Source organism: Trifolium pratense, linkage group LG2 (assembly GCF_020283565.1).
Source record: "Trifolium pratense cultivar HEN17-A07 linkage group LG2, ARS_RC_1.1, whole genome shotgun sequence".
Lineage (NCBI taxonomy): Eukaryota > Viridiplantae > Streptophyta > Magnoliopsida > Fabales > Fabaceae > Trifolium > Trifolium pratense.
This window is the reverse complement of record NC_060060.1, coordinates 5,848,247-5,920,335: the sequence shown is the minus strand read 5'-3', so window position 1 is coordinate 5,920,335 and position 72,089 is coordinate 5,848,247. Positions and strand designations below refer to the sequence as shown.

Genomic DNA, 72,089 nt, shown 5'->3' with positions numbered 1-72,089 from the left:
TTCTTCCCATGAGAGTGGTGAAGATTGTTTTTCCCCTTTTTTGTTTTTTATTTTTTTTAAATGACATAGCTCAATATGTGGCAAAATAAAAATTAAATTAAAAAAAAAAACAGTAAAAAAAAAGTCATGTGTAAAAAAAAAGCCACGTATGGTTGCCATGTCAGCAAAATTAAGATTCCAAATCCAAGTTGTCAATTCAGGGGGGGTAAAACAAAGAATCTTAAGGGTAAAACCCTATTTACACATATTATTATACCAATCAACCCAACGAAAGTTATTAAGCTATATAATCAATTGGATTAACTTATGCATCGCTTAATCTATTGGTTGGTCTAGTGGTATTAGTTTGGGTTCTTGAAGTATATTATTCTCAAGATTCCAAGTTCAATTTTTTCTGGTGTTAATTTCGGTAGGCTAATCCGTATAAAACAAAAACAAAAAAAAAAACTCGGACTTTAAATGACCACTTTCTCCGAAAAGATTTTTTCATTACGAGATCGCTAAAACACTCAAATTACGGATGAATCTTGACCATTGATTGTAGGTCGTACGGTGTAGATCAAAGCAATTATAAAATCATGACTTAAAAAAAATCTTGACCGTATATTTTAAATCGGACGACTATGAAAACTGTGAAAAATAAATTGTAGAAATTCCGTTTCCCTGAAATTTCCGCATGCCAAACTAAATAGCACACATTTATACTTTATTTTCCTATGTATGGCTAGGAAACACACAAACCATGAAGAAATTGTTGCCGGCAATACCGTTAAGTCAAACCACCGGCGAGCCTTTGAAAGCACATCCCAAGCCAACAGAACACTAAAATTGGACTTATAAGTTATAATGAGAATGAGATGTTAACATAATTTACATGAAGTTGTAATTAAAATCTCATTATCATCATTGTATATATAAAAAAATAAATAAATAAAACACACTACAATGAATGTGAAATCAAAATTCATTCTTCTTGATTTAAGACTAGGTGGCATTTAGTAATGGTACTCCTATAGGATAAACTCACAAATGTCTTTACTCTTCTTTTGGAAAGATGATTTTTTTTGGGTAAGCTCACAAATTGAGGTAATCCTATTGGATAAGTAATCTATGTGAAGTTTTCGTCAAATAAAATTTGAACCGTAGTTAGGTAATGTTGTGAGAAAATTTTAGTTTATCCAATATATGCAAATACTAACAAGTACTCCAAATATATTAGATAGAAAATACTATATATTAATTATTGATATTTAAAGTAATTATTATATTTTTTGAAAATTCGATAACCGGTCTTAGGACGACTAATCTAAGAGGAACAATCTCACATCCTATTTGCGGGGTTCATTTAAAGTCAGAGTTTTTGTTTTGTATCGACTAGCCTACCGAAAATATCACCAGAACGAATCAAACTTGAAACTTTAAGAGAAACATACTTCAAGAATTCAAGCCAACACTACTGGACCAATCCAAATGGGTTTAAGGTAAATGTATAATAAATTGTGACCAATTAACAATAATTTTTTTTTGATAAAAAATAATATTTTTTTAAAATGTTATTAACCACTTAATTAACAAAACTTAAAAAGAATTAATGTATCTACTACGGTAACGTACCATGTTACTTATTGTTTATGACAGGATCTATCTACTACACCAATCTACCATGTTATATGTTTCAAAAGGGACAACCTATTATTTTGGATCAATGCCTCCAAAAATGTGGAAAAAGATATATATTACCCAAAAAAGGGTGAAGCATCTAGTGGCAAGCATAATACCAAGATGTTTCTATATCTATATGTGTATATCTATATCTATATATCTGTATCAATCAAAGCTTTGCTGTTGTCAGAGTAACAAACACGTGTTATATAAACATGACAACAAAGCAAACCTCAAAAAAGTGTTTGTTGATTTTTTGGATTGGAGTGAGTGTGCAAACAAGTGAAGTGATGATGCAACTACTTTCACACATACTATATAGTCCAACCCTTGATTTAATTACTTCATGCAAATAAAGTGTATATCCTACTTCACCTATGTCTCCTATCTCCTATATAATAACTATAATATTTTTTAAAAAACAAAGTTGTTTAGAAAAGTGTCACTTTTAATTTTATTGTAATTCTTAATTGATTTTTTCAAAGTTGTTTAGGATCATATGCTCACTAGTTTTTTTTTTTTTTTTTTTTCTGAAGTATTAGTGAAGAAAATTAAAAAAAAAAGTTTGTATTAAAATAACTTTTTTTTCATATACACAAGTTTAAAAATAATTTTACTATATTTAATTTCTTAATAAGTGTTCAAAGAAACAATTGTTAGCATTTTTCTTATATTTATAATGATAAAAATATACAATAATAATTAATATACTTATAAATAAAGATGATTTAGAAAAATCACTCATACTATTCTTAGTTTGTGTAAAATATTATTCTTAGTTCGATATGACATTTAATGTGGTATAAAATATTATTTTTTCAAAATGGTAAGACACTATCCCTTATAATTTAGGGGTATTTATTCAATAATCAATGAAAATAAACCACATAAGTAAATTTATATGATAATCCCACCGTCCCGGTATATAAGATATTTTGACTAAATTTATTATTCATTTATCTTGTTTTGACCGTATTTTTTTAATAACATGTAGATGTAAACATTAACATATAAGATATTGTTTGATTTGTTTTGATGAGTATTTTCAAAATATCAAGTTTTTATACTTTTTACAAATAGACAATTATTAATATATTAATTAGTGAGCAGAATTGTGGATTTACTTTTTACATGCATATTTTGACAATTATTAATATATTAATATATCAAGTTTTTATACTTTTTACAAATAGACAATTATACTTTTTACATGCATATGATTTGTTTTCGTTAATTTGGTAAGTATTCCAAATTATGAAGAAATAGACAAATAATGCAAAAAAAAAACTTTCAAAAAAATATATACTATTTTTTTTAGGCGAAAGAAAAATAGATTAAGAAAGCCAAAGTACAAAAGGCAGGGGTAAAAAATCTAACCACCTAGCGAATTAACACAAAAGTGTAGGTCAATATCCTAACGGATAATACATATAGACAAAACAACACGGGTGAACTGAAGATAACCCCAATTAACTCTAACAAACGACCACTAATCACGAGTATTACTTAACCAAAGAGGAAAAATTACATAAAATTGTCCATAAATATAATATTTATTTCGGTTAAAATTTGAAATTAAAATGTCTATGTGAGTTTTGGTTAAAGTTATTTATTATTTGTCCCGCGACTTGGTTTTATTAACAGAGATGTTGTATTATACATGTAGGATCTGAGGTCCGAACTCCGACCATTTTAATTATCCAGGTCAAAAGTTGAATTTTTATCCACTTGACAAAAAAAATACTTAGCATATTTTTGAAGACCAATAGATTATTAATGATTTTTCTCTCTCAATAATATACTTATTTATTTGTATAGCAATGAATTCTATATTAATTAATCTATTTACCTTATCTAATTTATTTATATTGCAAGTTGGATTTCAATTGTCTGATTAACTCCCACATCAAATATGAATGAGAAAAAAGTTGAATTTATAAGAAGGTGACCAATTAACCTAATATCTTAAAGTTTTGGGTTGAGATGTGGCGTCTCCCTCACTTGTGGTCTGAAGCATTGACTTAATGTTTCTCCTGAACTTCACCAGACTCCTCAATAGAAATATCGAAATTGCTAAGTTGGATGTCATGAGTCATGACCAGAGTTCGAACTCTAATCCTCTATTTTGTATACGTAAATTTTTAATGATTTACCATTTTGTTTATTATGTAAAAAACATAAAAAAAGACAAAAAAACTCTTTCACAAGAAAAAATGAAAACCATATAAAATTACTGTATTAATCTGAAATTGTGTGACCAAGAAACTTTTTCCTTTTACTGTTATTGATTACATAAACATTGATTGCATTCACCTGTCAAAGTACCTTTTTCCTGTTTTGGTCTCTTTCTCTCACTTTGATGAATGAATGAAAAAAATTAAGCTGAAGTGAAAGTAGTAGTAGTAACCAGCTTTTGATGATATACAACATATACCAGTAGTAGTAGTTCTTTCTTTCTTTCTAATCTTTCTATCTATCTATCTATCAATTTTTTCTTTTATGTCTCTCTCATTCATTTACATTTTTCATTTGTTTGCTTATACAAACGGCAACCTTATTAACTGCTACACTTACTCACACCAACTTATTCTTCTCTCTCTCTCTACACAATTCTCTTCATCAACCATCAAGTAAGAGACATCTTCACCTTTCATTTAGAGCAAAGAATTCTCATTATCTCTACCTTCAAGTTTTTCCCATTATACCCTTTGAATTTATAGACCCTATATGTATGTATACTAGTATAGTAGGGATCAAAGGTTCTTTTTTTCTTGGCTTATCATGTTTGTTCTTTTCACATTAATTAATAATAATTGAAAGTTCAAATTTTTAGGTAAAGGGGTTGGCCTAATTTTTTTGCTTTTTCATATAGGGTGTTAAAAATTTGATCTTTTTGTTGTTTTTGTGATGGGAATTTCTTTAACTCTGTCGGGTATGACTCATAGTTTACTGATAAGCAGACTAATTTGCGAGATCAAATCTCGTGTGTTCTTTGTTTGCGTTTTCGGTTGATTTTTAATAGATTTTTTCTATTGAGAATTAGAGGATCATTTGAAATTTATAGAGAAAATTTGAAGAAAAAATGCCTGAAGGGGGAAGAAAGAGGATACATTTTAGCAAGATATATTCATTTTCATGTTTCAAATCTTCATATAGAGATGGTCATTCACAAATTGGACAAAAAGGGTATTCAAGAGTTGTTTATTGTAATGATCCTGATAATATTGAAGCAATTCAGTTGAATTATGGTGGAAACTATGTTTCAACTACAAAGTACACAGCTTTTAATTTTATACCAAAGTCATTATTTGAACAGTTTAGAAGGGTTGCAAATATCTACTTTCTTGTTGTTGCTTGTGTTTCATTTAGTCCTTTAGCACCTTATACAGCTTCAAGTATTGCTGCACCTTTGGTAGCTGTGATTGGTGCTACTATGGCTAAAGAAGCTGTGGAAGATTGGAGAAGGAGAAAACAGGTACTGTTTCACTTTTATTTATTTATTTAATGTTACTTTTCATCTTGTACTTATGCCTTGTTTGGATAAACAACTTAATTAAGTGCTTTTAGCTTAAGTTGTCATCATATAAGTACTTATGTATAAGCATTTTCTATAACAAAAATAAAATAAAGTTAAACTATTTTCATATAAGCTGTTTTTCGTAAGAGAGCTAATGGAAATAAGCTGAAAACACATATGAACAGGTAGTGTTTCACTTTATTTATTTCTTTAATGCTACTTTTCATCTTAGGCCATGTTTGGATAAATATCTGAATTAAGTGATTATTATATAAGTGTTTATGTATAAGCTATTTCAATGTCAAAAGATAAAATCAAGTCAAACTGTTTTCAAATGGGTTATAAGCTGTTTTCGTAAGCTATTTTGAACATGTCTTTAAGTTATTTTCATAACTCTACCAAACAATCTCACAAGTACTTTTACCAGAAAATAAGCTAAAATAAGTCAATCCAAACATATTCTTAGTTGATCATCCTCTTAGTGGTAGTTTCTACAAAGGCTTAAATTTGTATGTCCTATAAAATTGGACTATATACTTAATTGGTGCAATCATGCCTTTATGAGTAGGTAGTATTGCTGATGTAATTTATGCTTTATGGCAGAATCCAGCTTTTGTCTAGGAATATTTGGTTGGAAAACTAGGCTTAACAGCTTTATTATCATACAATGCACAAGAGTTCAAAAGTGGTTCTAGGAAACATTATTGTTCCATAACATTCTCTGATGTAATTAAGTGTTGCTTTATGCCTACATAACGTGTGTCGACATTTTTTTTGTGCATATCATTTTTTTGTATGTTGATAATTTGCTTTGGCTGTGCTCGACTATTTTCGTGTTACGAGTCACCATTTTCAATCGGTTTCTATCAAATCTTTAGTTCTAGATAGTTTTCGTATTTTCCTTTTTTTGATAATGTCATTTTCAATTGGTTTCTTTAGGATATAGAGGCGAACAACCGAAAGGTTCAGGTATATGGTAGAAACCACACATTTGTTGGGACGAGATGGAAGAAACTTCGTGTTGGTGATGTGATTAAAGTGTACAAGGATGAATACTTTCCTTCTGATCTTCTTCTGCTTTCGTCAAGTTATGGGGATGGTGTTTGCTACGTTGAGACAATGAATCTTGATGGAGAAACTAATCTAAAACTAAAGCATGCCTTGGAGGTGACAACTAGTCTTAATGATGAAAAATCTCTCCAGAAGTTTAGGGCTATGGTCAAATGTGAGGATCCTAATGAAAATCTGTACTCATTTATCGGAACTTTAAAATACGAGGGTGTAGAATATCCTCTTTCATTGCAACAAATCCTTTTAAGAGATTCTAAGCTCAGAAATACCGAATATATCTACGGTGTAGTTATCTTCACTGGTCAGGATACGAAAGTGATGCAGAATTCCATTGATCCTCCATCAAAGCGAAGCAAAATTGAGAGAAAAATGGATGAGATAATCTACATTCTCTTCAGTGCCTTGATTTTGATATCCTTTATCGGTTCTTTGTTTTTCGGTGTCAATACCCAAAAGGATATTAGCAGTGATGGAAATTACATAAGATGGTATCTTCATCCGGATGATTCGACCGTATTTTTCGATCCTAGAAGGGCAGGCCTCGCTTCAATTCTTCATTTTTTGACTGCCCTTATGTTGTATGGATATCTGATTCCGATATCACTTTATGTGTCGATAGAAGTTGTGAAAGTTCTTCAAAGTATTTTCATCAATCAAGATCAAGAAATGTATTTTGAAGAATCAGATAGGCCGGCTCACGCGCGCACATCTAATTTGAATGAAGAACTTGGTCAAGTTGATACCATATTGTCCGATAAAACCGGTACTTTGACATGTAACTCTATGGAGTTTGTCAAATGTTCCATAGGGGGTATTCCGTACGGCCGTGGTATTACGGAAGTGGAGAAGGCACTTGCTAGGAGAGCGAAGGATGGTGAATCCAAAACTGATGCTTATTCATCTGATTTCTTGAGTCAGAGTAGCGATGCGGTGGACTCTCAAAAGCCAATTAAGGGCTTTAACTTTAAAGACGAACGCATAATGAATGGACAATGGATCAATGAACCACATCCGGATATCATAGAGAAATTCTTTCGAGTTTTAGCTATATGTCATACAGCAATTCCTGATGAAGATAAAGCGTCGGGAGAAATTTCCTATGAAGCTGAGTCGCCAGATGAAGCTGCATTTGTCATAGCTGCAAGGGAGCTTGGTTTTGAGTTTTTTTCTAGGACACAAACAAACATATCGTTGCATGAACTGAATCATGAACGCGGAAAAAAGGTTGACAGGTTGGCTAACTCCTTTTACCGTGTTTTTTGACAATGTATTTCTATCAGTGTCCCTCAGCTCATCAATTGATATACTTGAACTTTGAACCTGTTTGATATTTTGATCCATAATCTGGCATAATGAGAAAAACTAATTTAAAAAATTGTTTATGTAATTCTTGGCACATTTTTATTCTTTCTGAATTTTGTGTTTAATTTTTTTTTTTGTTAAATTTTTGGACGAGTAGAGTGTACCAGCTTCTGCATGTCTTAGAGTTCAGCAGTTCGCGCAAAAGAATGTCAGTGATAGTGAGGAGCGAGGAAAATAAAATATTGCTCCTATGCAAGGGTGCAGACAGGTTTCAATTACTATCTACATTTTTTTACAGGGTTAAATATATTTTGAGTCCCTATAAAGTTATAAGTTTCATCCCTATAAACATTTTGTTCAGTTTTTTTAGTCCCTACATTTTCAACAATTTTTTCTGTAGGAACGAAACTTGAAAGTTCATAAATTTTATAGGGACTAAAAATATATTTAACCATTTTATTTATATAACGGAGTTGTCAAGTGTAAGTTGCGCATCGCGATTTCAAATGTTGTATTTCCATGCAGTGTTATGTTTGAAAGGCTCTCACAACATGGAAGAGAGTTTGAAGCTGAAACAAATGATCATATCAAAAGATATTCTGAGGCAGGTTTAAGAACTCTCGTAATCACATACCGTGAACTTGGTGAAGAGGAATATAATCTGTGGGACAAGGAGTTCTCGAAGGCCAAAACTTCTTTAGCAGCAGACCGAGATACACTGGTGGATGCAGCTGCCGACAAGATGGAAAGAGATTTGATACTTCTTGGAGCTACCGCAGTTGAGGATAGACTTCAAAAGGGGGTCAGTATAAATTTTCTTTCGAGTATTTTTACCTCAGGATGATGAAAAATATGATTGAATGTCTGTCAACGTCAATATATAGATAATACATTGTGACAATTAATACGCACACACAAAAGAGCTCAAGCTTTATAGATAATAACCAAAAAATGCCGGAACAAAAATTCAGTTCTAAAGAAAACAAATAAATAAAACGCACAAAATACCATAATCCATCAATCACAGTGTTTGGCCAATTGTGCCTACATCGCCGACAATAGAGTAGATGCTGTAGTTTTTCGTTTATGCAACTATGTTTTCAGCTCCACTCGCCACCCTCGAGCAACTACCTACTTATCAGCAAATTTGAGTCATACTCAATAGAAAAAAAAATCCATTATAAACTTACCACTATTAATTATGTGCTTTATTAGTTGATGAAGTTAATTTTGTTTACTTAAAATACAGGTTCCTGAATGTATCGAAAAGCTTGCTAAGGCAGGAATCAAGTTATGGGTATTGACTGGGGACAAAATGGAAACTGCAGTGAATATAGGGTACACGAACGATACTTGTTTTGATTTTTGTTTCTAATAAATAAATGTTGTCAAATAGCGGCTATAGTGACACTATAGTATAGCGGAATTTTAACTAATTGTTATTGTTCTGTGATACGCGATTCGGTACAAAGTGTTGTCCAGTAGCAGCTACAACAGTGCTATAGTATTGTGTCGTAACAGAATTTGAACAAACTGTTATTTTTTACGATATGCGATTGACAACACCGGAACATTTTGTTGAATTTTATTAAGTTGACACTAATTTTTCACCCCTCCCTTTTAACAGGTATGCTTGTAGTTTACTTCGACAAGACATGAAACAAATAGTGATCACTCTTGATTCATCAGATATCCTATCATTGGAGAAGCAAGGGGACAAGGAGGCTCTAGCAAAGGTACATGAACTTGCGAGTTTTTTAACATTCATTTCTCTCTCATTATTTTCGACCTTTGATACAATGATTGCTTAGGCCTCTCATGAAAGTATCGAGAAACAAATTGAAGAAGGAATCTTGCAAATCAAGTCATCAAAAGAGAGTTCTGGTACAGAAAAGGAAAGTTTTTCATTTGGATTGATAATTGATGGAAGGTCATTGGAGTATTCTCTCAGCAACGGTTTGGAGAAATCATTCTTTAAGCTGGCTAGTAATTGCGCTACTGTCATATGTTGCCGGTCTTCACCAAAACAGAAAGCTCGCGTGAGTATTATGGATGTACTATTTGAAATTTTCTTCATATAAATAGTGGAAATTTCTTGTACATAATCGCATCATACCAAAAAAAATATGCAGGTTACAAAATTGGTTAAATTGGAAACCGGGAAGACAACTTTATCTATCGGTGATGGTGCAAATGATGTCGGTATGCTTCAAGAGGCCGATATTGGAGTTGGCATTAGTGGAGCTGAAGGGATGCAGGTTAAATATGCATTTTCTTGAACTTAATTGAGTTATGCTATTTGATTAAATAGTCGTTTAGGTCCTTGAATGTTTCAAACGCTGTCACTATAGTATGGATATTATTTTTAAAAATATATTTGTTATCTACAGGCTGTAATGGCGAGTGATTATGCAATCGGTCAATTTCGTTTTCTGGAGCGTTTGTTGTTGGTACATGGCCACTGGTGTTATAGGCGAATATCAATGATGGTAAAATCATGCACCGAAAGAACTGTGTTTGTGAATGTATCATGTATGTTATATAGATATACTTTAGGAAACTTAATCCTAAAAAAACTTGCTTTATTTGTTGATGCAGATATGTTACTTTTTCTATAAGAACATTGCATTTGGATTTACCCTATTTTGGTTTGAAGCATATGCTTCATTCTCCGGTCAAGCCGCTTACAACGATTGGTACATGTCGTGTTACAATGTGTTCTTCACTTCACTACCGGTAATCGCTCTAGGTGTTTTTGATCAGGATGTTTCTGCCAAACTATGCCAAAAGGTACTAGATTTCCATTTCTTTAAATTGCTTAAGTACATATACTTAGCACAAATGGTTATAGCATAAGTGCTTAATTAAGCTGTTTATCCAAAAATGACCTAAATTTTACCGTGGTCTTACGCTGCATTACACTATTATTTTCTAAAATATTTGCACTTGTCTACATAGTTATTAAATTATGTGATTACTTGCAATCCAAGGAAACCTATGCTAAACAAACTATCTTTATATACAGCATCCCTTTCTATATCTAGAAGGAGTAGAGAACACACTCTTCAGCTGGACTCGGATAATCGGATGGATGTTGAACGGAGTCATTAGTTCATTGCTAATCTTCTTCTTAACCACTAACTCCGTCTTAAATCAAGCCTTCACAAAAGACGGTCAAGTGGTAGATTTCGAAATACTCGGTGTCATAATGTATACATGTGCAATTTGGGTTGTAAATTGTCAAATGGCACTTTCAATCAACTACTTCACTTGGATCCAACATTTTTTCATTTGGGGTAGTATTGTCATTTGGTATGTTTTCTTGTTGATTTATGGTTATATGTCTCCAACAACATCTACAACAGCTTATAGGGTATTTGTTGAAGCATGTGCTCCTAGTGCTTCATATTGGTTAATAACCCTTTTTGTTGTTATTTGTGTTCTTATACCATATTTTTGTTATAGAGCTTTTCAAAGTAGGTTTTTACCAATGTATCATGATATCATACAAAGAAAACAAGTAGAAGGAACTGAATTTGAGATTTCTGATGAGTTACCTAAACAAGTTCAAGGTAAACTAATAAATATGAGAGAAAGATTGAAGCAAAGGGAAGGTTGAATATATGTAAAATGTAAATATGGTTTGAAACTTACATTCTTGGAAGTGGAATTGTATTGGTTTATTGATGTAGTATGGATTGGAAATAGTTTTTTTTTTTTTTAAGAGTTGATTTCATTTTTTATTTATTTAGTTTTTTATATGATGTAGATTAGCTATGTAAAGGTTGTGTATATTGGTTTAGCATATATAGCATGTGTATTTTTTAATGGAAATATATGCACATATTTTGCTATATGTATTATTTGTGTGTGTGTGTGTGAGAACTACTAGAAATAAATTTTACCATTAGTTTGAAGAATAATTAAGGATAGGGATTTAGAATTTTTGAATGTAGAATATATAGAGAATCCGAATCTCCTTGGGATTTTAATAAATTTACAACAGAATATTTTGTTTGGATTCAAAATAAATATACCTATATATAAAAAATAATTACACATGACCAAAATGTCGATGAATAACAAATTGCGTCGCTAAACCTTTTTGGGCTCATAAAAATAAAGGAGCTACTTTTGCCATCCTACTTTTTGAGTAACCAGTAGGGCGGCAAAAGTAAATCCCTAAAAACAATTGGGTGCATAAAAAAATTTGGGCTCAAAAAATTCTTAGCCCAAAACCCACAAAAGGACAGAAATTTATATCATTTAAATGAGATTTACTTTTGCTACTCTATCGGTTACTCGCGTGCCCTACGCCTTTCCCTTTTTACCCTTCCGCTACTTAAGTTGCGAACATTATAAAAATAAGAATTTTTTTTAAAAATGCCGTCTACTACTTAAGTAGCGGACGTTATAAAGTTATGATGTTTTTGGGAAGTGTCAGCTACTTAAGTAGCTGATGAGGGTATTTTAATAAATTGGTAAGGTGCGCCCGGAAATCAGAATGACAAAAGTAATTCTCCATTTAAATAATGCTTTGCTGGAGTCACAAATTTCTTTTTTGTGTATGACCAAATACATAAACAATTAACAAGTCAAAAATCCAAATCAAAGCTAAACCCCACCTATTAAATGCTATGGCTCTTCAAATGGTATGATTGCATTTTCGTTTGTTCAGTTAACAACAAAAAAAAAGCTTTAAGATCAATTCTAGAAAGACAATAAAAAGTGAGAGACTATAAACTTAGGATACATATTTAGTAGAAATTAAACATAAATGATCAATATTTTATGAGGAAAAAAATTTTTAATCCAAAATTAAGTGATATAAATGTAAAATCCGTCACTAATTTCGTCTTAAAATTGTCAAATATCAAAAACATTTCCTCCACTACCAATATCGGTTCATTGGACCGTCTCATCTGGTTCGAGGGTCAGCTTTGCCATCAAGTAATTCTAGTCCCCTTTCGATTGTAGTTGTGGGGGATCGAACCATGATCTTACCTACCAAGTTCAACATCAATCACTGCTGGACCAAATAGCGATCGATTATTTTCTCTAATTCTAGTTATCAATGTCAACCTTTTATCATTCGATTGATTTAATTTTTACTAAAAAAATTCATTCAAATTAGTAAAGTATATAATTAATATACAAAATAGATTAAATATCGCTAAAATGAAAATTATGAATCTGTTAACAAACTCACGTCGTCAAGTTAACTAATAGCATAATACAATATACTCAAGCCTATAAATAATGGGACAAAATTAAAGTGATATGAATATACGTCTCACAATGTGCTTCGTTGACAACCTAGTCATTGGTTGAATTAGTGATTTATCAAAGTGTATTTGTCAATTTGAACTAAATTACAAAGATCGTAACAAGATGAGAAATTAAACGAACGCCACAACAAAACTAAAAATCAAATGAAAGATGAGAAATCAAACAACATTATGTCACTGAGTCAACGGAATTACAAAGAAAACATAAAAGAAAAATCCAACATGTATAAATCATTTACTTAATTATATATATATTAAAGGAGAGAAAAAATATGTACAAAAGTAATGAAGCTTCTAACTTTTATGGGGTTGAGAGTGGGTTAGTGAGGGACTGAGGGCAACAAACATCAAACAACATTGGGGAAGGCTGCATGAGAAAAACAACTCAGCCATATGCCCAAACCCAATATAGCAAATGCAGCCATCTTATCTTATTACACTAATTATATATTAGTAATACTAATTAATATAATAATTTGCAATGAGTAATGGGAAGAAAAGCACGAGGTGGCTAATCTTAGGAATCATTTATAATTAATATTGTACATATCCACAATTTCACTAATTAAAAAATGAGGGTTTATTATTATGCTCGTGTACATAAAAAAGAGCTCCCTTTTCTCAAGATTTGAGGGTTGAACAAACAAATTGCTTAGTGATTATCATTGTTCATTGTTTTGTGATCATTACTTGCCACTACTCATGCACGTGCAGAGTCCCACCATTTGGTATTTTATCACTAGTTTAATCTGGTTCGAGTGTCAGTTCTAGCATTAAGCAGTTCTAACCCTCTCTCGACGTAGTTACGGGATCGAATCGTGGTTCACCCTATCAAATTCAGCGTCTATCACCGTTGAACCAACTAATATAATATAATGAATACCTTCTTTAAACGCAACACAACAAACAACAATGATAACAATTAATTTTCATATATTGGCAATGAAACAACAAAATTTGAATTGATAATTCCACATCAGAAGGGTAGAAAGTCGTCAGCAGATATGTGTGCATTAAATTGATAGAGTAACAAAATACTAACAATCAACCAATAATAATATCTAGGCAGCTTATTTTATCATGGGCAACTCGTTATGTGAATCAATCAGCACTGTCGTCACTTAAAATTATTTTAATATATAAATGTTGCATATAATATATAGTTGGTTAGTATATCATAAATGATCAACATGTCTTTGTCATATCTCCTCTAAGTTTGTTGTCCAAGCAAAGTTGCAATATTGAACCAATTGTTAGTTGGTTCGGTGGTGATTGGTGCTGAATTTGATAGGGAGGATCCCGGTTCGATCCCCCGCAACTGCGATCGGGAGGGGGCTGTAACTACTTGATGTCAGAACTGACCCCTGAACCAGATTCAACTGGTGGTGAAAAAAAAAAATTACAATATTGAATTATAAGTTTGTTTTCTTCCCAAGAAAACCAGCATTTTCGAATCAAGTTTATTCTCTTAAACGTGACAAATCATTTTAAATTCTACTAAAATATGTCCACATACTTAATATATACCTCCTTCAAAATTCCAACAATAATTGATATATTTTAAATAAAATAGAAAACTTTTCCAAAATAGTTGATACTTTTATTTTGTGTTACCCTCCAATTTTTAGAGGAAATGATCCTTAATAATCCAGAGTTCAGTCGAGAGATAAATAAAATATTTTTAAAATTATTTCACCCATGGAGTATTCGAATTCATCACCATCTACCTTCTTTAAAAATTTGAAATAATAAGTGAGATGGAATGTTTAATTAATAAATTTTAATAAACTATTTTGTTTATCATTATACAAACCTAAATTTTAATCAAATATTATATATGTTTTAGATTTTTAAGAATAGAATTTGACGTAGAATACCAAACCACTATGACAAGTATATCAATTGTGATTAAAATTATGTACAATAATTGATAAGCACGATTGATTTTCATAGGAAAGATTTCATACAATAATTAAATACCATCAAATTACATTGCACAGTTTAAACAATTAAAAACCGATAATTATAAATCTAGCAAATCATCAAATCATATATTTTCTTAGTGTTTTATTTTTCGAAAAAATTTACAATTTTTTATCCTAATTCAGTATTTTTTACTAATTAACTAAACATGTTAACCATTTTCTTAGTATTTTTTTTTTACGGAAAGAAAAAAATCATTGGACTTAAAAGTTACTTTTTTTTAACTAAACATGCTAAGAAAAATATACTTTTTGGCTTAATTAGTCTATTGGTCCCTTAAAGACATTTTAGGTTTCACAATGGTCCCTTAAAGAAAAAAGGTCCGGATTGATCCCTTAAAGATAATTTGTTTCTCACATTGGTCTTTTTCGTCAATTTTTTTACAAAAAACGTTAGTTTTAGTTGACTGAATTATGGATGTCATTAAGTGTAAGTGGTCCACCAAAAACCATATTAATTTTTAAAATTTTAACCATTGAAATTTTTTGTTATATTTGAAGTTAAAATTTAACGGAAATGACCAATATGACAAACATATATGTCTTTAAGGGACCAATACGAGCCTTTTTTCTTTAAGGGACCAATCCAGACCTTTTTTTCTTTAAGGGACCATTGTGAAACCTAAAATGTCTTTAAGGCACAAATAGACTAATTAAGCCATACTTTTTTTTTATGTCTTTCTGAACTTAATTGTTCATGTTGAGGAGTGTGGTTGATTCGTATTACTGCAAATATATATTAAGGTGATATTTATGCAAATAGTAGTTGACTCCATATATATATCAACGTGACTATATTATTAATTACCAAAAAAATCACTGATTCACATTTGTTTCTTTTGCTAACAATGTATCATAACCTTTCCGGATCAAAGAAGATTGTTTTCTGAATGGGTTTTGGGTGTTGGCGATGGAGAAATTGAAGATGACAACGACAATGATTTAGAACTTGACATTCCATCAGATTTATTGATTCCAAATTCAGGTGATCCTCTTGCTTCTATCGTTGAAAGCACATATCCCCAACTTTTACAAAACATGAACGATATAACGTGTTTCCAAAATAGAGTTATATTAGCTCCTAAAAATTCAACAACACAATAAATGATTATATGTTGGATTTAATTCCTGGTGAAGAAAAAACATATTTGAGTTATGATACTCCACTCGCACATAATGTAGATAGTCAAACAGTGGATGATGTTCACACTCCCGAATTTTTGAACACGATTTCTACGTCGGGACTCCAGCTCTATAAGGAAGTCTTCCGTAATATATCTTCCTTTGTATGAATATTTATCTAAAATTATTGTGGAACTATCGTTAAATGTTACTCAATAATTTTCATATACTTTATATTATTGCAATATCGTAATTTATAATTACATATCTTACAGCTAATTAGACCCGTGCACCGCACGAGTCGATGTTCTAGTATATTAAATAAGGAAACTAGAATTCTAGGATGGAAAACTCTCCTTCCTTATTGTTTATGTCAAAGTCGATAGTGAAGTAATAATGGACAAACAAAAATGAGCGGGAAATTAATTTAACAAATTCTATTTTTGAACATTTTTTAGAAAATCTATATACCATTTTTTCTTTTACTATATACCATTTTGTCAAAAATAAATAAAAAATTATAGATACTATATTTCCACTGACTACTCTAAGTTCTAACTATTTGCTTATAAGTTCCTTACACATACTAATTCATCATTGATATCTAATACATTCATTCTATATAATAAAAAAAAAATATCTAATAAACTTGGACTTGCTCTCATTCATTAATTAACGTACGTCAACCCTGGCGCTTATTTTAACTGTATAATAATAGTAATATAGTAACATTGAACTGGATTTTTGCTGCTGCTTCTAGAAAATGTCCGTAGTTTGGGCCATAAGCAAGCAAGCATATGCATCATTGATGTGTATTCTAGAATGAGTTAATGAAGACTTAAAATCAAATACTTTTTAATTGAAGTTGTCTTGGTGGATTAATTGGTGGTTAGTGGAAATTTCATATATTTATTTTCTCATCATTACATTCAGCCAAATGGTATATAATTACTTTCCGACTAATTAGCGGTGTTCTTGGTCACCAACATGTTTTTGTTGTTTTTTTAGACAATAATGTTTTTGTTGTTATGATCGGGAATATTGGAGAATTTCTACAAAAATATTTCTGTTATAAAAAAAATATTAATTGGAGTTTTTGGTGTTTGAAGCTTTTATATATATATATATATATATATATATATATATATATATATATATATATATATATATATATATATATATAATGTGATGTTTCTATCAATTAAGTTAAGCTTATATTGACAATTATATTTTTTTTTTATGTAGTAAATAGAGTGACTAACACCGTCCTGAGAGCGATACACATCAATAAAAATTACAATGGAGAGATTTGAGTTTGTATTATAGTACGTGTTCCGGCCATAAGTCAACAAAACAACATTTCTCAAGTACTGTTCGGTATGAGCCTTGTGTGAGCCCTCATAATTCTTTTATTTGTCAAAGACATTTTGAAGAATATAATCATCTATTTTATATATATTGGCATCGATTTCTAAGCAATACGAGCCAGTCGAGGCTAAGGGACTAAAGTGTCTATCCCTCGAGTGTGGCGTGGGTTCAACCCTACATGGTGAGCCAATGTTACAACTTCAAGTGCACAACACAATTTTTCGAGATATTGTCCACTATATATATATATATATATATATATATATATATATATATATATATATATATATATATATATATATATATATATATATATATATATATATATATATATATATATATATATATGAGTTTTGTGTGGACCCTTACGATTTTGTCATTTATAAAGTGTGTTTACAAAAGAGTGTAAATATTGCTTTCTAATATATCGAAATACTTATAACTACAAAGAATGTTCAACATAACAATCTCTCCATTACCGATTAATTAAGTTAGAGTTTACAAACATATTTTTTTGGTTACATACAAACATATTATTATTATTTTGGTAACTATTATAATTAATGGACTAATAAAATTATTTGAGAAAATAAAATATGCACGGACAATGTATATTACACCAACATTTCATTACATCAACTTTAATGGTATGACATGTAGAAATTGAGAATTCATACTGGACTTCGGTGTAAAAAAAATTATTTTTTATTTTGTTTTTAACCCATTAGTTATTTGGTTTATAGGGAAGAGATTGTAGTAGTCCAGAATTTGACGGCGGAGTAAGTAAAGTCTGACAAAGAAATTGTTAAACCTAGAAATAGAATTCAAAATCTTCTGAAATCCGTCATTTAATGAATTTTATTAACCGCTTAAATTCAATCGTAAACTCAATTAATTAGAGATGAATTTAAAACGAAATGTTGTTTTATATGAATAGTGTTATGAAACTATTATAGTTATGGGGTCGGTGTGATGAATGACGGAACGTGCTATACAATACAACGGAAGAAATATATATACACGCATAAAACGCACAAAAAAAAAGGGGATTTTGTTTTTTCTTTTGTATTGTTTGGTAACATCATGAAGGTAACTATAAAAAATAAAAATAAAAAATAAAAGTAATTAACTATAAAAAGTAATTTCATTACAATTTGACCGATCGATGATTATGTAAAACAATAAAATAAAAATTAAATTAATGATTATGTGATGGAGTAATTAACTATAAAAAGTAATTTTAATGACTTAGTCTAGTGATTAAATGATATATTTCAATTTTTAAGAGGTACCTTCTCTATTTTAGATTGGAACACATTTCCCTCATCATAAATTTATTTCTCATCAAAAGAAAAAATAGAAATTAATTGTAAGAAATATATTAGTTGAAATATTTGATTATAATTATTTTAGTTTAGATACTATTTAAAAATTTCAAATGATTTAAACTTGTCATAAACCTTAATCATATGTTTGGTTCCTTTTCTAATTTTAGTGCTTAGTACTCTCTGATTTCATATATAAGTAAAAATTAATTTTTTAGATTTATTAAAAAATTAATATATCTAATCTATATATAGATTAGATAATGTTACTTTATGGATTATGGCCTGTTTGTATTGACTTATTTTCGGTGTATGCGGAATAATTTGTGAAAATAAATAAGTTTTTACGTATTATAATAAGTTTTTTAAGGTAATTTATAAAAAAACAATCTTATAAAGAGACAATTTTTTGTAGTAAAAATTTTACGAATTACCATAAATATTTATTTATTTGCATAAACTATTTTAATATAAACTCAAAAATAAACTAAATTCAAACGGACCGTAGATACAATGCTTTTATCTTCAAAAAAAATCAAATTTCATTGATCCACGCTGATTCTTAGGATAATTACACTAAGGGGTATATACTTAGGATAATTATACTTAAATGGAAAGTAAATGGACAACAAGCTGAGTCGCTGATATTTTTTAATAATTTATATATATATATATATGAGTCAGGATCCGTTGACACCAACTAGTTTGACACCAAATGTTACACCTCTCAATAACGTTTTAACCGATATAAATTTTATAAAATCCACCGTTGGATTGAAAGTTTACATCATATAGATCATTTGTGTAAAATTTCAGACAAATCCAAAATCATTTGATATGCTATTGAGACACATAAAGATTAACGGCATTTAAAAAAATACAAAAACCGTTAATTTTGATGTATCTCAATAACATATCAAATGATTTTGGATTTATTTGAAATTTTACACAAATGATCTATATGATGTAAACTTTCAATCCAACGGTGGATTTTATAAAATTTATATCGGTTAAAACGTTATTGAGAGGTGTAACATTTGGTGTCAAACTAGTTGGTGTCAACGGATCCTGACTCTATATATATATATATATATATATATATATATATATATATATATATATATGAAACTTTCTTCAAAAAAATATATATGAAACTAGACAGATAATATATTATGAGTAAAAGAATGAAAAAATGGCTAATAGAGACAACCAGCATTTATGAGTAGAGAATTCCACTACAAGAAGTCAAGATAAGCTACTTCTCGTGTCAAAGAGGTTCATTATGGTTGTGGATAATCACAGTCCACATTGTTTGATGTAACTTTTCTAGAAGTGACATGGCTGCTAAAGTGCTAATTAATTACTAATAAGTGCTGGTAACTTGTAAGTGATCAAGAATTTATGTGTGTGCCACTAATTGCTACTCTAATTTCTTTTAAATTTGGAATAGTTAAATCCCAATTAGAACCCAAGTGTGTTGGTTTGAGACTTACTCTTTAATAGTCTCGAGTTTGATTTTTTTAATGTTAATTTTAGTTGACTAGTTCATCCAAAATATAAAAATTTTGATTTTAAATGGAACCCTCATAAGTGGACAGTAAAATTAATCATTTCGAATTAGATAATTTTTGGCGGGATGTCGAATTTAGAAAAAATATTTCGAATTAGTTTTAATATGCACTTCATAGCCAAAATTATTTGTTTATTTTGATATTTATGGATCTTTTAGTAGGGTTCTACCGAATAGGAATGAACACAAGTTGAATTTTATGGGGGCACAAATGATATTTATTAATATTCTATAGTATATTATTAATATTTAGGTTCTTAAGAGAATAATCTATGTAATATAAAGTTCGGCAATAAAATAAATAAAATCTAGTAAAAATTTATTCTCATAAGAAATTAAATTCGGGTTCTTTCGAATAATTTGTCCTAAAGCCCGACCAAAGTGAGATATATCTTGTATTATATACAAGTTGATTTTTATAATTGAATCATTAAATCACACACCATTATATCAAATGAGATATCACGTGTCATGCTAAATAATGTATAAGTCACTAGGTTTGATTTAGTGGTGAAGAATTTGTGTAGTATGCATGAGGTCTTGGGTTCGATCATCTGCTCATTGTAAACAATAAAAAATGTCTCTAAAGCAATGGTTAAGAAAATAAAATTGGAAACAAAGGCAAAATTTTCAAGTAGAAAATATTCTTTCTTTTTTTAAATTTAATTTTTCAAGACATTGAATGCACTATTTTCAAAATTATATTATATTTTTTATTCTTTAACTTTTTTTTTTGGCTTTCACCACCAGTTTAATCTGGTTCATGGGTCAGTTCTGGTATCAAGTGATTTCATGCCCCTCCCGATCGCAATTGCGGGGATCGGACTGTGGTCCTCTGTACCAACTTCAACGCTAATCACCACTGAACCAACTAACAATTGATTTTGTTTCTTTAACCTTTGGTTGACCTAAAATACTGTTTAGCATTTCCCTTAATTTAATGGTGAAAAGTACACTTGCGTATGGTGCAAGACAATTTTCTTTGTGCACATTAGACAAGACAAGTTAGATTGTTAGTGGAAAGTCCATAGTTAAACATGACACTGCAACGATGACTTATGTAGACAAGTTAAATATATGACACTACATTTTGCCCTTTTGGCTTTGTAGTGCACACGGAGCCTAACTACGCCTTTAGAGCGTGTCTGATTTCGGTGATCTCTTTTCCTATCTACCATACATAAGTGTTTATTCTCTTAATCCATGTTTATTGTTGCATACATATTGCATCATTATTACTATATCACTACCTTATGTTATGGCCCTCTTCGCCAAACATCATTTTTTTTAATAGCAAAATCTTTACATTTTTCATACCGATAATAAAAGACATAAGCTTCGTTCAAAGTTCCAAATTCCTTACCACGAATTTCATCAACAATAATGGAATTAATACTCACCCAATCTATCGCCTACAATTGTTTGGCTATTTAACCCCTCAGCTTGAACCACATCCTCATCATCGTCATTATCACCAACATCTTCATCATATGAACTTTGATGTGTACTAGATACAACATAATTAACATCACTATATTCAACATCAGATGAATCACTATCAGTTGAATGAACATCAACAAATTTATTGTTGTGTTGCATCCAAAATTTGTAAATATATAACACAACAAAAGACAACAACAACCATAAAACTAATTCTCAAATTAAAATGAAATTTAACTAACATATTGAAAATCAAAATCCTTAAATTTAAAATCTAACTATAGATAACAACATCAATCAAAAAACCTAATTCCCTATTTGAAATGAAATTTAACTAACGTATTGAATAACTAACGTATAACAAATTGAAATCACTAAATTTTAAACCCAAATACCTTAGTTAATCTGTTATCAATACGAATACCGACAAACTGTGTGAGGAGCAATTGAGTGGGAAAATATTAAAGGTTCGTTTGTTGTATTAAGTTGGGAAGAAAGTTCGTTTAAAATGGCATAAGAAGAAGAAAAAATGAGGGTTTCAACTTCAATGTTGTGAGCGTTTGAATGAAGAAGATGAAGGAGGGTATCAGTCTACAGATTGAGGAAAGAAGATTAATGTGTTGTTTTATTGGATTTTGATTTTCAAAATATAAAATTACAAGTTAAATTATAATACATTGAATGGGTTAAATATTTTAACTTTAATATGTTAGTGACTTAGATGCAAAAATAGTTGAGAGTACACAATAAATATGTGCACCATATGATACTACGTGACACTTATAAGTTATAATAAATTGTTTGCTGGTTGGTCAAAATTATGACTGCACCAAAAAAAGTCATTTTAATGACTCCACTATAGAATTTTCCTCTTTCTTTTGTAACTACTTATGGTGACTAATCTCTTTCAAAAAAATTATGAGACACGTAAATGAGAGTTCACACAAGATTATTCTTTTCTCTAAATAAAAAATTTTCCATACACAAAAATCGAACATCAAATTCATGATATTTATTTAAGAGGTTCAAATCTTTTATCTCAAATTAATTCATATTATGATAGTTTAGTTTAATTTGTTAGACTCAGCTCAATTGCATAATCACAAATTTAGTGAGATTTGTTAATATTAAAAGAACACCCTAGCTAACAGTTTTTTCATCATCATAGATATTGAAAGTACCCCCACCCACCAATTTCCATCCAAGAAAATTAAAGTTGCCATAAAAATCAAATCTAGAAACAATATATGTAGCGTTTCATTTCCATATTATGGAATATATATATATCACATATATACACACAATTATATCTAAAATTTATATCACATTGCTATTGATAGAGACTTTCATTATCCTAAAAAGGCATATTCATTTATTTCCAACAACTGTTTCTTCCCCTCTTATAAACCACGACTTTCATAAAGCCAACACAAAGCAAAACGTGTAATTCTCATAATTATGGCTTTTCATTTGTCAAAAAATAATTATGCTTTTTCAATTGCAAGACAATTTGCACCAAACTAGTAGTACAAGCAAGAAAATAATTTTTAGAACAAAAAAAGGGGTTTTGTTGGTAAGTGAAAACAGAAATAATAAATCAAAGGCAAATGTGTTGACATGTATAAAAAGTACAAATGAACACACAATGGTTTCTAAAAACCCTCAAAAGAAAGAACAAATGGGGCAAGATTAAAGGTTCACTTTGCCACAAGTACAATGGCATGTTCTAATGGGTGTGAACCAAATAGGAAGAATCCCCAATTTTACATTATCCACCTTCTAGATTTTACACCCACTTTATTCCTTTATATATTTTCTTTATATACCTCATATACTATTTTTCATCATACAACATTTCTTTTCTGTCAAAAATAGAAATCACACTCATTTTGTATTACATTAAAGCCAATAAAATTTAAATCTAAGACTTTATATATTATCTAAATCTCATACTATCTAAAAAAAATTAATTTGTGATTATTATTTCTAAATTATAAATATGATAATATAAGCATGAAAATTGACGACAATTTGAGTATCTGTGATCGTCCGATTGAGATTAAAATGTCTTAATTACAAGTCGAGTAATTCCGAAAAGAATTAATAATAAAAATATGTGTAAAATCTAGACCAAGCTATTTAAATCAAGTGATCAAATATTTTCTCCTAATTATATGACATATACGTATAGTCATTGATCACAATCATCTATACGGTATGAAAGATAATTTTTTGGGCATAAGAACAAATTGTTTGATTGAATTTAAAATTTAACTTTTGTTTAGCATAATTTTTAACCAACTTTTACATATTTTCTGACCAAACTTCAGAATATCATAATCTCTTTTATGAGAGTTTAAGATATTAACAGAAAGAAAAAAAGTATAAAAGGCATGAATATATTCTATCCGGTTCTAAATATAAGAGGAAAATTACTTTTTAGATTTATTGAGAATCTAATGTATCTAGTTTATATTATAGATCAGATACATTAGATTTTCAATAAATTTAAAAAGTAGTTTTCCTGTTATATTTAGGACCAGAGGGAGAGTTTAAAGTGGACATATATACACGTCATTGTAAAATATTTTTACACGAAAGTTCAATACGAATCAGTTATTTCGTAACATCACATCATTAAGGTGGAGTGTAGTGGAATAATTTGGCAAAATTCATAGTAATTAGTATTAAATGACCGTGTAAAACTATTTTAAATTGTCGATAAATGTTCTGTTTTCTCTAAATATAACTCGGTTTTTTGTCAACTAGTCTATTAGCTAAAAATTTCACTTTTAAAATAGACAAGTAGGATGATCGTGATTCGAACTCTGACTCGATACTTTTAATATCCTATCATCTAAGTAAAACTTACGTGATTATAACTCTTTAAATATAACTTTTTATTGTTGAAAAATACTATAAAAAATAAAAAGTCATGCCGTCATCCATGATATGATAGTGTGATTTTTCAATTAACATAATGTTTGGCTGCTCTTTCTATCTTCCTTCATATACTCAACCTCGTATTTTCCTACTATAAATATCACAAACAAACCAAGTCAAATTTCATATACAAAAAATCAAAAACAAAATCTAAACCAAAAAACAAAAATGCAAAATCATCAACAAAACGAAGAAGATACTTCAATGGACAACAACACATTTTTGTGTCCAAGTTTCAGCACTTATTCTACTAATAATCTAAACGACGTCGCTGCACAAGTCACTAAAGAACAAAACGACAACCCAAATTCCCAAAACGACAACGACGATTTCGAATTCTTCGCGTTTCGAACCTCCGAAGATGAAGACTACTCCGATAATCACCACCTCCGCCGCGCCGTTAGTCACGACGTTTTCCCGATCTTCAACCGCGACGACGGCGAGAAGAGAAACTCCGATGCGGAGGAGATTTCGATTTCGTTGAAGAAATTATTGATCGGAGATGAGAAACGGAATTTAGTCGGTTACAGACGGAATTCCGACGCGGCGGAGATTTCGATTTCGTTGAGGAAATTGTTAACCGGAGATAAGAAACCGAATCGCGTACCATCGTCATCGTCTTCGTCGGAGGTGGAGAACGATCTGGATGAAATTCCGGCAGAGTCGTATTGCTTGTGGAAACCGAAATCTCCGATGTCTTCTCCGATAAGCAACTCTCCAATGGCTTCTCCGATCAAATGCAAGAAAAGTAATTCGACTGGTTCGTCTTCGAATTCTTCATCTTCGAAGCGATGGAAGTTTCTGAGTTTACTCCGGCGAAGCAAAAGTGACGGAAAAGAATCATTGATTCTCGCAGAAAGAGAAAATTTGAAGGTGAATTGTAATGGAAATGGAAACGATGAGAAAAAGATTTTGAGAGTTGCCGGAAAAAAGATTCCGGTGACGGAGAAGAAAGTTCCGGCGCCGGTTTCAGCTATTGAAGCGTTTTATTTAAGAAAGAAAGATATAGGGAGAAAATCGTATTTACCTTATAAGCAAGGATTAATTGGTTTTAGTGTTGGTTTTAATGCTAATATTGGAAGAGGTTTTCCTCTTCATGTTTGATTAATTAGTATTAATTACATCAAATTTTAACTATAAGATTAGGACTATAGGTTAATTTTATGGTTTTATTTTATTTTATTTTATTTTATTTTACTTCATACAGTTTTGGAGTAGGAGAAAGTAAAATTATAGTTTTGGTTTTTGGTTTTTGAGGTTAGATTTAATTAATGTTTTGTAACTATTGAATCACGATCCATGAGAAAGGTGTGGATTATGATGTATTTGTCATTTTGTGTGAGATTGAGAAAGGATCATTGACTACTTTCTAGTCAAAGGGTATTTACCTTTCCTTAAAGCCAAAAATATAGGAGTACTATTAAAGTGATAGTTCCTCCGTCCCATTTTATAAAACTGACTAAAAGTGACCGTATTTTATTAAGAGTATATAAATGTAAATATTATCATACTATAAGATTTTGTTTGATTTGTTTCGATGTATATTTTTAAAATGGGTCATGTTAACATGTGCATAAAAGGCACATGTTAAGGTTCTAAATATAGAAAATTGCATTTATTGTTAGAAAAAAGTTAAATGCTTAAAAAGTTAAATGCACATATTTCAATATATTATTTCTACTTTTGCTTCCTTAACATGTGCCTTTGGTGCACATGTTAACATTTTCCTTTTAAAATATCAAATTCTATAATTTTTAGTACTAATAAAAAATTAAAAGATATTCGTAATCAAAAGTATGTATTGGCATACGTGCAGTGGTAAAAGAGTTCTTATGTTTTGGAATGGAAGGAGTATTTTAATACTCACTCCGTCCCGATTTGATTGACAAGCTGACTGTTTCACGCATGCTGATACATAACTTTGACGATTAATATTTTTAATTATATAATAGTGAAAATTATAAAAAATTGATATTTTGACAATACTCATCGAGACGAATCAAACAACATCTTATATGTTAGTATTTATTTTTGTTTATTAATAGAAAAATAAAGTTAAAACAATATATGTGAATAGTACATAACAGTTGAGACGGAGGGAGCAGTCTTTACGTCTTAAAATATCTATAACAACATTTTAGACCATATTAGGGTAGAATATTGGACAGATTTGAATGAATTCGGGTTGAAAATGGTTCATCCAAGAAAAACTATAAGTGTAAAATTTTGATCATCATCAAATATTTAAAGTTTGGTTTTGTAGGATGTCGGTTTATATGGATTACAGCCACTTAATGGGCGTCTCCAAGTTTTAGGAGGCTCTGTGCAAAATATAAAAATGACCCCTTAATAAAAAAAATTAAAAATTATCGATTTAAATTGCATATAATATAAAAAAAAACATTCTTATCAATATTAAATCTTGCATTAAATTAAATGGAACAAGAAATACAAAATAATTATCTTTGTATATAACGTCAAAAAAGAACATCATAATCTAAGATTAAATTTTATGCAAAGATTAAAATGGACTAGAACTATATTTATGAGTATAGATAACTAATATATTGATACTCATGATATTTATGAACATTAACAATATATAACTATTATTTTAGGGCATAAAAATTAATCTATTAATATACATATGATATTTTATAAGTATAAATAATATATAAGTAATATTATAGGACCTCAAAATTTTGAAGCCCTATGCCGTCGCACACCTCGCACATGCCTCCAAGCCGCCTCCGTCCATATCACATCAAAATTCATTCTTTTCATCATAGACTCGAGTTACTTCCAACTCAGTGAATCATATGCTCGCTCATGAAGGTAGACTTAACATTAAATTGATGTAGAAACCATAAGCACATGCGCAAACACATCATAATATTTTCAAATTAAAGATGCTACTTGAACTACTGATATTTTGTAATTTAGAAAGATGATACACTAATATGGTACTATACGTTGTTGAATAAAACTTATGACTTTTGATGATAATTGCCATAAAAGAAAGAAGGGGAAAGAGAAGCATGAAATGCAGAGAGAATGCGAGAAGCTAGAGGAGATAAGATAACTTCTTTATATAATTGCTCTTAAAATTTAAAACAGGTTGTAGTACAAATTAGACCTACCGGTGACAACTATAGAACGAGATTGAACTTACATAATATTTTTGATATAAGTCTTAGAACAATATACATAGGAGCTAGAGCCAAATGATAGTAATACATGCAATATCAAACTTCTAAGTAAGCATGTTTATCTATTGAATATTGATCAACAGCATTAAAAATCTAGCCTAAAGTTAATAATTTCTTGAAATGCATAAGCTGAAAACATCTCTATTCATCTCCATAGAGCTTGTGACTTTCAGATCCTTCAAGCCATGCCACCAACACGTAGTATTATCAGAAGTGCAAAAGCATTCATCCTCTTTTCTTCTCATTAAAGTCTCATAGAACAACTGTAGTTTTAGACGATTAACAAAATCGAGTTAGAACTTATAAACATTTTAAGCATAAATGTGTTTTACATAAAAGGAAAACATGGCAAGGCATGTTTGTTTTTTTCTCCTGTCATATATATAGTATAAGACAATCACAAAATGTTATGTAAGAATTTCACCACTCGAAGCACAAATTGAAATTTAAGGTACGAAATATGGGAGACAATGACACACCTCAATGAATTCTTTACTGTGCGAATGGACACTAAAAGAAATATTTGCAGGACAGCAGCATGAAAGTAAGATGTTTACAACAGACAAGAACCAATGTTTATTCTCAGAAACACAGTCTATATTCTGAGAAACACAGTCTACATCCAAGTGTTTGATGCTTGGTGGAAGGGATGAAATCTGCAAGGCAACCGTGTCCAATGCAGCCTACACAATCCACGGCAAGTATAGACAAAAATCAATAAATTTATATACAAACAAAATCAACCAATCAAATAGCTAATTCATACTCACCACATTTGACGGACAATGGATGCGTAGAGATAGTGATGTCAAAACATTGTTAGGTTTAATGTTTTGCATGAACTCCCACAAGTTGCAAAGATCCAGATGCCAAAGATTCAAATGAATATTGACTTCCAGTTGACTAGAATTTCTCAAAAAAGATATAGTAGGTTCTGAAGCACCATCACCTCTATATTCACATGACAATAGATTTGGAGCATCAATATTAACCTCCTTCAAGTTAGAGCAATGTGATAACTCCAACACCTTAAGTCGAACACTTGAAATATTAATTCTCTCAGACATTTTGCAATACCTTAACTTCAAACTCTCAACAAAAGGGAATTTTGGAAACTGTTCAAGAAACCACTTGTCTGTAAAAAAAGTACTTGTTATAGACCACATGGATAACTCTTTCAAATTTCTGCAGCTATCAAAATCAATCTTTAATTGTGCGTAAAAATAAATAGGAGAATAACATAAAGTTTCAAGACTCGGGGCATTAAAAGAAACATCTTGTATTCCTATAGCTTCAACACTCTTGAGCTTTTGTAGACCACTGATGCTCAAAGACTTCAACTTCTCCTTTGTGCCATCACCAGATCCAATCACACAACAGCTCAAAGTTATCGATTCTATCAGTGGACAAAAAGAAATGAGGTGGTTAATTGCATGTTGATCTCCCAAAAGTACATCCAGCAGTGACAATACCCTCAATGAGGTAAACTTGATTGAATGATTCATGAATGTTGGATCAATCTTTATATACCCCTTTAACACCAACTTCGTAATTGATTTGGCTTCAATGACACAAATTGGCAAGACATGGTATCGGCGCGGACCTATGTAACCTACTGATACCATTTGGTTATACTCTATTACCTCAACACCACATTCACAAGCCAATTTCAACCAAATATCAACATCCTTTGAAATGCGACGAAGGTTGGAACTGTTCATTTTGAGCTTAAATTCTTTGATGGCCAAGTTTTGGTCACGAAACCTTAGGATACTCCTTTTCACATAATTACAAAATCCTAAGGTCTTTCTCATCCTTTCACTCTCTTCCATACGTATATATTCCATTGGTTGTTCCGGAGACATTTCCATGAATTTACTAGCAGTGAAAGACAAAATGGGAAAAGTATACCATGTGTCTAACCAAGCCTTGGACAAAGCACTTGTCCTAGCAGCATCTTCCTCTGGCAACCTTGATAGAATACGATGAAGAACTATTTTTGGCAGACTTGATAACCGATCTTCCTCAAGCTCCTCCATTTATGTTCTAAAATGAACAAAACAACATAGGAAACAAATAAGCAATGATGAATATGGTTAAGCTGAAGAAATTAAAAGAAGTTCATTGTAGATCTAACATATAATCAAACATAGCTATCAAATTAAATACTATGCATCCCTTCATTCATATAAACATGTACATGATTTTAGATTCCCAGGAAACATAGAAAAATATATGAAATACATGAACAATAACCTTAATTTTTTTTAATGGAACAATAACCCTAAAGTTGTATAATGTCATGAAGAAATGCTTTGAACAAAGAAAGAAAACAAAACACAAACAAATGATGAGAAGTGATATTGTTACCTGCAATCTTAGCTGGAACCGAGAGAACCCTAACTTTCCTTCTCTGTGTGATGATTCAGAGAAGAAGAGAAAGCAGCAGTGAGTGAGTGGGAGATTAGAGTTCACGAGATCATGCCATGTGTACATAGCGTAAAAATGATAAAGCCTAATTTTATTCTATTTACTAAATGTTCGAAACCAGAACCTCCAACATGTTACTCAAATTTTTCACCAATAGACAAAGAGCATTTCACGCTAAGCTTGTCTAAACTTACAATGATATATCAATAATTTTTATAACTAATATTTACTATTTGTCGGTAAATATAATGATAACTCACATACAATTACGAAATCGCAATATTGAACCTGTGCGAAGACATATATGTTAAGAATAAATAGGAGAGAAACAACCAAACAAAGAGCTAATAGAGAGACAATCAATCAAATAAATGAGTTCGGAGGACTCGTAAACCTAATGCAAGGTTTTGAGTGAAAGTGTAATGTTAAAAGTTACTTGTATGGTTGCTCTTAGTTCAATGTGTCGATCCAACCCAGTGAGACTCCCCATCAACGGCCCAATAGTGGTATTAGAACCCTATTCCCAATCCGCTAGGTTATCTGCTAATTTATAAATAATCCATCTTATGTTAAAAAAAATTAAATTTTAGTAAATATCATTTGTTTTATTATTTACATGCTAATCGGTTCAGTTTAATAAAATAATAAAACAAAAGACACACATGAAGAAAAATAAAATATTTGCACTTTAAGTTAAATTGTTAGTAAATATCATCCAGAAATTACAAAGACATAATTTAACTTTTCAATAATAGAATAAATAAAATGTTAAACGGTGCCCTGAAACAATTGTTAAAATACAAAAATGGTAAAATATTATTGGAAATAGTGCATTGAAGTGTTAAAAACAATATTTTTTATTGAAATTTTTTGCTTTTATTTCTATTTTTGTATCCTTAACCATTGCTCTGGAGGCGCTGTTTAGCATGACCCATAGAATATTGTTTCATCTAGAGTTTGAGCTCAAATCCATCTATTGAAATTAATTAATCACTTTAGCCTAATTAATTTGTTATGCGTATACACTATAGTTTTTATTCTTTTTTGTGCAATAATATGATATCTAATTATTAGGTTGGTTAACATTTTTTTTAACCATTTTTACCGATGGGACCAATTTCACTGCCCACTTGTGGGGGTCCCATTTAAAGTCAGGTTTTTTTTCTTCTCTGTAATGACTAACCCACCACAATTGACATCAGAGGGAATTGAACCTGAGACTTTAAGAGGAGCATACTCTAAGGACCCAAGTCAACACCACTATACCATCCCAAGTGGAAAATAATAAGATTTGTCCACCATGCTTGGTGATTAATTAAAATATTGGAAGGCTTGAATACATGAAGCAATGAAGGTAAATTGTTTGCCTTTTATTTCTGCATTTATGTAAACTATTTACATAAATGGACATGATAAAAGATATACTATATAATTAAGAAATGATTATTTACTTTTTTGGAAAAATTGACACGCATGTCTATAAATTGACATGTTTATTGGTAAAACAATAAATAACGATTTCCCGCGCGTCCTACATCTTTCCCATTTTTCTCTTTCGCTATTTAAGTTGCAGACGTTATAAAAGTAGGGTGTTTTTGGAATGTCCGCTACCTAAGTAGCAGACGTTATAAAGGTAGGGTGTTTTCGGGGATGTCCCCTACTTAGGTATCAGACAAGAGTATTTTGGTAAATTCCTAAGACGTTCGATAAAATGAGTAGGGTAAGAAAAGTAAATCTCTTATTGTTTTATAGCCTGTTATACCCACTTATTTTTGGTACCCATTTTCAATAACATTTAAGTTTTTATAACTTTGGCCCATTAATTACTTCACAAATGATTTGCAAAATGTTAAATGTAGAAGCACATCAACCTTTCCTATTACTGAAATTGAGCTATAATTAACAACAAAAGATGCCTTCATGTCTTATTCGCATACATCAAACCATAGTCCATAGCATGCAAGGTAGTGAAGGTACTCAAGAATTAATCTACTATAACTTCACCACTAAGCAGATGACACATCTAAAATCTTGGAAATCTATTCTACACATTAATCATTTAAAATTATCAAAAACAGTACAGAAAAGATAATTTCAATGAAATAATTTTTGATCAAGATACTACATGATCAGTGTCAAATAAATTGGCTCCAAAAGAGGAAAATCAATTAGATTAAAGTATCAGCCATTCACTATGTTTCAACAACACTTATTTGTAGGATTTCAAAACAAACAAGTTCACCAAATCCTAATTCAGAATTGTTGAATGTCACAAGTAACCTAGAACTTAGCAGTGAAGGACTGAAAAATCATCCTTGGATGGTGGTACCTCAAAATACTCATTTTTGCCATCTATATTTTCAAATGAAAGAACATCATTGATTACATGAAGAAAACCCTAGTAGCATGAAAAAAATTGATTTTCTGAACCAGCTCGTTAATCGGTAACCATAAATGGATCGACATCCCCGAGTTCAGCAACCAAAGGTTTCATATCATCTGTATCTTCATCTTCCGGCACAAAGTAAGTTGGGAAAGGAAGTATAGATGTGTCGGGTTTTTTATAGAATGCATCTTTTATAAAAACAAAGTTCCCTGTAGCTCCTGGGACCTGTGTTGTGCATATCATACAAAGAGAAATAAGAAGTCCGATATATAGCCGAGCTTCTAAATATTTTAGCCAGTTAATGAATAATTGAGCTACTAAATTAAATACAGATCAGCTACTGATCCACCATTAATATCTTCCATGATATAACTACTCCCGAATTCATGACACAGATTTTCTTAGTCCATACAAACATACAAGCTTCTATACTATCAAAGGAAAGGAACATTGATAATCCGGAGTTTGGCCAGAGGCAAGTAAAATCTGGTGAAGAATTGTTCCAACCATGATTTGAACTTGGGTACTACTAATTGATATGTACTTGACTAAAGTTCATTAATCACTTGAGTTTAATCACTAGGTTTTTGTATGTGGTGATATAAGATAGTAACTTCCCCATAGATCTAATTTCATAAACTAATGTGAATAATAAATAAATATATAAATATATATAAGCAAACTACCTGGCCTTTCACCCACATCAAATTTCTAGCTGGATCGACTTTGTAGACCCATACATTTTTTACTGTTCTTTGGTCCGCACCCATTCTCCCAGGCATCTTTTTACCTTTAATAACCTGAACAGTGAGGAAAATATATATATTATCATAACAACTATCGGTGAGAAACATAAATGTAAAGAAAATGAACTTATACAGACAGTAAATCTAACATATTTTCGATATACACAAATACAGAAAGCTGTATTAATTAAGAATATTAATCTAGAGGAGTCTATCCAACCCTTCCAATTCCAAGCATTCCTGTAGAACCCCCGGTTCTATGTGCTTTCGAATTCCCATGGCTTGCTGAACCTCCCTCAAAGTCATGCCTCTTTAATACACCCTGGAAACAGAAAGGATAATTTAAATTAACACTCATGTAACTGAAAAGACATAGATCTGTAAGAATGGTAGTATCGTGTAATTGCTTGATTTACTCTATGGAAGGATTCAACATGAAACAGAGAAATATCAGCAGTCATGCATGAAATATAAATAAAATAAGAAACAGAAAAAACAAACAATAAACCACCCCCTAGAAAGCATGCAAAAACATTTTGTCATTCAAATTTCCAGAGAGGTCAAGTAAAACGGAACGAGAGAAAAGAATAAAGCTGCACCTTTACCTGAACTTGGACATGCAATATGAAAGTTGAAATTATTGGACACCAATGATTGTCCAGAAGTAAATAAATTATGAAACAAAACCATTGAACAAATAAACAATGGCATATAATACATGTTTGAATTTGTCAACTTATTATTGTATCATCAGGACTCTGGAGAGTGGCAAATTAGTATTGTTGTTGACCAATTGGGCGTGGATGGAAACCCTTAAGACCCTAATATAACTTATGTAACCAACTGACCCTTGCAAATATGCATTTAATAAATTCTTTGACAAAATAATAATTAATCATGTCAACAAACAAAGAAAGAACAACTCAACGACATGAAGTCAACTCAACTATTATTATATAGACACATGCAGGAACAAATACGCAATGTAAGAGAGAGATTGTTATTTAAAAGAAAAAAGTGATTAGAAGTATGTGGTATGTGGGAAAGAGAAAAACACCTGAAAACCTTTTCCTCTAGTGATTCCTGTGATGTCGACATACTGGCCGGGTACAAAATGGCGAACATTGAGCGATGTACCAACAGGAAGAAGTGCATCCTCTGTCACTGGAAACTCATGAAGCTTCCTCTTCATGTCAACTCCTTGAGCCCTAAAATGACCCACTTCAGCCTTTGTCAAGTGTTTCTCCTTCTTGTGTCCACAACCAATCTAACTAAAACAAAGTATCAAACATGTCTATAATTAGATAGTAGATACACATTGAACTATAGAAAACCGATTATGTTACTCCAGGGAGTAACTCTGAGCTGAATTACTCCACTTTATAACTCATAACTCATTATAAACATTGAATTTGGTCATGAGAATGAAGTGTAACGCACCTGGACAGCACACAAGCCTTCCTTCTCGGGTGTTTTGACCTGAGAGACAATGTTGTCATCAACCCAAAGAATAGATATTGGAACTCTAGCACCCCATTTATCCCAAAGTGCAGTCATTCCACATTTTACAGCTATAAGACCAGTTCGTCGTGAATTTGGTGTCATTACACTAGGTTTCGCTTCAATCGTCCGTATAATTTTAGTCTCCACATCAGTACAAAAAAATCGCGGCGGAGGCGGCACCACTGCGATATGTCGAAGGCGAGAAACCACGCCTCTCGAAAACGCCAACATGGCGAAGCAAACCTATGTACATGTCATTAAACAAATCTATCAATAAAAAACAGCTAAAAACAGCTCAAAGGCATAAATACATATTGCAAAATATCATTTTTCATATGAATTAAGATTAAGAAAAGCTGTACAATATGAAATTAAAGGAATGTAACATCGGAATAATAAAAAATAGCTCAAATTTCACGATTTCATGTACATGTGAATCAATAAAAGCTATATGAAAAACAAATTGTACGAATTGATTTTGATATGAAAATGAATTGATAAACCTAACATTAGAATAATCAAAAAGAGGTTAAAATTAACAAGATTACCCCAAATTTGCACCCATATTCAATCATCTATGACTATATATCTACAAGTAGAATTAGTTCCCAGCAAATCCTGCTTACCGCCAATCCAGAAATTATAGCGGACTTTGGCGTATTAAATTCATTTTAGGACTTATAAAAGAATCTAAATAACTGTTTCTAAAAGCATAAGAATTTTTGGGATATAAAGCCGGTAGTGACTGTCCTTAAAATCGTGGAAACTGTACTCAGCAGATCATAGACTTTCAATATGGTGGATACATCTTTAATAGATTCAAGACTCCTATAAGAATTTATTTACAATGAAATTATGAATTGCCTCCTAAAAGTCCTTCCAAAAGTCATAAGTTCCTGACACGTAGTAATGCTCCAATCCAACAAAGAACAAAGTAGATAAATAAATGAAAAACCCTAGACTCAGCATCAAAATTAAGGATTAAAATTGAAGTTGTAACAGGGTTCAATCGACGCCTACAACTAACAGATTCCGCCTCCCCTAACATTTGTCTATAAAAAACGATTAAAAACAAATGAATTTCTATGTGCATAGTATATATAAAATGATATCAGGGAAGCAATCATGTGGAAAATTCAGTAACATTAACAAAACACCTTAAAAAACAACCTAGTATCACTATCAAGTACACTCTATTTAGGGATAAATAAATAAAAAAAACAGCTTTACTACGAAAAATTCCGCTGCTAAATTCGACGAACAACATAAATAAGGTTATCTCTGACCAGCCTCTCCCAGAAAAAAAAGATACAGACCTATGGACCAAAAAGATACCAAATCCTTAAAAAAAAAACTAAATAAAAAATATCCTTAATAATGTTCTGCCTCATGCCACTAACAATGAATCGGAAAGAACTGAAAAAGGGGCTTTTAGAAATCAAATCATGAATTTTCGTCGAGATTTTAGTCGTACCATTATTCATTTCTCTAAAACAAAAAAGCCATGAAATGATATGATGCATTACCTCAATGTGACGACGAAGTACGAATACGGTGTTGACGGTTGCGAACGGTCCAACGGTGGTTCAGTCGCGGCGAGAGTGAAGCTCTCAGTGACAGTGTTTTGTGATGATTTGTGAAAGAAAGAAGAATGGAAGAAGAAACCCTATGGATATGGGCCTATTGGGCCGGGTTGCTTATCACTGTTAATTTTCTTTTTTGTGCTTCAATAAAAACTTTGGTTCGTAGAAACTAGTTTTTGTTAACCGAATTTTTTCTAAAATTAAACTAGAAAAAACTTCGATTTCTGCAAACCGAAGTTTTTAACAAAGACAAAATTGGATTTTTTGGAGGTATAAAAGAAACATGGGAGACCTAAACCCATCATCACTGTTTGATGAGATTTTAACGGTCTGATTTACCTTTGTGTGTTGGTTTAACACTCTAATGGTAGGAAATTGGATTTGCTACTCACACCACCGACGTAGACACTCGTGTCGTTAGCGACTCAGATGGTTTAGAAAAAGGGTAGGCGTATTAAACAATCCAATACGTTTTTTTAGTTATCTGTCTTGTGAGCTTTGTTCGGCTAGAAGGACATTGCATTATATCTGTAGTGGATTGGGGTTCGAATCTCGATCATCTCACTTATCCACCTTAAGGGTGAAATTCTAGCCACTAGGCTACTTGACAAAAAAAATATTTTTATCTGTTCACAAACCATATCTCAATTGGTAGAAAATGCCGAAATTATTAATGTTGGATGTTATAATTGGAGTTCGAATCCCGATTTCTCTACTCTGTGTGTGTTTTCAATAATTTTACCATTTCGTCTATCAACCAAAAAATAAACGTTATTTTTATCTTTCTGTAAAAATTAAATTGGATCTCACAATTTTTTTTTGAGATTAAAACGAGTCTTACACTCTTTTTTACACCAAAATGAGTCTTACACATGTTACAACAATACCGCATGAAATCTTATAATAATGGCAACATAATTACATATGTGGCAATTCATTTTAAGTACACTCACACAAGTAGTTAAGATACAAGAAACAGGACAAAAAATATGTTGACATAAGCTCAACATTATGCACATTGAATGTTGTCATCAAAATCAAATGCTATTTTTGCAATTGTGTGTGTAATATAACAACCTAATTTGTTCATCGCTCATTACAAAATTCAACACCAAAATTTTCTTCTTTGCTAGCTCAAATCTTTCTACCAACCTCTTCAAAAACCAAAATCTTTCATTAGCTAGATTATTCAATTCACTAATCTTTTCAAATTTTGCTTGCTTCTTGATTATTATTACAATGGCAAAAAAATTCTTTTGTGGTGAATGGTCACTGATTTTGGTGCAGCCTTGTGTGAGAGTGTATGTTTCTCTATCTCTCCCTCTCTATCCAAGTTTATTATAGGCACACTATTAAGGGTATAAATATTTAATTATTTAACACACCACTGTACTAATGTGTTTTTTACGAGGTTAATTCCTTAAATAAATCGTTTTTTTTTTTTTATAAGAAACAGTTCATGGGATGAAAATCAATTGGACGGCCGGTCTTTCTATCCTCCAACATTAGTCTGATGGTGTATCTAGAAAAAAATATATAAATTTATGTGGTCTAAATGTATACTTTCGAAAAATTTGTGCAGTTTAGATATGCATGCATGTCCAAAAACATGAGTTTTTAGCAGCGAAGTTGGGAAAACCAATTCTCAATTTATTTAGTAATGTCGGCCGAATATGCTAGTTTTCTTCTTTATTATTATTATTTTTAGAAAAATACTGCAATGTTACTCATAGCGGTCCTATTTAGTTGGAGAGATTAGCGTTTGCAATTGCGCGCGCAGTAGATGTGATTCAGACGAAAGGAAAGCATGGTAGAAGCTATAAATGTGTGGATATATGAAACTGCTTGTTTGTGGATATATAGTTCCAACACAGCACTGTCTCTTAGAAGGAAATTGTGGCAACAAATAGATATATAACAGATCTATAGCCACAAATTGAAGCTTTAAGGATAGGATTTTATCTGCAATAACATCCATTGCTTTTATGGTCCATCACATATGAACCATTGGTTACCAATGGATAGAACAAATATTATTTAATTATTTTCAATATTTCATTCTTAATATTCAACTTATATATATAGTGCAAAAACTGTAAACTTAATTATGTTTAACATTTTCTTTGTTCCATTTTGACATTAGTTTTTTAACTTAAGGATTCAAATTTTGATTTAAGGGTGTCCTCATTTAGTGTCCAATAATACCTCGAATAAGATAACTCAAGTGGGAAAAAAAGACATGATATTTCCTTTTACTTGGTGAATTGTTGGATCATTATGTATCAATCAACCATATTGAAGTTTCATATATCAGACGAGATCAACGCTAGCCAAAGAAGAAATACAGAACGATCTGACTATTCACTAAGTAAAAAGAAACATTTGTTATTAATCGCATCACATGCGTGTATTTCACACGAGTTTAATTAATAACTTATTCCCGATGAGGAGAAACACTGATGGGAACAAATGAACAATATTGAACCCCAGATCAGGCTTGGCATAGTTACGCAGTATATTTAACTAACACTAACCAAAATTAACCTGAAACTTTCTTATCATGTGACTCTTGGCTCAAAATACCGACGAAAAAAACTAACAAAATATGGTAAAATGATGAAATATGATTATTATTTTTATAAAACTATAGTTACATTACATAAATAGTTAAATCTAGGTTAATTAATATGTTATAATGGAATTAGTCCTCCAACATTGTGGCAAAGGCAGAGAATATATAGAACATTTACTGCAATATACCATAGGTTTTGTCCCTTTCAAATGGAAAAAAAGTGGTTGCATTTTCTCCTACGTGGCAAACCGGCATTGAGTGCATTATGTCAAGACACACAAATTCAAAGGGTAACAAGACAATACCCTACATCATCTCATCAATAAATTAACCTCTCAACTACCTTGGAATTCACTACCACAAATTTTTTTCTTCATATATCTGAATTCTCATAAGAATTAACGTGAATCTCATAGATAATATCTACACATTAACACAATGGTATGGTCTCTATGCAACAATGTATGTTAAGCCCTAAAAAAAATTAATGTCAATGAATCCAAAAATATAGCACCTAATTTTTTATAAGAACTTCAATATATGATGCGTCTCAAATAGGATTATCTACTATGAAAAGAATTTATGGAAAACCAAGAAAAAATTATAAGAATAATTTAGAATGACAACATAACACTTAAGTCTATTGTAGGGAATAACCGATAAACTCAATGAGTTCAAGAACTTATATTTTCCACACCTCGAAAAGAACTAGCGAAGATTGAAACTCTTAAGATGTCATATACAAGTCCAATTATACATTAATGAAAAGAAGAAAAATGACATCAAAATTTTGATGCCGAGAATGTTTTTTCATTGTATTTTTGAAATGTGTATATATAAGCACATACAATGTCATGTATAATGTCAGTATTTTGATGTTCAAATAACACAGCTATACATTAATATATCAACCTTTTTTGGGTTATAACAATTTACATTTTATGTGTGTGAAAATAAGATGATATGTGTTTGTGAAGGTAAATTGAGAATACATAGAACAAATGGTAAATGACAAGAACAAGGCAATCCTAAGGGACATAGAGTTATGGTCATTCTATTGTAATTAATCTCCAACATTCAAACCTCATCTAAAAAGATAGGAATGAAGCTCTCCTTAGCTCAACTTTCATTTTCATTATCTACCTATAGTCACATTAAAATGGGGATACCCCAATTGGTCATAGAACACATCATATCTTACTATATAGCATTGTGGTTTGAGTCTTCATTGCCACAATGTCTACCTCTTCCATAAACGGCTTTAGTCTTTCTTCTTTGTCACATGCCAAAACTTCTATCAAGAAAACTACATTGAGACCCTTTGCATCACTTAACTCTTCTTCTTCCTCTTCATCTTCTAATTTCCCTTCTCTTATTCAAGACAAACCTGTTTTTGCTTCCTCTTCTCCTTTCATCACTCCAATTTTGGTATATACACTAAATAACTAATGCACTTTCAATTGATATTACATTTGTTATTTTGTTTGTGTGTTGTTGTATTGTTGTTCTTCTTTCGATAAATAATTTTTTTATTAATGTAAGTCCGAGCCCAACATCATAGTAAGAAAACTCTACTATCATTGTGTGATAGTGTATTATACCGTCGTTTAATTCATTTAGTGGGATGAAATGGAAAGGAGAACATGTATATGTCATGGCCCCCAAATTTTGTACTATTGCATTTTTTAAGGATATATTTTTTATTTTGTGTGACATAATGAATTGTTGGTTTTTTTAGTTATTAACCATAATAGTGAATCTATTGGTTTTATGTTTTTGGCTATTTATCCCCTAATGGCAATTATTTGTCTTTGCCAATGTATATAGGCCACCCTTTATTGAGAAAAGGATTTGGTTATTGTTCTAGTTGTGTTCTTTTATATTTTTAATTTTTTATATTTAAAATTGTAAAAACCCCAAAATTATATTTGCACTTTGGGTGTGTTTTAGTTGTCATACATTAATTATGGCTATTGGGTGATCATGTGATTAACAATCTAATAGTGTCCACTTATGAGGTGAATATGATTGCTACTTGGAAAACAATCTTTCATTTTGATTTATTAAAGTATGGTTTTCACGTGGAACTCTATTTAATCTTTCTTTGGCATACATCAAAATGGTAAGTTTAGTTTGGTTATTGGGACAAATGTGTGGCATGGATTTATTCATGTATTACATGTGTCACCAAATAACACCATACAACTAACCAATTTTTTTATTAGAAAAAAAAATTATACTAAAAATAATAACTATATATTAGGTGCATTTGCCTTGTATAGGGGACCATGGAAGTATGTGATTAGTTAGAGGATTCTATAAAGTAGCAAATCCAAATTACTATAGAAGAAAAGGTCCATTCAAAACTAGTTTTGCTAAATTAGCCCTTAATTAATCCCCATACACAAAATATTAAGTATACCATTTCCAATTATAGTGTTTCTCAAACTTTATAGTGCTATCTATTTACTTGGTTGACTTCTAAATATTATTGTACTAATTTATTTATTTTTGTAATAAAATACTTTTGTACTTTAATTAGTATTCCATATTTTTCTTATGTAACATAAAAGACTAAAATTTCATATGTCTTATTAGAAAATAATAAAAATATTACTTTTCATTTCTCATTTCTTTTTGAGAGTGACTTATAATTATTTGTTTCAACTAAGATATATATTAATATCTTTTCTTCTTTTAATCTTTTAAGAGAGAAGAAATGGGAAAGGGTTATGAAGAAGCAATTCAAGAACTCGAGAAATTGTTGAGGTAAATATCAAACACTTTCTCCTATAATACTTTATGGTATGAAATATAAATTTAATTTATATATACTGCAAGTCTGCGGTGCAAGGTTTTTTACACTATCAATTAATCGTAATTGTTAATTCATTAAAAACATTTAACTTAGTTATAAATACTTGCAAAGACACTATATAATCATCTACGAATTGATGGTGTGAAATTTTTTTATTGATCGTATATCAAAATTAAACTCGTGAAATATAGGGAGAAGGCCGACTTGAAAGCCACGGCAGCTGAAAAGGTTGAACAAATAACAGCTCAACTTGGATCAGTTACAGCTCAAGCTGCATCATCATCTGATGGTATTCCAACATCTGAAGCCTCAGAGAGGATCAAAACTGGTTTCATTCACTTCAAGAAAGAGAAATATGAGTTAGTCACACTAAACTCATAATACCTTACCTTTATAATTAGTTATATACTTAATTTCTTATAGCTTAAGCTTTCTCATTCAATTTTGTTATTATTTTTATTTTTCCACAGCAAGAATCCAGCTTTGTATGGTGAACTTGCCAAAGGCCAAAGCCCCCCGGTATGTTGGGACTAATTATTTATTTAATCAAAAAGATTACTATTAAAAATTTGTCATTTAGTAATCAATTTAGAGACTAAAAATAATTAGTCAATGTTGAGATCGATTTAGCGACCAAATTCTTATCGATCGTAAAGATAAACTACTTTTACATTATCATCTGATCAAATCTCTAATATGACCATATATGATCAAAGTGAAATTTGATATGACTAACGGTGTAAAAATAGTTTATTTTATTAGTGTATATCTATTAAACTTTATAGAATAAAACCCTTTTGAATTTAGATTTAGTCAATTTATTTTATTGAAGACTAACTTTTATCTATTTATTTTGTTTTTTCAGTATATGGTGTTTGCATGCTCAGACTCAAGAGTCTGCCCATCTCATGTGCTAGATTTCCAGCCAGGAGAAGCTTTTGTGGTCAGAAATGTTGCTAACTTGGTTCCACCATATGACCAGGTTTGTTTTTCAATCATATATACACATAAACAATGCATCTCTTTTACTTTAATATAGCGATAAATATCTCATATATGAGACAACGTACAAACATGAACATGAACACGCCACTAACACATGAACATTAATAATAATTTAAAAAAATAGAAGTGATTGAATGTAACCACGTGCATGAATGTCGTTCCGATGTTCAGCATCAGACACATTTTTAATCTAAAGTGTCAGTTCTACACATATTATCTGGTTCGATACAATTATTTTCATAGGGTAATTTATTTGTTTCACTATGCAATATGTAACAGGCAAAATATGCTGGAACTGGAGCTGCTATTGAGTATGCAGTTCTGCATCTCAAGGTATATATTACAAGATAAATGATTATACACAATTTCATGCATAGTATGAAAATTGATAATATGTCAAGAAATTTTAATCTAACAATGTTTTTTATTTTTCTATAGGTTTCCAACATTGTGGTCATTGGACACAGTGCTTGTGGTGGTATTAAGGGGCTTTTGTCTTTTCCATTTGATGGACCCTACTCCACGTAAGTCTTTTTTTATTTTGCTTAATTTACATATAAAATATATACTTTTGCATCAATTACTTACAATATTAATTTTGTCAAAATAATATTGAAAACCTTAATTCTTCCACAGCCACATCAATCCAAATTGTCAATATTTTTGACAAAGTTCAACTTATTTAATAATCTTCAACCCTGTATTTTGTTGTGTGCAGTGATTTCATTGAGGAGTGGGTCAAAATTGGTTTACCTGCAAAGGCAAAGGTGAAATCAAAGCATGGAGATGCACCTTTTGGAGAGCTATGCACACATTGTGAGAAGGTATGAAAGAATAGTACAAATCAAATCTACAAGCTACAAGCTTGATGAATATCTTCCAATATTTCTCTTGCACTTAACTTGTGCTTAATGTTAAAATTTATCTTAACAAAACATTTTTTTATTGGTTCAAATTCATATAGATAGCACGAAATTTATGTGGAGCCTACATAACTTAACAATTTATGTTGAAAAGATTGTGCTGCTAGCACTTGTCTAATATTAAAGTGTGGATGAATATACTCACAATTTTCAACCCTCTTTATTTTTTGGTTGAAATTCATGTAGGTCTTGAGACATATATGAATTTTGGTATGAATTTCTATTCATAAAAATAAATGCTAAAAGCGATCTCTAACGTTTTCTTTCAATCACTCAATTATTTGTCTAAATTCATGTTAGATATATATCATATATGAATTTCGACAAATAAGAGTGTTTTGTAGACATATATTTTTGGTTGAAATTCATGTAGCTCATACTATAGAGTAAATTCGACCTATATGAATTTCGGTTCATAAAAGTAAATGCTCAAAAGAAATTTTTAACTTTTACATTCGAACACTCAGTTATTTGTCTAAATTTATCTCAGTCATATCAGATATGAGTTTTAACGTAATAGTGTTAAAAGGATGTGTTGCTAACGATAATAATATACAATGATTTTTGCAAGAAGCACTTATTAGTGAATCTAACAAGTTAAATTATGATTATGTGCAGGAAGCTGTGAATGCTTCACTTGGAAACCTTCTAACCTATCCATTTGTGAGAGAGGGTTTGGTGAACGGAACATTGGCACTAAAAGGAGGATACTATGACTTTGTGAAGGGATCTTTTGAGCTTTGGGGACTTGAATTTGGTCTTTCATCCACTTTCTCCGTATGAACATCAACCATATATCAATGACCACATCTTGATTACCTAAGTATTCTTCTCTCTAAAATGTACTATGTAATTATCCTTGTTAATTAATTAATTATGAGCTAAATTTCAAAATAAGTAGTAGATGGAAATTATTCTCCATCACTCATTTATATAAAGCTCTAAATTATAATAATGTTACTTTCATTGTATTAATAAATAAATAAATAAAAAATTAAGGGCAAAGTTGTAATTTATGGTGTTTCAAATTCACCACTAAATTTTTGTTGTTTGTTAGGTAAAAGATGTGGCCGCGATTCTACATTGGAAGCTATAATCTCATGCTTAGAGGTCATGTGTCTGCAATGAAGAGGCCTACCTATTTTCAACATATGATATTTTATATATATGAGAAAAAACTATGAACTTGTATTAATTAATTATGTACTATATATTATATCTTAAATAAGAGTTTGGAATTTCATCTTGAGGCATAATTTCACTATATGGCATTATCACCTATTTTCCTATAAAAGTATTTTATCGTCTTTCTTTCAACCATTATTTTTGCCTTGTAATATTACATAATTGTTACATTTTTTTAATTAGCAAAATTGCATTAATATAAAATATAGTATATGTTTAGATTTGCGATGAATTTAGTAAAATCAACATTGCCAAAATTTTACAAAAGCTACAATTTAAAGCTTTAACAAAATTGCACTGCCACTATCATTTCATCAAAATCCACAATAATTCCAACTATGAAAATTAAATACACTTGAATACACAAGATAGGCCAAAGAAGAATATTGTTCTTTAGGACTTCTGAGTTACTCCCAAGCTCCCCCAAAATACCCTTAATTTGCACCCAAATTCATTTGTATCTTGCATTCAAATTTCACTTTGTATCCTAGGATCTGAAAAATATCAATTTCAGAACGTATTTTATGCCCACTTGTTCCGGTTCCTAATGTCCATATTGCACCCCTCCACCTAGTGAGAAGTCTTGAAACTTTGAAGGGTGTGTAGAAAAATCAGTTAACTATAAGGTAGAGGGAAAACATTCTTAATACTTGATTCAATCTAATGAGTATTCCCTTCCCTTTTAGTATTGATTTAGTTGGATTTCAATTAAAGTTACCTATTAATATACATAATTTGCAGAAATCGATGCCTTATTGATACATAGGCTGCTTCTATAACTGTCTAGTAGTGAGTCTATTTGATAGAGCTTATAGAAACAATTTATGACATGTCCATAAGTTGTATTCAGCCTATTTTTATAAGCTCTTCACAATAGCTCTATGAAAATAGTTTAACTTAATTTTATCTTTTGTTATAGAAATAAGTTAATTAAGCTTTTATCCAAACAGGGTGCACATGACTTGTATGAAAGATCCATAAACAGTAAATATTAATGGTTTTGAAACAATCCACTTACTCCATGTTGGAAATCACAGCTTGAGCTCGGTGTGCCATTGCAATTCCATCTCCGGTGGCTACCTGTGATAGTAAAAAGCTAGTAAAATTAACATCAAATAAGAATAGCAATACAATGCAAAGAGATACAGCATATACAAATCAACATATTAAGAATGCATTCGGGAGTGAGAATTGGAATACATACCAAGTGGTTGACATTAAGTGGTTAATGAGCTTCAGTTAATGTCGAACCATTCGGGAGTAATTATAATTGGAATACATAATGTGTTATCATCAACAATTCCAGAATGCAATAAAACTGCATTATAAAATCATGCTAGATAATTCTGATCCATCCTGCAAGACCGGCGGCATGTTTCAGTTAGCGAATGCATCAAAATGTTCTTTGAATTTTAAACTTTCAAAAATTTATGCCAAAGAAAACTTTATGCAAGCAACATTATGTGTTAAAAAAATCTTCGGTATACCGAAAGAAAAGAAAAAGAGATAGAACAAACCTGACAAGTGAGAAGATCTGAGTTAGGATCCTCTCCATTTCCAATTATTTCCATTTCCTCCATTATTATATAGTTTTGGGAATATAAATGCAAAAATGTGACATCAAGTGGGTCCAAATGTCATTTATACACCCCAAAATATTTAAAAACTTTGGTAATGGAAGAAATGGAAAACATAAGAAATGGAGAGGATCTCAACTCAGAAGATCTATAGCAAAATGGTGTTCAAACAACAACAAAATTAGGATCGTTGACAGCTTCTTTCAATAGAGCGCGTTCAATCTCTTTTCCAGTCATATCAGCAGCATGAACAATTCAATTATGTGAATGATGCACCCATAGCAATTAGTTCTCTGACTCTCTCAGGTCCTTCGGTACAAAAAACCTGAAAAAAAGGTATTAAAGTTAACGTAACGTGCCCAATGCATAGTAGTACTAGTAATAGAAACTAGCAATGTTGTCAATTGTTGATCGCAGCAAATAGCAGCTTGTTAAAAAAATTGCGCTACAACGCTGAAGTGCCACTGCACCACAATTTGAGAACATTTTGTATAGAAAACTGTGTATCGTGGAACAATAGTGGTTTGCCGAAATTTTGATAGGCGTTTGTGCTATAAGTGGTTAATTAAGTTGTTTATCGAAACTGGATCAAAGTTCTAATGAGTCCAGAATATACTCAAACACTCCTCATCACAAAGATAAGCCCCAGCTACAATGGTGTCCTTCATGTGATGTGACTCTCCACAGAATCTGAAGGGTGTGTAGTACAGCGCTTACACAACCTTGAGCATAATTTGTGTTGCATTCATGAGGCTCAGCTTTTGTTATCATTGCAACAGTTCCATATTTTGCAACTTCGACCGCATATCGGAGTCCAGCAATTCCACTCCCAATGACGGCAAAGTCAAAGTATTTTGTGGTACCATCTTTTTTGCTTGACGAAATGAATTTTGTGGTACAGAAAACTTGCATCTATGTATCTGCAGTACCTTGGATTAGGGGTGTGCAAAATATCCGGTCATATGATATGACTATATCCAAATCCAAAACCAACTCCAAATAACCAGTTATTTGGAAATAGATATTAACCAGACCATTCTAAAAATGGTTGGGTATCCATTCTGTAAATCCGGTTTTTTAATTAAATGTCCATATCCATGTCCAAATCCATTGGATTAGACTTTTTGCGCATTTCTTCATTTTTTGATAAGAAACTTTTGACTATTTTTTTTACGCTAATTATCCTATAAAAACCTAAAATCGGCCGACAACTCGAAAAATCGGCAGAAAAAACCTAAAATTGGCTAAAAGCCCAAAAATCGACTATAAATCCTAAAATCGGCCAAAAATACAAAAAAATTGCAGAAAAACCAAAAATCGGCCAAAATTCCAAAAATTGACTATAATCCCTAAAATCGGATGAAAACCCAAAAAATCAGCCGAAAAACCAAAAATCGACCGAAAAACCCAAAAAATCGGCCGAAAACCTAAAATCGGCCAAAATCCAAAAAATCGACTATAAACCCTAAAATCGGCCGGCAACCCGAAAAATCGGCAGAAAAAACCTAAAATCGGTCAAAATTCCAAAAATCGACTATAAACCCTAAAATCGGCTGAAAACCCAAAAAATCGGCCGAAAAATCCAAAATCGACCAAAAACCCAAAATCGACCAAAATCCAAAAAATCGACTATAAACCCTAAAATCGGACGGCAACCCGAAAAATCGGCAGAAAAACCTAAAATCGGCCAAAATTCCAAAAATCAACTATAAACCCTAAAATCGGCCGAAACCCCAAAAAATCGGCCGAAAAACCAAAAATCGACCGAAAACCCAAAATCGGCCAACATCCAAAAAATCGGCCGAAGAATCTAAAATCGTCCCTAAACCCAAAAAACTCGGCCGAAAACCTAAAATCGACCCAAAATCCTGAAATTGGCTATAAACCTCAAAATCGACCAAAAAACCTAAAATCGACTATAAACCCATTTTTCGGCCGATATTAGGGTTTATAGTCGATTTTTTCGTTTTTCGGTCGATTTTAGGGTTTATAGTCGATTTTTGGGTTTTTTGCCGATTTTAGGTTTTTCGGCCGATTTTTTGGGTTTAGGGTCGATTTTTGGGTTTTCGATTAATTTTTTGGGTTTTCAGCCGATTTTAGAGTTTATAGTCGATTTTAGGTTTTTCAGCCGATTTATGGTTTTTGACCGATTTTAGGTTTTTCCGCCGATTTTTTCGGTTTTTCGGTCAATTTTTGGGTTTATGGTCAATTTTATTAAAATAAATAAAATTAAATGAAGGAAATTCAATTACATTATCCAAATAAAATATAGGAATTTATTCTATGTATAAAATTCTGATTTCTTTACTATTTTTTTTACGCAAGTTTTACTAAATTTAGATTTTTTTCAAAAAAAAAAGATTTTTTTAAATTGTCTTAAAACCAATTTTTAAAAGGAAATAACTGATTTTTTTTTATCAGATTTAAAAATAAACCGGTTAAAAATTGGATTTAAAAAATGACCGCTTTTAAATTTGGTTTGGTTAAAATAACTGGTTATATATCCATAACCAAATTTATAACCAGTTTTATAACCGGTTTATAATAAAATATGGTTATGGTTATGAATCCAAATCCAATTAAATGGTTTCGATTTGGATATGATTTGGTTTGTCAAATAACATCCGACCATGCACACCCCTACCTTGGATACCCTTTTAGACCTAAAATCATTCACCCCGAAAACAATTAAAAACCGTTGGTTTATGAAAGAACGGATTTCATATTTCACAAAAATAACCGAAATGAATGTCATATGTTGAAATTTTTTTTTTCTTCATTATTTACATTTTCAAATAGTATGATACTACCTTGGTATTTATAACCAAGTGAATAAATTTAAATCTAAACTAAATCCCTTTATTATAGGGCTAAGAATAAACAAACCAAATCGAGATATTTTCTCAATAAATAATATTATAATATTTTCTATTCTAACATCATATGATCTAGCACAGAAGGATAAAATTTATTAAACTCTATCAAAGAAAACAAGTATTCTTTCTCAGGCATGTTACCATAGCAAGATATGATATTACTACTTATAATGCCTTGATCAAACTTTGTAAACATTCGTCGAGATTTCTATTGCAAAGGTTTTAAGTAACAGTAAAAATAATAATACCAACTATATACATCGTATGATCTTAAGCAAACAAGTAAAACTCGATTCAGCAATGATTCTTGTAAAGCATAGAAAATCTCATTTTGAGCCTATGTTAGGGATCACATGTTAACATTCTCCTTCTAATAATATAATTTAGGGTAAATAGGGTTTTACCCTCCTGCAAAATAGGAGAATTTTGCATTACCCCCTGTAAAATAAAAAGTTGTGATTCCCCCCTCGTAATATTAAGATTCTTTATTTTATCCCCTGAATTGACAACATGGATTTGGAATCTTAATTTTGCTGACATGGCAACCATACGTGGCTTTTTTTTGACACATGGCTTTTTTTTACTGTTTTTATTTATTTTATTTTTATTTTGCCACATATCGAGCTATGTCATTTAAAAAAAATAAAAAATAAAAAATAAAAAAGGGGAAAAACAAACAGCAAGAAACATCAACAATCTTCACCACTCTCATGGGAAGAACAAACAACAACAACAAACTTCATCTTCAATCTTAAATTTCATCTCATCAATTCAATCTCAAACTCATAAATCCAAAACCATAAAAAACTCATAAGTTTCTCAAAACATAAAATCCCACAGTGCATTCTCCACCACCAGCCACCACCACCGTCGTCGTCCATCTCTCTTTCCCACCAATTGCATCTCTCTTCCTTGCAGCATCACTCTCAATTTTGTTGTTTGTTGATTTTCCAAAAAATTAAAATTAAATCAGAATTAATGATGTTTGGAGAACATGTGTTGTTGTTATTTTTCTTGAACTTGTAATTGCTAACCCAACCCATATCCTTCACCAAGATCAAAGGAATGAACACGTGAGAGGTAGAGACCAAGAAGGAGAGGGATGAAGGAGTTGATTATGTTAGGGTTGTTGTTGGTGGTGGTGGTTATGGAGGAGGTGGAGGAAGAGTTTGAATTGGAGGAATTGTGGAGATGATGATTTTTTATTTTATTTTCGATTTAGGGATTTGAGATGAAAGTTGCTTCCTGAGATTTGATATGAAAGTTGTTTTTTGGAAAAAAAAATTTGTGGGATTTGAGATGAAGATTTTTTTATTTTTTTATATTTTAAATAACAATGATTTGGAATAATTATAATAATAAAAATAAATAAAAATTCTAGGAAAATCCACATATGCATGCCACATCATAAAAAAAAAAGATTCCATGTCTAGTTGACGAATTAGGGGGTAATTGAATGAATCTTTATATTACAGGGGGTAATCACAAAAAAAAAAATTTGCAGGGGGTAATGCAAAATTCACCTATTTTGCAGGGGGTAAAACCCTTTTTACCCTCTAATTTAATTACTTTAATAAATAAATTGTACCGTCCAATTTAATTACTCTCAATTTTCTTAATCAAATTTGTAAAAACTCAGTATTCATAAACAAATCAATTTTATTTGATTCCCCTTAAAAATCAACCTCATCAGGATGTTCCGTTCTAGATGTATACGGTTTTATTCAAATTCATTCATTCACTTTAATTTTATCATATTATTTGTAAGCATTTTGATGTTGTATACTATTAACTTAGATGATGTGAATTTTTTTTTTTGCAAATTCATTTTTTTAAATTTTTGTAACTATGTTAAACTTATGTGTATTCAATGTCAAATTATTACTAATTCTATGTTGGTATTGTGTTTGATGTCTATGTTTCATGAAAACACTACCATATAACTTAAACTTTTACATTACTATACAAAATAAGTGTAATTGATGCTCCATCCATTCCATAATTATTACTGTCTTAGTTTTTTTTTTAATATCTTGTTTCAAAACTATTGATGTCATAGAAATGAGATCTATATCTTTAAGAAAATTTCCATGTAAGTGAACAAATCTAAGAATCTTCACAGCAATAATGAGCATATCATGTTTCTTTTAGTGCTTTCTTTTTTAATCTCAACTTGTGTTGGAGCAAATAGTACAGTCCCATATGTACACACAGTTGGGAAACAACCTTAGAATACACATCAAACAGTATATATACATGAACGATGCAGAATGAGTTGCACATCATGATTCGTCGGCCTTTGGCTCAAGAGTGACAGGAATCTTTTCTTTGTGGTCGCCTCGCAACACCTCCACAATCACCTGAAATATCAACATCGCCAAGTAGTATTAAACTATGATAGAAGGACCAGAAGTGCATTTAAGACTTGTATTTATATTCAAAATTAACAAAAGAGATAGTGAAGGGGATATAGAAGCGATAAAGCAAATGAATTTGTGCATACATACCTTGTCACCAACTTCACATTGATCAAGAATTCTGTACAAGTCACTTCCATTAGTAACCTTCGTACCATTCACAGATGTTATGATGTCTCCTAAAATAAGTCTACCGTATGCATCACGCTTCGTTGATTGTAAGCCCTACGAAATAGAAATTTAACCAGCTTCATCAACCAACTAAGCTTTATATAAGAATGAAATCTATGCAACTATTTGTTGCATTTGGATTAAGGGTATATTTGGATTGGCTTATTTGAACTTAACTACCGGCATAAACATGTGTGAGACTATTTGGAAGAGGTTATGGAAACAGCTTATGACATGTCCATAAGTTATTTTCAGCTTATTTCCGTAAGTTCTCTGAGAAAGCTTTTGAAAACGGCTTAAATCTTATATGAAAACAGTTTGACTTATATTTTATCTTTTGTTATAGTAGAAATAGCTTATACATAAACACGTAATTAAGTAGTTTATCCAAACACCGCCTAACTCTCATAAGAATGAATTTCTTTATTTTAAAATAAATAAATAATAAACTTACTGCTTTCCCGGCTGGACCAGTGGCAGGAGCATCCAAGACAAGCACTCCACTTACCCCTAATTGCTCCACAGATTGATCTGGAGCAAATTTGATCCCTAATATAGGTCTAGTAACCTTCCCGAACTTCACCAATTGATCAACAATGCCATTTACCTAAATATATAAAATAATAAAGCACATAAATTATTTAAGAGAACAAAAACAGACGGCATGTTTCTATGGAATTTGTCTCCTTAAAAACCGAACCGCATGTTGAACCAGTGAGAACATGTCATGGTTTAAATGCAACCGGTTCAAACCCCTCAAATAACCAATTTCAAGACAGTCCCGGTTCAATTGATTGTACCATCCGGTTCGATTTTTAAAACAATGGCGTAAACAGAGGCAAGAGTCAGCTCACAGTATCGACAGGAATAGAAAATCCAACACCGGAGGATGCACCAGATGGAGAGTATATGGCTGTATTTATCCCAATGAGGTTTCCAGAACTATCAAGGAGTGGCCCTCCACTGTTACCAGGATTAATTGCTGCATCAGTCTGAATAACGTCTTGAATAGGACGACCGGTTGCAGCTGAACTAATTTCTCTCCGAAGTCCACTGTCAAGAAAAATATGTATTAGTAAAATAAAATCAATATAAAACACGTGTAGAAACGATCAGAAAATATCCAACTTTCAAAGTCATCCAGTACCAGTAGATCATATGTTCATGGCACACAATTTGAAAAAGAAACTGCGTGTACCATACGAAATGAAATGTCTTTAAGTTTCAAAGAAAGAGGCAAGAGAAGATGTTAACGGAATATGGTATTGTATCATCTTGAAATTATAGTCAAGAGTGTGTTTGAGAACAACATGACTACTGTTGCTATTTTTAGACACCTAAATAAAATGTCTTAGCACAAATATAATGTATAATATGTGGAAAGGAAAACCTATGAAGCACGAACACTCCTCGGATTAGGTGTATCCCGTGTCGGACACACGTCGGTGCCGTGTTGGTGTCCAACACATGGTTACATTGCATTATGTCATTTTCTCAAATTATCATCGGTGTAGACGTGTCGGTGTTTGTGCCATGTCCGGTGTCCGTGCTTCATAGAGGAGAAAACTAATAAAAAGTATAAACTCTTTTCCAAGGTATTGAGGAAAAAAAGTTCCATCAAAATATTCAGTTTACAGCGTTCAGTTTTCATACCTGATGACTCCGGTTGTAAGAGTGTGGTCAAGTCCGAACTGCAAGAATCACATATGGTGCATTCATGAAATAGTCAGTTGTGTTGACATTCAATCAACAACAAATAACATTCAAGTCATGACAAATTAAAATCTACATAAGGTTGGTTAAGATCAACTTATTTGAGCTTATCAGCAGGCATAAACATTGGTGAGACTGTTTGAGAGAGCTTATATTATATGACATGTCCATATGTTTTTTCCAGCTTATTTGCATAAGCAATCTAGGATATCTTACAAAAACAGCTTATAGCTTATATGAAAACAGTTTGACTTTATTTTCATTTTCCTTATATAAATAGATTATACATAAGCACTTATATGAAAAGCGCTTATGCTATAAGCACTTAATTAAGTTGTTTACCCACACAGGGCAATAAAAGCAGTTGGCAAAAATTCAAAAAATGATTAAATAAACATGTAAATGAATTTTATGAGCCAATATTGAATTACAATAAGAGCATGAAATGCTGATTAAATGAGTATATAGTTACACATATTACAAGTTAGATTAAACAAGACAATGGTTTAAAATACAGTTCAGGAAGATCCAAGTCCACACAATCATAGAAGTTCCAACTATTTTTTCAAGTTCTAATTAATTATTCATTAAATTAAACTGGGACTACCATCATCTCTACAGATTGAAAAACTCATAAAAAAAAAAAGAATATACATTTACAATACAATATGCATCAATCGGTATGCAAATCTCACCGGATTTCCAATAGCGAACACTTTCTGACCAACAAGCAAGTCTGCAGAGACACCAACAGGTATAGGCCTGAGCTTCTCTTTAGGAGCATCAACGCGCAGCACGGCAACATCCTTGTCTTGGTCAAAACCAACAACTTTTGCATCGTATGTTGATTGGTCAGCAAGAGTGACCCTGCACATAACTAGCATCTCTATGAACAGCGGTGTTTTTTATTTTTTTCAGTAGAAATCTAACTCCGCACCATTGAACAGGAATACTCTATTCACACACACGCACACAATGTGTTGTAAATAAATAGTAAATATTCTATTATTAGGAGTAATCTTCTATTAGTAATTTGTATTCGGCCCATGAGCCCATTAGGTTAGAATAGCCTATATAAACACATTAGTGATTGTAAATTATTCATAACTTGAAATATAATAATGTATTCAGTTTTCACACAATGCAATATATCTAATATCTAACTTAACACATACTTCCCAATGAATTCGATTAAAGAAATCCAATCCATCTAATGCCTAACTCAACACATTGCAAAGTCACACCATACTGAAGGAAGCAAAAAAAACCAAACCATTATCATCTCCTTGTTTTAGGTAATATCATTGATTAAGGAATCAATGAATCAATAATAAAACTTGTGTTTATTAAAAAGTGTCATATTTAATATATGAGTGCATTAAATGATGCACTTTGCAATAAAAAATTCAATTTCTTGATTTCATAATCAATGCATTTAAGTTTAACATTTAAGGGCACCCTTTGTTTAAGTATAAAATAAATTATAACATCCATTTAACATTAGAAAAATCACATTATGCATCATGGTAAATTAAAAAGTTCCAACTTGCTACTATCATATGACTCAAAACCAGACATGTCTTTTTCTCTAACTAAAGGCAACACATTGAGACAATGTGTTTGCAATAGCTTATTTACGGCTTATTTGGGCTTATCTTATGACATAAGCACTTACACAAAGAGCTTACAAAAACAACTTACGACTTAGTATATGAAAACAAACCGTTCATGCATGTTTTCTCTTTGATTATAGAAATAGCTTATATGTAAGCGCTAATATTAGAACTTACAAGTACTTAGGCTGCATTTGGATTAGCTTATGGACAACTTATTTGAACTTTTCTATTGACATAAGCATCTGTAAGAGTGTTTGGATGAGCTTATAGAAACAACTAATCACATAGTATGTTGTTTACAACAAATTATGATAAGCTCTCCATAATAGCTAATGAAAACAATTTTACCTTATATGAAAAACACTTGTATGATAACAACTTATGCTATAAGTGTTTAATTAAGTTGTTTACCAAAACACGCCCTCATTCAATAAGAGCTTAATTAATTAAGTTGTTTACCCAAATACATCACAAGTATAATTTCGAGAAATCAACAAGGAAATTGGATCAAAAGAAGCAAAAACCTACCAACCTGAGATCAGAAGCACCCCTGATAACGTGATAATTGGTGACTATATGACCATCCTTATCCCAAACGAAACCTGAGCCAGATCCTTGAGGAACCTCCAACACATCCAAAGTAAACACATCCTGCCTAAACACAAATACCCACATTAAATATGTAATCAATTCAGCAGTGAAAAAAAATGATTTTGTAAATTTCTTCGGGCTAAAAAATGAGTTGAATGTAAAGTGATTTATGTTTAGAAATATTCATGTAAAAGTGGGATGAACAATAAATTTGAGACTAAAAATCAATTGTAGATGCAAATGCTTCAAATTTTGTGTTTAGTTCTAAGCTAGTGAAAATTCATTTTAGTTAGTAAAAGTAAGTTGAATGTAAAACACATTCTTCGAACCAATCATAGACTTTATTGAGATAGGTAAACCAAGGGACCCCTAGAGAATCGTATATGAGAATTTCATCTCGTACGACTCAAACAAAAATACTCAAATACAGGTTATTTGGAAAACGGATATGTGTAATAGAAAGTTTTAAACTTCTAAACTTAATCCTATGATTCCAATCTTTTTTGAAGATAAAAAAAATAGAAATCAGAAAGCTATTCTTTGTGTATATAATGCCAAATTTATGTTTGGATACATCTACGTGAAAGTTAGTTGAACAATAAATTTGAGTGTAAAAATCAAGATTAAAAGCAAAAACTACAAATTCTAGCTTCAAGTATAATCAATTCTAGTCGAGAACCCCCAAACATGCCAAAGTCATCAATTTTAGTTCTTTAGAATCACTTTTGTCTCTCCAAAGGTAAAACTAAACATGCAACCTATAATCTATTCTAGATACTAAATCAATTTTGCAACCAAACATACATTAAGAAAAACAAAAGGGTCGTCTAAAAATCCAATCTTTTTCTATCAAAATTCAAAAGAGTCAAACTCAAACCCTTCCTAAACACAAATACCAACATTCAAAAAAACCAAAAGGGTCATAAAAAAAATCCAATCTTTGATTCATCAAATCATCAAAAGAAGAAAAAGATACATACTTGACAGCAAGGTTAGTTATATAAACAACAGAAGGAGTATTCTCTTGGAAGAGACGAACAGTAGCAAGTTCATCAGATTGCAACTTCCTTGGAGAAGTTACAACAAAAGCAGAAGCTGAATCAACATTTGAAATGAAGAGAGTGAAAGAGAGTGCAATTGAAGTGCATAAAATGAAAAGAGAATCAAAACATGTTTTAGGTATAGTAAGTTTTGGAAGTGAAAGTGTTGTTTTTGTTGATGGTGTTTTAGGTGGAGGGTGTAGTAGGAAAAGGGTGGGGTGAGAAATTAAGTGACTTGGTTTTTGAAGATGAATGGATTTTGGTTTGGTGATTATGGAACGAGTGAATGAAGAAGAGTTGAAGAAGAATGTGGAAATGAGTGAAGAGGATGAAGAAGTAATGGCCATTGTTTGTGTTTTTAGATTCTTTGTGTGGACTAAGGATTGTGTCTATGTTGGAAAGTAAACGTTGTTTGTGGTTCTTGTAATGTTGGATTACATTTTCATGTGTCATCATCATGGATGTGTCCTAAGTGCTAACAGTTTGCGGACGTGGATGACCTACATTGGTCATGAGCATGTTTACATTTAAATTGTGGTTTTCATCAATAATTTGAGATCGAACAATTTAGATTATTCAATTAATTGATTAAGTTCAAACAAATTTGATCATTGCTATAAGATCGGATGTCTATAGTATGTAGAAATACAAATCCCTCTATTTGTGGAAGTTTGTAAGATTGTTCACTTTGTTATAAAAATAATTAAGTGTATTAATTTTTTAATACCAATAGAATGCGTTTAATTGAGTAATAAAATTTATTTATTATAAATTTATAATAACTTATTTTTAAATTGAATATGTTCTACATTCAATTATAGAGATTAATTTATCAAATCAGTTAAGCTATAATAGGCAAAAAAAAAAAAAGCTCTGCATTTATAAGTTAAAGTTGAAAAAAAGTTAAATTATATCATCCAAACATTTTTAAATTAATAATGTAGTTAGGTGGATCTAGATTTTTAAAAATAAACATATATTAAGAAAAATATATAATTTATTGATATTCTAAAATAACCAACAATATAAAAATCACAGGTTTCAAAACAAGACACTAATATAAATAGATTGTATATTTTTTACTCACTTCACGCTAGCATTGATTTGACTATAAGTGGACTAGACTAAGTAAAATTTAGATTTTTGAACTTTATGGATGTTAAAAAACACAATTGAAAAAATAGATTGTTCTAAATGTAACTGGTCAGATTTCATGCCAAACTGTATTTTAGATTAAAGAAAAATAACTTGAAACTTTGTCAATGTAAGTGTAATAATCTTAATATTTTCCTTTTCAAGTTATGTATTTCTCAAGTTATGGTCCATGTTTTCCTATAGTGTAGATAAATGTCCAAGAAAACCATCTGTCATATACTAACTAGCTCCAAGAAAACCCTCAATTTATATGTCATATACTTGATGTCCAAGAACTTTCTGAACTTAACAAAATATCATATAGGTGAATAAAATTCTTATACATAGTAAATATGCAAGTTATTGTAAGTCAAGGTAAAAAAAAAAGCATGGGACTTCTTTGCATATGATATACCTACAACAGTGGGAATCATTAATAATATGTGGTCCATAACAACAAAGATTATAACAAAAAATACATACCAAATGCAGTGAACTAGAGTTACTAGACTGCAATCTTCTGAAAGCATTTTCATTTATCGGCGAAATGTGCATCTATAAGAAATTACAAAATTTTGTCAAGAGGTCTCATTTCTCTCGGTAAGCCATCAAAATGTCCAGCATCTATGTCAGATTTTAGCATAGGTCGTTTTCCGGTTTGCCAAACAATGCCCTCAGCTAGGTGCTCCTTGCTTGGTGTGAGCATTACGAAATTGGGATCGGCTCTTTGATAGCTGCAAACAAGTAATTATACAATTCTCATTAACATCCAAATTGGCGTGAGCATTACCAAATTTTATGAAGATCTTATTCATTAACATGGCAGAGCTTAACAAAAGAACAAAAATAAAGTTGAAAGCAATTCTCATTTTTAAATGCAGCAACATGGGTATGAGTCATATGCTATATTAATAGATAATCTATTTAATCAAAACATAGAAGTTCTTCTGAAGGAATGAACCTGGCTTCTCTGAGACTTTCACTTTGGAGGCCAAATCCATATTGCAGTTTCCCGTCTGCACGGTCTCTGGTGGCTGAAGAAAAAAGGGCACGCTCAGCACGTCAGCATTCAGTACCAAGACGACTCTTTAGAATCACCATTTCAATTTAAATTTGCTTAAATCTTTGAAGAAATATCGCAAACTATCATATTTCACTTAGAACTTAGAGCATCTGTAGAACTTAGAACTTGCTGAATGGGGTAGCAGTAGAACAAATCATACACCAAGAAAGTGATATTGCAGAGGTGATAACCATTAAAAAAAAAAAAAAAAACACATCTCATCCAGAAAACACACTTTGCAGGGGAAAACATGTCTATCCATTGCACTCAATACTTAACCTTGGTCAGGGGAAGTAGTAAAATGAAAACTTAATAAGTTAGTAGTGCCCAAGATAAAAACAGAATGAGTGATTCTTAGAAAACAGAAATGCTCGAGGGAGAAAACAGAAATTCTACAAAGAATATATGTATATAGCAGTATAATATGGAGAAATATTTTAAACTTCACACACACTGGGGAACAGGGAAGCATTCTTCCTAGCCCCTACCCCCACTGTGTCCAGGCACAGATGCAAAAGGATATGAAAAGCCCCAATAAAGAAAGAACAGAAAATCCAAGTTCAATCACTGGCTTTAACAATCCTTAACCATACTACTTATATTATGGCCAACTCTGGTTTACCGAACCAGAGGGTTAAAGACAAAATAAAAACAACGTAGCAAGATTGCAGAAAAAAATCCATCTATTGTCACCTGAAATGTTGAATGTGAAAGAAGGTTTCCACCATGACTTGAATGCAAGAGCCATTGTTGAGCTTTTAGGTCCAACTTTTGCCTGAAAATATGATAAATAATATCTTGAGTAAATCCTATATAATCAATCTATAACGAAACCTAGCTAACATTGCATTAATATTCTACCTTCAGCAAGAAGTTCTTATTGGCTTGCCAGGATGCACCTATTTGAAAAGTGGAGTCTGAGATACTGTTTGCTGCTATCGCATCATCAACACTTTAACACCGAAAATTAGATTTACCACATTGGTTCAACTGCACAGAAGTTTGAATATCTTTAAAGCCAAAAAGACTACCTTGTTTGTAACTCAAACCCAAAGTCAATGTAGTTTGTAATTCCAACAACAGTATTCTCTTCAAGGGGGTTCTTCACCTGTTCAAGTCAAGTATGTGACTTTTAAAGTATCATATAGTGATATTCTGATTCAACGACAAATCAAATAGTTCACTGGAACTCGGACCAAAAAATATTGAATGAGGGTAAGCATAAGTAATCCGAGGTGGAATTCAATCAAACTGTCAAAATAATTAATTTTAAGAGACAACTAAAATCAAATAAATTTAAACATCAAAGTGTTTTCGAAAAGGTGGTAAACAAAAGACTAATACAAAGAACAAGGACAGCTAAAAATACAATAGTAAAAGAGGGAGTAAGGACCAAAGAAACATACCCGTCTTTGAACAACCATATGCTGATAGAAGGAGGCGACAAACTGCAGATTGTTTAAGCTTCAAAATTTCAGTAAAAGCCTTCTTAAAATATTAATCATAACACCACATCATTTCAGGGAAGAAAAATGCCCGAGTTCAATTAATTAGCTTGTAGTTTAAAGTGCATTGCCATAACATACAGAAGGTTGATACAATAGTTAATATTGATTACAATGTCATGGTTGGCGAAGTGAAATTTCTAAATATAACCTATTTTTCATAAATTACAACACTTACTATTTTAAGAGGAAAACATGTTGCAGACGCAGATATCGCCCACCAACGTTCTTTCCAAAGAATATATGTAAAATATTAATCCATTTAATTATGAGGATATACCTGAGAGCTTTTGACAAGCTCAAGACTGAAATTGAAAGACGGGCTCAAAGGGCTGCCTGATCCCACGCCATAACCCAAGGCACAACTCCAGTTCATCAAATTTGAAAGTTTTGCATTTGCATCTAAAACACAGCACCACAAGGTATTATGCACATGATTGTTTTATAATATATACAAATGAACCTTGAGTTAGTAATATATGTTTTTAGTTGTTTGTGACTATTTTGGCTTATCCTTTTAAGTCAAAATTCCTGAAACTTCTTGAAAATAACAATGCAAGTTCAAGTTCTTGAATCCCCTTGTGCCCTGCTGACCAACTCTCAGCCTTTGTAGATTGCTTTCTTGCAGTTCATTACTCTATCTTTTCTGTAATTGAATTATAATTGGACCCAAACCGAAATGGAAAATTATATTGAATTGGAAGATACAATTTACAATCACAAGAGATAGCCTCTCATAATGGACTAAACTAAACAGTTCAAAAGGACAAATGGCAATGGAATGGAGTTGTGCTCCTTTAAAGATGATAATCAATAACAGAACAGTAAAATATAAAGACAATTCTGAGAAAGAACCAACTTCTACTCAGCCCCAAACCACCCAAACCAATTGTTATCTTCCACGTATCCTTTTACAGTTATCGCTCCCCCTATATAGTGCATTCTGTTATACACTTCTCTCTCATGCAACCAATCCCTGCTGTACCTCTCCCCTAATTACTAAAGGGCACTGTTAATAACTGTGGGTTTATCAAATTGTAACCCTAAACTCATGTGAAATTTTAAGAATGCACACATGCATGCACACCAGAAGACGTGAGTGCACAGAGAGTGAGAGAGGCTAAAAACGATTGATGCATTAGCGTCCATTTTTTGATAAATGAAATATATAACTTTTCCATCACGGTCTATCAAATGTGAAATATATAACCATCAAGGATAAGAAAAGTTCAACACATGCACCACAAAAACCAAAAGATAAAAATTAATTTAAAAAGCCTAGCACTGGTTTAAATTTGTTCTTCTGAAGATGTTAAAATATTTCAATAGGAATCAAATCTGCATAGTACTTACGGTGTGGCTCATACTGCACCCCAGCCGTCAGCCTTCCTATCTTGCTCACCAGCCATGCACTTTTTGGTAATTCATCTTTCACTGTAAAGTATGACAATAACATAAGTTTAGAAGCATTGTTTCTGCAAGTAAATCCACAAATCAATACTTCAAAAAATCCAACACAACAATGTTTAGCAATCTTGTTAAGGAAAATTATAATCTCAAACCATAATACAGAAAGACAAAGTGCAAGGTGAAGTATACATTTCTTTCTCCTATTCTTAGAATAATAGTAATTACATACATTTTAACGGAAGACATTTAATGTAGAGTTCAAGGTAATATTCCAAGCTTTTATTCAAACTTATCACTAATGACAATAAGATATATGTGACATACAAAAAATCAGTAGCCCATCTTAGACATACCTCTTAGGTATTTCTACAACACCAAATATCTCCAACAATAAATTACAAAACAATTAATAGTAGCCATGAACCAAATCAACAATCGTCATAAAACTAGTTGCCTGTGTGTAATAAAGACCAGTTTAAGTTTAGAAAAGAAAAAAAAAAACCTTTGTAATAAAAATCTTGTTTAAAATTTGTATAATAATTACAAGTTTTTTGTAAAAAAAATGAAAATTTAAAAAAATGAAAGAAACGGTTTCAGTGCTTCTCTGGGAAAGAAAGTCTATAAAAAAAAAATAGTAGCTTTTGGGGAAACAAAGTCTATGAAAAGCTATATCATACTTGTGTTTTTCCAAAGCCTATTCGATTGCAACCTAAATCTGTTCAATGCATTAGGTCACTAGCATACAAACAGGTAACTTACTGAAAAAAGGCTTAAGTGTGACTCCAAATGATAGATTTCCAGAACCATATCTCAGTCCCATCAGGCCATAATCTTGGGAGGTTTCTCTGTATAATTGGCGAACTTTGTCAACAGTGAATGTTGCTATCTGTGATGAAGTGCTAAACTACAAGAACCTAAGACACATCTTCCACCATCATCAAACAAAACACACCTTTTCTTCAACAGCAAAGGGAACACTCCAAAGGCCCCAAATCCATATCTGGGATAGTAAGAACATGACCGCATCTGCAAAACCCTAAGGAAACAAACCACACACAACTTCAACTCAAACTGATGGGAGCAAATATCAACAGTATTATCACAACTCATTCAAGTCAGAGCTTCTTACGGATCAGATGTCGATACATAAAGGTCCACAAATGTATGAGGATCATTTACATCACTGCACAGTACATGCCCACCAAAAGAAAATTAAATAAAACATCAATATTCACAAAAGCAAGTTGAGTAAACTCCCATTTTCATCCTAAACTTAAATTCCATCATTACCGTATTAGTCTCATACACTGAATAACCATGAATGAGAGAGTGATTGGAAGAGCTTAATTAGACTTATCTCGTGACATAAACACTTGTAGTATTATTGTTTGGATATAATTGACATGTTTACAAGTTGTTTTCAATTTATTTTAAAAATTGCCAAAATAACTTCTGAATCAGTGTTCAGTTAGGAGAGTAGAACGTTTGGAATCTTATGACAGAAGCAGATACATAAGTATAAGGAAGAGCTTACAAAATAGATTATGACGTTATTTTCATATGCTCCAAAGATAGCTTATAGTAAGCAACTAATACATAAGCTCTTATATAATATAAGTGTTTATCAAATAAGTGTTTTTTTATGGCGGTTACATTAATAAATGGCTTCTATGTTCGTTAATACTAGGTCTGGTCTAGTGGTGAGGGATTTGGGTAGTATGCAAGAGATCCAACGTTCGATCTCTGCTCTGTTGTAAACCAAAAAAAAATAAAAATACTATTGCTTATCGAACCAGGGCGTTATTAAAAATTTAACTTGAATGCACCCTATATGTCATCTACTTACTTTTAGAGAAAATGGGACATGCACTAAACTAGTTTGACACCCTATATGAAAATCTTACTTTCACAATTATTTTTAAAATGTGGTCTCTAAGTGGGCTTATATGCCAGCCAATATAATGAGTTCTAATTAGACAACCGCATAAAACTATTGTACCTTCTAATTCTAGAATTGATTTATAAACTCAAATTTATTGTTCTACTCACTTTTACATGAATGTAAACAAACATAGATCACTTTATCTTCCACTCAATTTTTCCTATAATCAATTCACTAAAAATAAATTTTTCTAACCGCATAACCAAACATACACCGATATAAGACGAGTATAGTATACCTTTGCCAGCGAAACGATGCATTTCCGGTGATGTTTTCTTCAGGCTTTTGATCAAGAGGACCTGAAACCTAAAAAAAAATTAAGCAAAAATCAATTCATAAAATGACAATAAACTAATTTCAGAGACTAAAATCATATTCATGTGATGTAAGATTCAGTAATAGAATATGAATGAACAATGAAGATACTGTTGCGATGAGATCGACGTGAGGATCATCGATTGGTTTGAGCATGATTCTTGTAACGAAATGCTTCGGTTCTTGAAAGTAATCATTGAAGAGACACCTCAACGCGAGTTTTCCGAAAACGACGTCGTATGAAGATTCAAGCATTCTGTTACGGGCGGCTATCGGAGGGAAATCGAACAGCGGCGGAACTAGAACCACCGGCGGTGGTGCTACCTCCTCATTCCAAAACCACTTCCATATCGTCATCGATTTAGGTTTCGAATTTTTCAGAAATTGAAATGAAATGAAATTGAAAGTTGAAATGAAAACTGAATTTGAAGGTTTCTTCTATATGAATCGGTGACGGTGGCGCCAATTTCGTACACTTCGCGAAAGTTTCAACATGGATCTGTTTTTACGGAAATACCCTTCCTGCAAGCTTTCTAAATTTGAGTTGGGCTGGGCTTTTTCTTGAACTGGCTACTTTGCTGCCTACACCTCTTGTTTATTATTTTGTTTAGACCCGATTTTATTAAAAGTACGTTTGATTTGCAGAAAAAATACGAGCATAATTTTTGGGCTAATGCCACGGATGTCTTCTCTTTAGAACTTCTATGGTTCTTTTTTCTCCTTGGAATTTACATTTTTGCCCTTCAATAAAAACTTCGGTTGCTACGAACTGAATTTTTTTTGTCTTGAAAAAAAATAGTTTCTATTAACCGAATTTTTCCTGAATTTGAACTAGAAAAAACTTCGGTTTCTGCGAACCGAAGTTTTTAGCAAGGGTAAAATTTGAATATTTTGGGATATAAAATATACATGGGAGGCCTAGAGAGAAAGCATCAATGCTACGGTGGACCACGTGGACCACCTTCACAAGTGGTCCACTCTGGAAAGTGATCTACCGAATATGAATTTTACGAAATTAACTGTTGGATTGAAAGTTTATATCGTATAAATCATCCATAAATTTTTTAAAATTTTTTGAAAATCATTTGATATGTTATTGAGATCCATCAAGATTTACGTTATTTAATAAACCGTTAATTTTGATGTGTCTCAATAACATATCAAATGATTTTTAATTTTTCTATGGATGATCTATATGATATAAACTTTCAATCCAACAGTGAATTTTGTAAAATTCGTATTATTTATAATGTTATTCATGACTGGTCTACCATAGACCATTTTTTTTTTTATAAGCACTACCATAGACCACTTGATGAATTGGTTCATATTATAATTTACCTAATTTTTATTGTATTCTATTTGATTTTAAAGTAGTTTTTTGTGGAACTATATAAAATGAGAGGTGAGAGATTGGATAAAAGCTGGACTTTTTGTCTTTTACTTATTAAAGAAGAATGCTTAATATCGTAAAAACTATCATTATGAATAACCTCACGAATGACGTGGCACCTAATTGTGTAATTTAATTTTGTTACTATCTCTTGTGTTTTCCATTCAAAATTTTCTTGCATTATATAACCTACTCTCATAGTCTTCTCGTCAACGACCGCATTACCTCTTCATTAAACCATGTCATAATTTTTTATCTCAAGCATAACTTATACTAGTATCCGGACCCGTGCCAAGCACGGGTAAAATGAGACAAAAATTTAACATTTTAATATTAAAATTTTCATAATTCTCAAATAAAAAGAATGAAAAATGAAAAGTTATAACTTAAAAAAAAAAAAAAAAAGAAAGAAGGATCCCGTATTTGTCAAAAGTTAAATAAAATATGATCCTGTATTAATATATAAATATAGTTCCTGTGTAAATCACAAAAAAAAAAAGGAGGCCTCATATAAATTACAAAAAAATAAATCATTTCTCTTATACATAAAAATATAGACTGCTGGTCCCATAAGTCCTAGCTCAACTGACAAAATGCCGAAATTGTTACGCTGGACGTCGTGATCCAGGTTCGAATCCGGGATCTCACAATTATACGTGAGTTTAATTTCAGTGGATTATCACTTCAACTAAGACAAAAAAAAAATATAGACTTGTGTGTAAACTTTAAAAAAAAAAAAGAGTCCCCCAAACAAACAAAAAAAGTTAAATTAATGTCATAATATCCATATGAAAATAAATATGAAACAAAAATACCCTAAAAAGGTTATCTGAATATATCTTATATTAGTTAATTTTCACATCAATATCCTCAAAATAAAAAAATATAGAACGTCGTATAAATTAAAAAAAAATTGTCTTTGTGTTAATATATGAATACAAATATAGTCCTTATAGTAATATATTTTTTTGGTATTAACCCTCTTGTTCTCATGGAAGAATTCTCTGATAATTCAGAGTTCAACCGCCATGTAAGTATAGCCCCAAAATAATACATGTGCAAAAATATATGCCCATATAAATTATAAATACAAAAGTCTCACATAAATTATAGAATAAAGATAGATTCTCGTCTTAATATATGAATATAAATATATAGTCTTCATATAAATCAACAAAAAAAAAGTTATATATAAATAACAACAAAAAAAAATGAACCCAGGCCCCATAAAAAATACAAAAAAATAGGTCAATATATGAATATATGAGTAAAAGTATAAAATCCCGTATAAACGTGTTAAAATAAAGCCCCCGAGCAAAGAAAAAAAGTATAAATGCAGGGTTTTCTACATCTCAACCATCGATGAAAAAATGTAATATGAATTTATGGTAGAGAAATTGTTTACCACCACAAGCTTTTACTAATCCCTTAATTTTTGAAAATGCCTTAATTAATTTATGGGGTTCATCCAATATTTGACATTTCCAAAAATATATTGCATTACCATATATTTTCCAACTATTTTAAATATACTACAGTCAATAAATATATATACTACAGTCAATTTTTTTTAATGTATTCATAAAAAGAAATTAGTTTAGCTATAATTATTTATAAAAAATATTTCATTTTAAAAAAGTTTATTTCGTTTTAATGTACCTATAGTTTTTAAAAAATAAAAATTATTAAAAACCTTTTATTTAAAATATAAAAATTAAAATCTTTTTCCTTAAAATATAAAAAAAATCATTTAGATAAATACTTCTTTTAATTAGTTTTTTTATTTTATGCCAAAGATTAATACAAAATTATTTTTAGAGGATATTCTTTTATTCATACTTTTAATTCGAATTTGCTATAATTATATAGATTGATATTTCGATTTTAATTAAACAAAACGCGTGGCTAATTTACGCCCAAATATATTAATATATTTCAATTTCATTATTTTATTTGCTGAAAAAAAATGAGCTAGTAAACATTTATTAGAATTAGAATTCTTTGAATTCTTGCCATATATGATTTTAATTGCAGTAAAAAAAATGTATTGATGAGTGAATCAATTAATTAATATCAATCAGCACCAATTTTGCGAAAAAAGAAGTGTATAGAAAGAATGAATGTGATTTCTAATTGCCAAATTTTACGGATCCAAAAATCGCAAATGCATCGCACCACTTTCATAATTCTCTGCCACCATATAAAATTATCAATTATATATATCCATAAACTTTACATAATTGGAAGAAGAAAAAAAAACTACATTACATAAATAATCCTATAATAAACTACATTACATAATCGTAAAAAAGAAACTAAATCACACAGATAATCCTATAACTCCTACAAAAATAAATCCATGGATATTGGACCTTTGCAATGGGGAACTGCACTCAGGTAATTAATATATGTATGTGTGTGTGTGTGTGTGTGTGTATATATATATATATATATATATATATATATATATATATATATATATATATATATCATGATGAGAAGGCATCGAATCAATTTTTTTTACAGTTACATGTGATACAATTTTCATTGTGCATCAATGTGATTTATAATTAACAAAAAAAATTGACATAAATGTGATTTATAATTGACATAAATGTTTACCAATTTAAAATTTAAAAATATGCAATCAATAAATCGTTTTTTACTGATAGCATAAATTAAGAAATTGAGATATGGTGGAATTCTAGGTCGGTCAACATGTAATAACTGTGAATATTAATAGACTAAATATCAAATCAAGGAGAAAAGAGGATTATTGCAAGCATGCCATGTGGTAGGAGAGAAGAATATTAATACACTAATTATCAACATCGATCTTCCTTGAATTTAAATTACATACTTTGTTTTTTTAGAATTTTCAGACATATTCTAATTAAAACATACCTTAATTATAAACCAAAAAATAATTTAATATGATAATTAATTGTTTGGTTTTTAACTAAGTGAGAATTAATTGTTAAATGCACAAGAGAAGAGTGTATTTTTTAATTACAAAAGAAAAAATTAGTATTGTTAATAGTGTTAATAATAATAATTTTACAATTGTCTTTGAAGGATTTAAATCTTATTCATTTTGGTTATAAAGTCAAGCTCTATCGCAAATATGAACTTAGATCCTCTCTTTCAATCAATTTTGTCCCACTTTCTCCTTTACTAATTTGTGCCTATTTCTCTAATACTTTTTCTCTTGTTTTTTTAATTTATTATATTTTATTAATTTCATCCCTCCTCTTACACTTGTATTACACTTGTATTCTTGAAGGAGGTAGAAAGGTGGAAGGAGATGGTCAACCTCCACAGATATGATATCTCTTGAACATAATTTTTATACAAATAGTTCAAGAGAAACAAATTATATGAGATTATTGGGTAACTGTCTTAAGAAAAATAAAGAAAAAAAAGAGGACTATTGAGATACTCTATCCACATTTCACATCAACGTTTCAAATAACTCAGTTGTCTATATAGATTGTACTAATCACCTCAAGGATTTTTGCATCACCAAATCTTGAAGTGCAAAACAATCACGAGAAAAAAATCTGAAAGTGAATTATACGCTATGGTATGGGGAAAAAAATTAGAATTGTAGTGAAGTGTACAACATGATTATATCCATAAATATAACGCAATAATTTTTAGCCAATAATAACATTATTTATTACTCATTACTATGGTATAAAAGCCTTTTCATTCTACAATGAAGTTTTGAGTGAAGTTTAAACTAACAAAAACAAAATGTTCAGTAATACTTTCCTACACAATAGAAAAACATAAATGAAGGTAATTAAAGAATACAATAGAAAAATCTTCTCATAAAACATGCATTTGTCCCTACCAATTCACCACAACCTTATCAAAAGAGAAAAGAAAAGAACAATAAAAAGCATATTAAATACATACAACATTTTAAGACCTGCTATCAATACGCTAATGGGCTGGATAATTTGTTGCCAAATAACGTAAAGTGTTGCCTACCTCCTACCTGAAGGGATGCTTCAACACCCATCCATATAAAAACTTGCTTCCATAACTCAATAGTGCATTGCTACCGATTGACTATTAAAAGGAATAGCTTTTTTTGAAGCAATTAAAAGGAATAGATGTACCACTAAAATTTCGTAGCCTATTTATCAAAAAATAATAATTCGTATTCCCTATATTATTATTTCTAAATTCTAAATACGATAACTATTTGAATTATCATGTCTTTTATGGTCAAGCCAATAAATATTATTAACGGAGCTGGACAATATATCAGGAAGTAATATGAAGAATAAATATGTGAGTAATACAATAGAAGTAATATTTTTAAAAGTGATTAATTTTCTAAAAAAGATGATTTTTTTTAAATAAAAAAAAACTGTAACAATGCCTCTTAGTTATATTTTTCTAAAAAATTTAAAAGTAATACAATAGAAGTAATATTTTCTAAAAAATTATTTAGTTATATACTTTTGTTTCTTAGTTTTTCAATTTTACGTAGAGATTTTTTGATAGTCAACATCATATTATGAAGGAAAAAAAAGGAAAGAATATTAATGCATTTAGATGTAATGAGTTGATGATTTACGTAAAACATATTAGTGCATTGCCACGACTTTATGACCAGAAAATTAACTTTCATCAATCACATTTTTATGTGCCTTGGACAGATTTTTTTTTGTCATTAATTTTATTAATTACAATAAATGCCAAGTGCATGAGGAATGAGATTGAATGAGAAGAGGAGAGAGAAAGACAAATAAGTTTGGCATTTTACATTTTTACAAATGTCATGTGTACAAATTTCTTTGAAAAAATGGTCCCAAATAATATAATAATAGATTCTAATTTAATTCGTTGTCATCTATTTTCCAATTTAATATGTTTATGATATTCAATTCTTTTTTTTTTCAATTATATATGATCACCTACAATATCATATTTATATTACTATATATAGCATAATATATTTTTTTTATGTCGTATATAATTCTTCACATTAATAATTTGCTAAATCATCTCAATTTTTTGTTACCAATTTTATTTCTCGTTATATACATCACCTCAATTTCAAACCGAGGAACATATTGTATTAAAATGAAAAAACACTCAACATTAGCACAAAGCCTGTTTTATTTTATTATAAATTAGTAAATAGAACTGTATATATTATTTTATTCTATTTTTAAAAAAAAGAAAAATACATACTACATAAATTATTTTATTAATTAATATTTAGCAACAAAATGGTTAGTTTAGAGTGCAGTAAACAATATATTATCAATCAAAAAACTTTATTGTTCATCTTCTCATAACCACTTTTCCCACTAACATCTACATAAGAAATATTTTTCTACAAAAAATCTAGATTAACAGTATGCCATTATTGTTTTCAATTTTGTGACTCATCCCAAGATGTTCTTGATATTCCTGAAAAAATAGATGAAGAAAAAATCATCAAAAGATTAAAAAAATATAAGAAAGAAGAAAATAAAAGTAAACACAACAAATATGAGTTAGAAAGAGAAAAGAGTTAGAAAATGAATGAGATGAAATGCTCACACAAAGATCATATTTATAGAGAAAAAAAATGGGCATGTGCAATTAAACTCATTAAAAACAAATATATTGATTCCTTTTCTAATTTTAAAAAATAACGATTTTTTTTAATGATAACAATTATTTGACTTTTACACACATTAATTCACTATTAATGAAAGGCATATGTATTCCATTTCATTATAAAATATAAAATAATAATAAAAATAGTAGAATATAAAAATTAATAATAATTCCTTCCAATAAAATAATAACAACAATAATAATAATTTCGAAATTTATTATAAAATATTTTAAAATCTATTATTATTTTAATTTATATTTGAAAAAAAAAGAACTTTTATAAAAAAACTTGCACGAAAATAATATATTAATTTCAAAATAAGGGAATTTTTAATCAAATATGAATTGTTTTTAAAAATATTAATTTAATTATTATGAGGATTGAAAATGAATGAGAAGATGAGAGAGAAAGACAAATAACCTTGACTTTATTCATATTATAGATTACCATATATAACAAAACTATCATTAATATTATTAGTCAAAATTGATGCGATCCTTAATAACAGTAAACGATAACATGATATGGACAAAATTGAATAGGGGAATGAGTAATTGGACAAATCCACTATTAAATGTTGAATCAATTAACATGTTCGTCCACTTATAGTAATACTAAATAAATTTTGCAAAAGAAACATTAAATGTGAGGAATGAGGTTGAATGAGGAGAGGAGAGAGAAAGGGAAATAAGTCTGGCTTATTACATATTATAGATAAAGTAATAAAATAACGCGCACTCACTTTATCTA

General features: G+C 30.7%; 7 protein-coding genes across 9 annotated transcripts; 3 read left to right on the top strand and 4 right to left on the bottom strand.

Moving 5' to 3' along the window:
* Positions 1 to 3,913: 3,913 nt before the first annotated feature.
* On the top strand, positions 3,914 to 11,257 carry LOC123906581 (probable phospholipid-transporting ATPase 8). Its single transcript, XM_045956521.1, has 11 exons — positions 3,914 to 5,137; positions 6,119 to 7,482; positions 7,710 to 7,820; positions 8,078 to 8,354; positions 8,802 to 8,890; positions 9,180 to 9,288; positions 9,364 to 9,591; positions 9,685 to 9,810; positions 9,943 to 10,041; positions 10,151 to 10,342; positions 10,578 to 11,257. Exons 1-11 carry the CDS (start codon positions 4,745 to 4,747, stop codon positions 11,169 to 11,171), a joined length of 3,582 nt encoding a protein of 1,193 aa, XP_045812477.1. The 5' UTR covers positions 3,914 to 4,744; the 3' UTR covers positions 11,172 to 11,257.
* A 13,314-nt stretch (positions 11,258 to 24,571) lies between these two features.
* On the top strand, positions 24,572 to 25,968 carry LOC123906580. Its single transcript, XM_045956520.1, has one exon. It carries the CDS (start codon positions 24,759 to 24,761, stop codon positions 25,692 to 25,694), a length of 936 nt encoding a protein of 311 aa, XP_045812476.1. The 5' UTR covers positions 24,572 to 24,758; the 3' UTR covers positions 25,695 to 25,968.
* A 1,696-nt stretch (positions 25,969 to 27,664) lies between these two features.
* On the bottom strand, positions 27,665 to 30,300 carry LOC123906578. Its single transcript, XM_045956519.1, has 4 exons — positions 30,170 to 30,300; positions 28,570 to 29,845; positions 28,279 to 28,482; positions 27,665 to 28,062 (listed from the first exon to the last, which is right to left on the bottom strand). The coding sequence occupies exons 2-4, from the start codon at positions 29,836 to 29,838 to the stop codon at positions 27,904 to 27,906; spliced, it is 1,632 nt and encodes a 543-aa protein (XP_045812475.1). The 5' UTR covers positions 29,839 to 29,845; positions 30,170 to 30,300; the 3' UTR covers positions 27,665 to 27,903.
* Positions 30,301 to 32,373: 2,073 nt separating this feature from the next.
* On the bottom strand, positions 32,374 to 36,522 carry LOC123906577 (50S ribosomal protein L3-2, mitochondrial-like). The gene is made up of 6 exons (XM_045956518.1): positions 36,391 to 36,522; positions 34,802 to 35,107; positions 34,419 to 34,628; positions 33,582 to 33,683; positions 33,302 to 33,415; positions 32,374 to 32,840 (listed from the first exon to the last, which is right to left on the bottom strand). The coding sequence occupies exons 2-6, from the start codon at positions 35,093 to 35,095 to the stop codon at positions 32,667 to 32,669; spliced, it is 894 nt and encodes a 297-aa protein (XP_045812474.1). The 5' UTR covers positions 35,096 to 35,107; positions 36,391 to 36,522; the 3' UTR covers positions 32,374 to 32,666.
* A 3,663-nt stretch (positions 36,523 to 40,185) lies between these two features.
* On the top strand, positions 40,186 to 45,021 carry LOC123906576 (carbonic anhydrase, chloroplastic). 3 transcript variants are annotated; one of them, XR_006808949.1, is made up of 10 exons: positions 40,186 to 40,447; positions 41,730 to 41,788; positions 42,029 to 42,196; positions 42,308 to 42,356; positions 42,703 to 42,819; positions 43,122 to 43,175; positions 43,281 to 43,366; positions 43,561 to 43,666; positions 44,384 to 44,607; positions 44,823 to 45,021. XR_006808949.1 is itself a non-coding variant. In XM_045956516.1 (10 exons), the coding sequence occupies exons 1-10, from the start codon at positions 40,256 to 40,258 to the stop codon at positions 44,859 to 44,861; spliced, it is 1,029 nt and encodes a 342-aa protein (XP_045812472.1). In that variant the 5' UTR covers positions 40,192 to 40,255; the 3' UTR covers positions 44,862 to 45,021. The 3 variants fall into 3 exon arrangements, 2 of the variants coding, with proteins under 2 accessions (XP_045812472.1, XP_045812473.1); XM_045956516.1 differs by having other exon boundaries at positions 40,192 to 40,447; positions 44,384 to 44,542; XM_045956517.1 differs by having other exon boundaries at positions 40,194 to 40,447; positions 44,384 to 44,588.
* Positions 45,022 to 51,476: 6,455 nt separating this feature from the next.
* LOC123906575 (protease Do-like 1, chloroplastic) lies at positions 51,477 to 57,400 on the bottom strand. Its single transcript, XM_045956515.1, has 8 exons — positions 56,892 to 57,400; positions 55,853 to 55,975; positions 54,400 to 54,571; positions 53,645 to 53,682; positions 52,846 to 53,044; positions 52,446 to 52,598; positions 51,911 to 52,045; positions 51,477 to 51,763 (listed from the first exon to the last, which is right to left on the bottom strand). Exons 1-8 carry the CDS (start codon positions 57,296 to 57,298, stop codon positions 51,686 to 51,688), a joined length of 1,305 nt encoding a protein of 434 aa, XP_045812471.1. The 5' UTR covers positions 57,299 to 57,400; the 3' UTR covers positions 51,477 to 51,685.
* A 1,097-nt stretch (positions 57,401 to 58,497) lies between these two features.
* Positions 58,498 to 64,925, bottom strand: LOC123906574. The gene is made up of 13 exons (XM_045956514.1): positions 64,432 to 64,925; positions 64,244 to 64,311; positions 63,193 to 63,246; positions 63,016 to 63,099; positions 62,823 to 62,908; positions 62,007 to 62,087; positions 60,934 to 61,055; positions 60,555 to 60,596; positions 60,180 to 60,256; positions 60,010 to 60,100; positions 59,842 to 59,923; positions 59,047 to 59,119; positions 58,498 to 58,819 (listed from the first exon to the last, which is right to left on the bottom strand). Exons 1-13 carry the CDS (start codon positions 64,675 to 64,677, stop codon positions 58,651 to 58,653), a joined length of 1,275 nt encoding a protein of 424 aa, XP_045812470.1. The 5' UTR covers positions 64,678 to 64,925; the 3' UTR covers positions 58,498 to 58,650.
* Between the last annotated feature and the right edge of the window lie 7,164 nt (positions 64,926 to 72,089).

Bases quoted from the DNA above. Each gene is read 5' to 3' on its own strand.
- LOC123906574 (XM_045956514.1), bottom strand. From the start codon at position 64,677: ATGACGATATGGAAGTGGTTTTGGAATGAGGAGGTAGCACCACCGCCG. The intron at 63,247-64,243 runs GTATACTATACT...TGTACTGTGCAG, and splicing joins GCATCGTTTCGCTGGCAAAG to TGATGTAAATGATCCTCATA. The intron at 59,120-59,841 runs GTGACAATAGAT...TTTTTTCTTCAG, and splicing joins TTTCACATTCAACATTTCAG to CCACCAGAGACCGTGCAGAC.
- LOC123906575 (XM_045956515.1), bottom strand. From the start codon at position 57,298: ATGGCCATTACTTCTTCATCCTCTTCACTCATTTCCACATTCTTCTTC. The intron at 53,683-54,399 runs GTGAGATTTGCA...TGATTCTTGCAG, and splicing joins TGTTCGCTATTGGAAATCCG to TTCGGACTTGACCACACTCT. The intron at 53,045-53,644 runs GTATGAAAACTG...TTTTCTTGACAG, and splicing joins CTTACAACCGGAGTCATCAG to TGGACTTCGGAGAGAAATTA.
- LOC123906581 (XM_045956521.1), top strand. From the start codon at position 4,745: ATGCCTGAAGGGGGAAGAAAGAGGATACATTTTAGCAAGATATATTCA. The intron at 5,138-6,118 runs GTACTGTTTCAC...TGGTTTCTTTAG, and splicing joins ATTGGAGAAGGAGAAAACAG to GATATAGAGGCGAACAACCG. The intron at 7,483-7,709 runs GTTGGCTAACTC...TTGGACGAGTAG, and splicing joins CGCGGAAAAAAGGTTGACAG to AGTGTACCAGCTTCTGCATG.
- LOC123906578 (XM_045956519.1), bottom strand. From the start codon at position 29,838: ATGGAGGAGCTTGAGGAAGATCGGTTATCAAGTCTGCCAAAAATAGTT. The intron at 28,483-28,569 runs GTGAGTATGAAT...TGGATTGTGTAG, and splicing joins TCCATTGTCCGTCAAATGTG to GCTGCATTGGACACGGTTGC. The intron at 28,063-28,278 runs GTGTGTCATTGT...CTAAAACTACAG, and splicing joins ACAGTAAAGAATTCATTGAG to TTGTTCTATGAGACTTTAAT.
- LOC123906580 (XM_045956520.1), top strand. From the start codon at position 24,759: ATGCAAAATCATCAACAAAACGAAGAAGATACTTCAATGGACAACAAC.
- LOC123906577 (XM_045956518.1), bottom strand. From the start codon at position 35,095: ATGTTGGCGTTTTCGAGAGGCGTGGTTTCTCGCCTTCGACATATCGCA. The intron at 33,684-34,418 runs GTGTTTTTCTCT...TTCTGTTTCCAG, and splicing joins CTAGAGGAAAAGGTTTTCAG to GGTGTATTAAAGAGGCATGA. The intron at 32,841-33,301 runs GTAGTTTGCTTA...TGCACAACACAG, and splicing joins TGATGTGGGTGAAAGGCCAG to GTCCCAGGAGCTACAGGGAA.
- LOC123906576 (XM_045956516.1), top strand. From the start codon at position 40,256: ATGTCTACCTCTTCCATAAACGGCTTTAGTCTTTCTTCTTTGTCACAT. The intron at 42,197-42,307 runs GTTAGTCACACT...ATTTTTCCACAG, and splicing joins TTCAAGAAAGAGAAATATGA to CAAGAATCCAGCTTTGTATG. The intron at 43,367-43,560 runs GTAAGTCTTTTT...TGTTGTGTGCAG, and splicing joins TTTGATGGACCCTACTCCAC to TGATTTCATTGAGGAGTGGG.